We start from the raw sequence: 70,654 nt of genomic DNA, 5'->3' as shown, positions 1-70,654 counted from the left end.
ACGTGCTTGCCTACACTTGGTATGGTCAATCGCTCTTTTCTTTTTTCTTTTTTTTGAAGATTTTATTTATTTATTTGACAGACAGAGAGACAACCAGCGAGAGAGGGAACACAAGCAGGGGGAGTGGGAGAGGAAGAAGCAGGCTCATAGCGGAGGAGCCTGATGTGGGGCTCGATCCCGTAACGCTAGGATCACGCCCTGAGCCGAAGGCAGACGCTTAACAACTGAGCCACCGAGACGCTCCGATATGGTCAATCTCTTAATTGTAGCTTTTCTAATGAGTGTATAGTGCTATCTTATTGTGTTTTAACTTACATTTCCCTGATAACCAAGAAAGCATCTTTTCATGTGTTTATTTCCCATTTGTATATCTTCTTTGGAGAAATGTCTGTCCAAATTTTTTGCTAAGCTGCATATACTTTTAAAACATATTTTAGACACAAATCCTTTGTTCTTTATATAGCCTAGGTATATCCTAGGTATATAAAGAGGTTTTTATTTTTATTTTTTTTAAGATTTTATTTATTTATTTGACAGAGAGAGACAGCGAAAGAGGGAGCACAAGTAAGGAGAGTGTGAGAGGGAGAAGCAGGCTTCCCGCTGAGCAGGGAGCCCAATGTGGGGCTCAATCCCAGGACCCTGGGATCATGACCTGAGCCGAAGGCAGACGCTTAACGGCTGAGCCACCCGGGCACCCCTATAAAGAGGTTTTTTTAAAGTGTATTCTAGATACAAGTCCTTTGTTAGATATATGTTTTGCAAGTATTTTCTCCTACTGGTGACTGTATTTTCCCTTTCCCAATGGTATCTTCTAGAAAGCAAAACTTTTACATTTTAATGAATTTAGTTTGTCAACTTTTTCTTTTACTACTAGCATTTTTTGTGTCACATCTAAGAATTCTTTGCCCCACCCAAATTTATAGATTTTTCTCCTATGTTTTGTTCTAGAAGATTTATAGATTTGCTCTTACATTTAGGTTTATGATCCATTTTGAGTTAGTTTGGGGGCATGGTGTGAGGCAAGGGTAGAGGTTTATTTCTCCCCCCATACAGATATCCAGTTGTTCCAGCACTGTTTGTGGAAAAGATGACCTTTTCCCCCAAATATTCAATCTTTTACCATTAACTATGATGTTAACCTTAAGTTTTTCATAGATACCAGGTTGAGGGACATTAAATTGAGGGAGTCCCCTTCTTTTCCTACTTTCCTGAAGGTTTTTATCAAGAATAAATGTTGGATTTTATCAAATCCTTTTCCTGCATCTGCTGAGGTGATCATATGGTTTTTTCTTTTTCAATTTGTTAATATGGTGAATTACATTAGTTGGTTTTCAAATATTTTCCCAACCTGGCATTTCTCAATAAGTCCCACTTATTTGATGAATTATTCTTTTTAAATTTCTTTTGACATTTGTGTTCATAAAGGATATTGGTCTGTAGTTTTCTTTCCTTGAGATGTTTTTGTCTGATTTGGTATCACAGTAATGCCTGCCTCATAGAATAAGTTGGGAAGTATTCATTCCTCTTCACTTTTCTGGAAGGTTTTATATAAAATTGGCATTTTTTTTTTTCTTCCTTACCTGTTTGGTAGAATTCACCAGTGAAGGCATCTAGGCCTGGAGTTTTTTGTGGGAAGATTTTTAGGTTTTTTTATTTATTTATTTGACACAGAGAGAGAGAGCCCAAGCAAATGCAGCAGCAGACAGAGGGAGAGGGAGAAGCAGAGTCCCCGCTGAGCAGGGAGCCCGACGCGGGACTCGATCCCAGGACCCCAGGATCATGACCTGAGCTAAAGGCAGACACTTAACCAAGTGAGCTACCCAGGTGCCCCTGTGGGAAGATTTTTAACTATAAACTTAATTTCTTTATTGGATATAGGGGTATTCATCTTATCTATTTCTTCTTGAATGTGTGTCACGCTTTTGCTCAGTGTTTCCCCACACACCTACCTAAACCCTTGCTGCAGCTTACGACGCCCTGTCTGGTCTGGTCCTGGCCTCCTTCCCAGCCTCATCTACACAGTAGCTTCCCCTCGCTCACCATGTTTCAGTCCCATTGGTCTTCCGGTTATTCCAAGATTATGTCAAACTCTTCCCCAGCTCAAGGCCTTGGCATTCCCTCTCTCTGCAAAGCTCTTCCACAGGCTTCTCATTCTCATCCCTTAGGTCTCAGATTAGGTGTCAAGGAGGTCTTCCCTGACTATTATCCTCACGGTAAGGACTGCTGGATACTCTCCCACACGGAATCCTGTTTACTTCCCATCCGTCCTGTATTTATCACATTCTGTCACCATTTTGTTTACTTATTGTTAGCTCCCTAAGAGCCGGGATCCTGTCTGTCTTGTTCACCGCTGCATCCTCGGCACCCAACATGAGATCTGGCATGAGTGAGGTGTTCAATGACTATTTTTGTGTAGTGGACTCACTTAGTGGGGTCAGCCAGGCAGCGAGGCAGGCAGTAAGTCTTCTGTGAGCCTGCTTATCAGTCTGAGGCTTTTGGTCAGCCTGGAGCAGGTCAGGCAGGCACTGAGTGGGCCGTTTACTCTATGGAGTGGGTCTATGTGACTGATGAGCCCCCCCGCCGTGAAGTCAGGCCAGGATTCTGGGGGACACAAAGAAGTGAAAGGCTGAGGCCCACCCCCAAGAAGCTTCTGGCCCACCTGTCTCCTTGGAGGCTCACTGCTCCCTATTGCCCAACCAAGAGGTGAAATGGGGATGAGACAGGGCGAGTCGGGGAAGGCTGCAGAGTCTGGCCCAGCCGCTGGCAGCCGCCCCTCGCAATTCCGCCTCGGGCCTTTCAAACCCCATAAAAACCTCACCTGGCGACTACTGTGCCCAGGAAGAGCCTATGAGGAGGGAGACACAGAGAGAGCTTTGTGGCTTCTTTCCCACCCCACCTCCCAGCCTCCCCTGACCTGGGCCCTCTGCTCATGGAAAGTGCCCAACTGGACCTGGCCGCCTGGCCCCAGGAGACAGGCCATGGTGCAGCCGCCCCTGCCCGCTCTCCACGGGGCCAGGACATGGGCCTGTACCCAGCTCCCGGGGCCACTCCTTGCCAATGAACCCATCCTAGGTGCCCCTCGTCAGAGACCAGAGGAGGCGCAGCTCTCCGGCTGAGGAAGAGACCTTGCGTGGAAGCTAGCCACTTCACAGTTAATCCAAGTTTCCCGAAGAACACCCCCGGCTCTGGGTCACGGGTGTGGCTGGAGGTCCGTTATCGAAGTGCGTGCAGGAGGGTAGCAGCTGCTTGCACAACTCGGCGGCAGCACCCAGGCCGCCCGCGAGCACCGAGACCCACTCCTGCTCGCTGACAGACTCCGTGACTAGGCGGCCCTGCTCCAGTGACATCATCGTCCTCGCACACCGCTGAGGGAAATGAGCTCAGGGCGGCCATCAGAGGCAGTCTGTTTACTTACAGGGACCCTGGCTGTCAGCAGCTCTTTGACCAGACGTTCCCTGGCCCAGCCAGCATGAAGCAGAAATTTCCTTAAACATATTATTTTGGCCTCAACCCACCACTTGCTCCCTTGCTTTCAGTTTTTTTTTTTTTTTCAAGAGGAAAATTCCCAAGTCTAACCCCAAATTGAGCGGCCCAGGGGTAGTGAGGGGAGATCGCAATAACCCCTGGAGGACCTTTTGGGGGTTAAGTTGCTCCCACCTCCCCAGTAATCCCTGGAGCTGGGAGATCATCAAACCAATTCTCAGTCACCCATGTGTGCTTGGGATCAGGGGGATGGCCGGCATGACCTCCACGGCCGACCCTCTCCTTCACGGCCTCCCTTATGGCCTCAGCCACCCTGCGCTCATACTCAAAGCATTTCCCAACTCAGCATCCCTGGCTAGGCCCTAGACCCCTCCCTCATTCCCTTTGGGTCAGGGATATTTCAGGAGAGTCCAAGAGCAGCCAGTTTTCACAGGCTCCAGGGGATTCCCAAGATTCACCCCACCAGCCCTGGCTGAGAGGCACTATCTCTTGTCCCTCCCCAACTCTCTTCATGTTGTTCCTGCTGGAACTTAGCCATTCTAGGGGCCTTGAGAGGACAGGGGTCACAGAAGGGGCTCCTCAGTCTCCCCTGTGCTCCAGGATCCTCAGGCTACCTGTGCCAGCAGCAGAACGATGCCCTCCCAGGAGCATCAATCATGCGAGACAGGTGCCCTCTGCCCAGCTGGATCTGCCCACCATTGGGGCTGGTCGGGCAGGCCTGGACATGTTGGGAGCCTGAGGCCTTACCTGACCCAGCTCTGCCCTGTGGCTTGATCCTACTTAGCTCAGCATCCTACAGCACCAGGGAGGGGCTCAGGGGCAGAATCAGGTCAGAAGAGGGCGCTGAACCTGCATTTCATAGCGCTTTACATAAGACTGAGAAAATGTCAAGGGTCCACAACAGAGAATGGGCTAGAGGGCATGGCTCACACACAGATCGGATTGGCGGCTTCTTAGAAGGCACTGATTTTCTCACCTAACTGTCCCTGTCCCCCAACAAGGCCAGAACTCCCTGAACATGTGGTCCCAATCATTTCACTTAGTCAACACGTCTACTGAACCCAGAATTTGTCAGGTATGGAAGCTGGAAAGAGCCTTGGTAAAGACAGAACCTAATATTTATTGAACATCTACCATGAGCCTGATGGCACTCAACACTTTATACACATTATTTTATTTAATCCTCATAGCTCTGAGGAGTTATGGAGACACAGCGTGACGCCTGGGTGGCTCAGTTGGTTAATTCGGCTCAGGTCATGATCCCCGCCTAGGGCTCCACGCTCGCTTCTCTCCCTCTGCTACCCCCCTCAAATAAATAAATAAATCTTTTAAAAAAGTAAAGGAGACACAGCTTGTATACGGCAGAGCTGGGATTCAAACCCAATTCTGTCTGAACCCACAGATTCTATAATTAGGCATTCCTCCGTTTGACGTCTAGAAAATAATTAACTCAGGAAATCAATCACACTCCTTCTGTAAACCAAGCAAGCAAGGCCTGTAAGTTAAAGATGTGGTCATGCAGCCCCTCCATTCTACAGATGAGGAAACTGAGGCTGGATCACGGAGTGAGTCTTCAGTTGAGCCAAGACAGTGGCTCCGACGCAGATCAGTGCCCCTTGTTCTGTGTTGCTGAATTCCAGAAAGAAGTCAGAGCAGTGGGAATTCAAAATCAAATCCATCCCTCTGGCTTATTGGGATTAAATATTTTATTTAGCAGTTTGTTGTTGTGACCTACAACATTTAAATATGTAAACATACAAATTTAAGACTTCATTTGTACTCTTGCCCTGGTTCTTGCAAATGTTAGGAGCTGCCCTGGAAACCTCTCTAAACTCCCAGTGCCCAGTCTTCACAGGACAAGCACTTTAAAGATGGCTGTTAGTAAATGAGAAAATCATTTTATGAATGAATTGAATGGGTGAATGAAGCCTTCTGCACAAATGTAAATAGACAGGCATACACGCTTTCAGGCACTCACCAACACATTATTGACAAATCTACCCAGACTCCCAGAGACACGCATGCCTAAACTTACGCTTCAAAAGAGCTGTATGTGTTTATACCAAAATAACCCAAACGCTCCCATGCATACTCCCACAGAAGCACGTAGGCAGGTGGCCCCCACGTTCTATGCAGAGGCCCCCACGTTCCCTTGAACATACCCACACACATGAGCTTATCCAGAGACGTGGACTCATAGATATGCTAGCTGGCAAACACATAAGTACACGCTTTCCCGCCGAGGAAGCCGGCTCCAACCGGAAATACAGCTGGCCAGACAGACACAGAACAATCACATCAATTCACAGTGATACACGCAGCTAGACAGAGACAAAGCTGTAGGCCTGAGACAGACTGGGAGCGAGGCACCTGTCCACAGAGACCCCTAGGCTGCCCTGGGCTCCCACACTGTCTGCCTCCCTCCCCCTTCTGTCTGCGGCCAGAGGGGGCTCCTAGAGGAATTCCTTTCGCAGGAAAGGCTGCTCTCTCTCCTCCCCCGCAATCCCAAGCCAGAGTCCTACAGGCAGAGAAGCAGATGGTGTGTGCCGGGGGTGCTCCCCCTTGCCAAGAACTCTGCCCTCTGTCCCCGGGCACCGCCCATAGCCTGCCAAGCCCAGGCTGGGCGCTGGCCTCTAGAAGTAACAGAGCCCCACTCAGGGCCTGCTGCCCCAGCTCTGCTCTCAAAAGCATGATTTAGGAGGGGCTGGTGAACAGTGCTTTTCCAGAGGCCCTACTTCCTCAGGAAATGGCTCGGCCACAAGCCTGATCTCCAAAACAGGCATAGGATGAAAACACCTCTGCTCCTCTCCAAAAACATGGGCCGCCCCTCGCACTCAGAGCCCCTGTGCCATTCCAGCCACAGCATCCACAGCATCCCCAGGCAGTGGACAGCAGTGAAAGGTCCAGCATCCAGTCCTGCTTCTGCTGCTGACTCGCTATATCCACCTCCGTAAAATGAGCCATTTGGGCGTGATGCCTTCGGATGCAGCTAGAATGATATAAGAGTCTCAGATTCCCCAAGCAGTCTCTGGGTAAGGGTGAGGGGCTCCAACCCCGGGGACAGTGGCCTGGTGTGGGCCTCCTCTTAAGTCACAGGGTCATTATTACAAGCACAGAGCTTGTGCCAGGAGTGGCTTGAAACTGGGGTGCCTCACGCTGAGGCAAAATGAGGACTCAGGCAAGGGAATGTCCTGTGTGGCCTGGAGACGGTGACCTCTCCTCCCCCTTTCCACCCTCCCGCCAGGTTCCCTAGGCCTCTGCTGGAGGTGGACACAGGGCTGCAGCCCCACCCAGCCGGGTGGGCCGAGACACAGGAATGCTGCTCAGCACAGCTGGCCGGACAGGGGAGACTGTTTATTCTCTGCTGTCGGGAACATCCCAGACAATCAGGGGGATTTGGCTGCTGGCAGCCCTGGATTGGAGGACTCCGAAAAGTCAGCTTAATCAGAGCAGGCTGATGGCCTGAGCTCCGAGAAGGCAGCGGAGGTGGAAGGGAGGGGCTCCCTGCCCCACATTCCATGCCATGTGCCTCTGAGCTCACCTCCTGGGTCTGCCGTGATGGGGCGGAAAGGTGAATGCAGCTGAACCCAGAGCTCTCGTTAATAGTGTGGCTGGCTGTCAGGAGAGACTTTCCATGGTCCTGCTCCCAGCATCCCCAGTGCCCCCTGCTTATGAGACATGGCAGAGCTCGTGGCCTGAGCCTAGGAAGGGAGCTCATTTTGCATCCGCCAGACCAGGTATTGCCCATTCCAACCTCCTTACACCACCGGCCCAGATACTTTTCGCTCAGGCAGGCCCTTCAACTGCAGCCTTGTGCTTGTCTGACTTCCCATCACTCCAGCTCTAGAGTCAGCTTTGGCACGGCCTCTTTCAGGCCTTTTCACCTTGGGCAACTCACCTCTCCATGTCTGTTTCTTCTGTAAAATAAAGATTATAGTATCTGCCTCACCAGGATATGGTGAAGACTAAATCACTCTTTCAATACGCCCACCATGCAGGAGGCACTGGAGAGATGGTAGTGCTTTCCTCTCCCATTCTTTTTTTCTATTGGTGCAGACCCAACCTCTGGTCTTCCTGAGGACCAGGCCCCTCCGGTGCAGCTTGTGACACCTGCCCGGTCACATCTACCCACTGCTGCTCCCAGATCTCAGCGTGCCTTGGGGTCCCGTAGGCTGGAAGCCTTTCTGGAGAAGATCCCAAGTTGACTCAAGGAAGCCCTTGATGCCAAGGCTGTAGAAGGCCCAGAACGTGGTGGGTTTTTTGGTGTGCTTCGCCGATTTCTCATTTTACACAGGTTTGAGTGCCTTGTCCAAGAGTGGTGAGGGTCAGGAAAAATTCGTCAATCCCGACTCATTTGTTTGGAATTCATCTTTCTATATATTTAATAAAGGGTTTACACCAAAAAGAATGAAGTTCCAGGATGGCAAAAGGTATTAAAGACCCCACCCTACTGTATCCCCACAAGATCCAATTTAAACTCTGATAAATAAAAAGGAATTTACTGGTTGCACAGTGAGAAGTCTGGCTTTAGGCACGACCGAACTTAGTACTCAAACGCCATCAAGACTCCGTTTCTTTTCCTCTGTTGACTCTGCCCAACACCGTGATGTTTAGCACCAGGACCAGCCCCTCACATTGAGGACTGGGTGGGGTGTGGTGGGGAGGGGTGGGGTGAGGCAGGGTGGGTCTGGGGGGGCGGGGCAGGGTGGAATGCAAGCGCCTCTTTCCCAGCAGTCCCTGCAAAAACCTTATAGGCTCCTATGGGGTCACATGTTGGTATCTGAACCAATCACTAAGGCCAGGGGAATGCAGCTTGCTGATTGGCTGAGGCCTGAGCCACTGCTCCGCCCCTAGGGTGTGTGGGTGGAAGGGGCAGTCCACTTTGCCCAGAGCCAATGAGAGCGGAAAAGAGGTTGGTGCCCCAGAGGGAAGCTGGGGTATGAGACCAGGAGGGCGAATGGGCGGTGGGCTACAAGAACAACAGGTGTCTTCCAAAGGAAATCAATGGTTCGAAGAACTAAGAAGACAAATACTTTTCAAGCACCCCAAACCCTCTAAAAATAGAATCGATTGCTGGTTTTAAATCCCCTCAGATTTCTGATAGGCAATGTGTTACTGGGCCCATTTGGGATAGCCTATATTTGCCTAGGAACAGTAAAACTTCATCTTTAAGCCAATCTGTAATCTGTACTTCCCAGGAATTCATACTGGTGGTGTCTCCTTCCTGCCCCACGAGTGGGCAGTTTGACTGAACTGCCCCATGCTGTGAGGGCTAGAAGGCCCTGTCCGCCCCACAGACTGTTTGCACCTGGGTCTTACCTTGGCTACGTGGGCATTAAAGGAAGTTTGACTCTAGTGGCCCCCTCAAATCTCCTCTTGCCCTTGAATCTCCAATTGGCTTTCTCTCTACGACCACTCTCCCCAACTTACTCCTAAATCTGCTCTTAGAAAGGACTTTGTCACCAGTTACTTATGTGTGTATGAATAGGCATCAAATCAGTAGCTCAACCTTTCACAGGACTATTTGCATTTTAACTCTGAGCCTTTTCAGTGCAACGAAAGGCTCTATCCTGCCCACCACTATTTCCAAAAGGTACAAAGAGCAAATGGGACTCTGAAATCAGGCATCCAATGCCCACAACCTTCCCGAAAACCCTCACCCACCCACACAGCCTTGCCAATGTGTTTTTTCTCAAGCCTAACTTCAGTCATCTTTGCTGACACTCAGTCGTCACTCTCTGCTACGGCAGGGAAGCTTCTTGCACCCTTTCATCCAGTTACTCACTCAACAAACTTTTCTTGAGTACCCACCATATTTTAGATTCATGGGTATACCAAGACAGCCTGGGCCCTGCCCACAGCTTGGAGCTGAATTTGAATGCAGGAGACATCACCTTCACCACCAGATTTTTAACACACGCAAAGCTGAGCCCACTGGCTGGTATACAGTAGGTATTCAATAAGTGCTGCTTCCCCTTCTCAGGGCTGCATGATGTGGAAAACACTGGAAATTTTCTAAAACCTCTTCCAGGTGGACAAGAGTGCCAACGGGAGTGGGTGGAGATGGTGGTTTCTATCTTGCTTCAGAATGTCATGATTTGTTTTGGACGTTCCAAATGTCAGGTTGGAGATCATACAAAGGAGAGGGGCTTATTCTAACCAGATCAGGGCTAGAGGCAGCCCAGGACACTGTCTCCCTGGTACACAGCCCCAGACAGTTTGGAAACAAACAGAAACCCATCCAGAGGAGGGAGACTGACAAAAGCAAAAACAAACAAAGGCCAAGAGATGGAAAACTCACGAGGTGGGGCAGGGTGGAAACAGGGAGAGAGATGGGTGGCGGCTGTGGAGGGAGCTTAGGGAAGGGAATGGTGCTGGGGTTTTGTGTGTGTGTAAGAAGCTGAACCCAGCTCCCCCCAACCAGCCCAAGAGTCACCATGGCAACGGGGAGGGTGAGTGCGGCTGATTCCACGCCAACACAAACCGCCAGGGCTCAGCACAGAAACGGGCTCGGATGCATGGGGTCATGTTCTAAAGAAAAAAATCTGAATTGGGCTCTTTAAGTCACAAACTCCCTACCCACTCCTAGTTTTGTCGGCAATCAGCGTTTAATGAAATGAATTAATCAGAAACGACAGTGAACCACATTCCTCCTCCTGTCTCTCTCACATACACACATACACTTATCCAAAAGCCCAAAGTAAAACCCTCTCCCTTTGTGGGGAGAAACTGAAGCTCATCAGATTCTTGGCACTTTCCAGAAGAAGGGACCTAACCTGTGGGAGTTCTACTTGCCACCCCTCCCCAAACTGTCCCCCCTGACAGTGGCATTAGTGACGGAAGGTTGATGGGACTGCGCTCCCATGTGAGGTGGCTCCAGCTGAACCACCATCTGGTCTTCTCTGCCGTCAGCGGCCTGCTGAGGCTCTTGACCCAGAAGGGCTGTCAGCAAGGAGACTGCTTCTTCCCGCTCCGAGAAAAGGTGTCTGCAGCATAAGCCCCCGAGCTCCCAAACCCAGCACCCAAACTTGCCCTTCCCTGGAGCCGGCTGGCCTATGGGGTCTGTCTTAGATGTCAGGTTGTTGCTAAACAGAACTGTGAGTCTTTGTCTCCTCTGCCTCTCCATTCCCAGCTACCCAGGGATCTCACACTATCCCCCATGAGCCTAGTCCAGGATTGACTCATCCACTAGGCATAGTAGGCACAGGGCCTAGAGTCCACATTATAAAAATGTCTTAATTTCCTTTACAATCAGAAGGAAAAAATAAGCTTGTAAGTGGAAGCGAACATTTTAGTATTTAATAGTAATACATTCATCTTTATACCAACACAATCAAAAAACATAATTTTTTTGAAGATTTTATTTATTCATTTGAGAGAGAGAGAGCACGAGTGGGGGGAGGGGCAGAGGGAAAGGGACAAGCAGACTCCCTGCTGAGTGCCATCCCAGGACCCTGATCATGTCCCGAGCCAAAGTCAGACGCTTAACCGACTGAGCCACCCAGGCACCCCACAAAATACAATTGTAGATATTTTTTATTGAGGAAGGAGTACAGGAAGGCAAAAGGGCCCGTGCAGTCATAATGTAGTTCTCCCCTCCTCTTCCTTGCTGCTCATTTCAACCCTCAAGACTCCAGGGATCTCCTTCCGTCATATCAAAACGTACCTGTCCAATGGCCCCTCACTAGCCTAGGAGGTCCTGGAGGATAGGACCATTCTTCATCCATCCTCAGGTCCTCCCCCCATATGCTCAATGCCTGCCCCATGCTCACATCACATAGTGCATTGATTCTGGGGGACACAGAGGGAGGGCAGAAACCTCAGAAAAAAAGAAAGGCTAGGTTTTAAAGAAATACTGCCTGAGAATTTTTGGAAACTGTGCACAACATTTCATGTCTATGCAGTCAGACTTTGTCCACATCCCCTGTGCTGCACTCTACTGAAGACTGTTCCCACCAAATTCAGCAATGCTCTCCAACTTGGTAAATCCAACGGATACTTCTTAGGCACCGTCTTCACTGCTCCGCAGCATCTGACACTGCTCAACAAGGCTTCCCTTTTGGCTTCCATGACACTTTGCTGTCTTGGTTTCCTCCCATTTCCCTGGACATTGCTGCTAGGTCTCCTTTGAATGCTCATTTCCTCTGCTGGGCCATTAAAAAATGAGTAATACCAGCTGCAACACACCAGCTATTTGCTCCGTGCTGAGCCCTTCTGTGTCAGTTCTGTGAATCCTCAAAACCATGCTAGATCTATTCTGCAACCACCAGCCAGAGTGATCTTCCCGGAAACCAACCTGATCCTATCATTTCCTTGCTTAAAACCTAACGGCTCTCCCTGGCCTCAGCTCTGATGGTCTTGCGTGATCTGGCCCCTGCGTACCTCTCCAGCCCCACTGCTCACCACGCCTCTTCCTGTGTGACCCTCCTTTTAACTTCTCCAGCGAGAACTCTAGGTCTTTACATGTGCTGTTCCCACTGCCTGAAACACTCTTCCTCCACCTCTTAGCCTAACACCAATGGCTCTGTCGGGTTTCAGTTGAACACCACCTTTGCTGGGAGCCGGGGGTGGGGGTGTCGATGATGATAATTGTGAGTCACACTGAAACCTACCCAGAGCAGCTCCCAGCTCTGTGCTGCTTCCTATGACCATGTAGCCTTGGGCAAGCTATGAAACTCTCCGGGACATCGATTTCTCATCTGTTGTCAGGATTAAAGAAATCCGTATCCGTAGGTGCTCTGCCATGCTACACGTGTCATCTCCATATTTCCCGACCCCAGACGAAGTTGAGCCTTCTTGCCAAGTATTTCCCAAAACCCCTTTCTAATATCATATAATCCAACCTCACTCCTAAGAATGCCTGTCCATATCCCCACCTGGCCAGACCTCAGCTCCAGGAGAGCAGGGCATTTTGACCTTGATCCCGCTCCTATTTCTAGGGCCTGGCACACAGTAGGTGCTCGTATTTGTTCAATCAATGACTAGAATTCTAATACCTACTAGACAGCCAGGTGTTACAAGCTGTCCAGCAAACTGCTACCTTGAGCAGGGAAGGGAAGAGAGGATAAAATTTCTAGCAACAAGCTCTATTTTATTACACGGCAGGCTCCCACTGAGGCTGAAAGCAGTCACAAAGACAACTTGGGGGGCGCCTGGGTGGCACAGCGGTTAAGCGTCTGCCTTTGGCTCAGGGCGTGATCCTGGCGTTATGGGATCGAGCCCCACATCAGGCTCCTCTGCTATGAGCCTGTTTCTTCCTCTCCCACTCCTCCTGCTTGTGCTCCCTCTCTCTCTGGCTGTCTCTATCTCTGTCAAATAAATAAATAAAATCTTTAAAAAAAACAAAAACAAAAAACAAAGACAACTTGGTAATTAGGAAAATACCTTTATTATTTTTGAAATGTTGCCATAGTCAATGTAAAAACCATGATAGTGGCTTTTTCACAACATCACAGATTACAGAAAACTGACTTTCCACCTTCTTTACAGAAATCTACCCCCCAAATCAGACAGGGCTCCATGATGGCTGAAACAGGGCAGGAAGGAAGTGCAGAGAATCAGTGAGGACAACTGCAGCTCCCCTGGGCAGCCAGAGGCTTTCTCTGCGCTTTTAAAACCCAGGTTGAGTCCCAAAGACATGGGACCCTTCCAAGGGAGGCTCAGTCCATGCACATTTGTGGCAGACTGAGGCAGGCCACTGTCCTGAAGGCCGGCAGCCCACAGAAGGCCTGCGGCGTGGCACCTGTGGCTGGGAGGCCACAATCAAGGCAGCTTCGTGAGAACGAGAACAGGAGGCAGGCCTGCAGCTAAAATCTCTTTCTCTAAAACATGGCCGGGAAAGAGACTACAGGCACTGGCCAAAGAGTGCTCTAGGTTTAGAAATCTCCCCTTTTACTCAGCTCCCAAAGATGAATTTGTCAAATAGCTATTTAAAAAAAAAAAAAAAAAAAACAACAGAACAAAACCCGAAAACAAACATGTGTTTCCATTTCAGCTATAATCAGCAGTGGGTAATTTTTAGAAAAAGATGACATGAGTTGCTCATTGTCAAGTTTGTCTTTTTTATCAGGTCTCTGGCTCCTTCCTTTCTCATCCATGGTTGGGGCGGGGGAGGGGGGCGACAGATGTAGCCGAAGGCTGTTTGTGGATTTGAGAAAACCGTGAAAACGTTTTGCACTCACATACAAAGGCTGATGGAATTCAGAAACCATCCCACCGATTTTTATGAGAAACATGACTGTTCCTCTTGGGTGTCTCAAGTCAAAACAAGGCAACCGCCCAGTGATTTATAGTCCCCACTACACATGTTCCGCCTTCCAGAAGGCATTAGAGAAAGGCCCACCGTCTGCCAGGAGCAATTGTAAACATACCACGGACAGCTTGGACACTTTGTTTTTAAAGACAGCAGGACTTTTTCCTTTGGACCTGGTGGAAAAGCCAACTCCCTAGGATTGTTTAGGAAGGAGCAGGCGGGAGGACTCCCCTGAACCCTCAGAGTGAGGGGACTCGTGGTCCCCACGGACCGGAGTGCGGCCGGGAGCATCAAAGACAACCAATACATTTGTGGCATATGAAAATTGTCCTGTGGTCCCCAGCTGGCCCCCAGACTCCACCCAGTTGGACGCGGGGCACGGGAGGTACAGAACAGGCTATCGTAAGGCACGTGGTTGAGGTGGCCCCCACACCAGGCCCAGAGGGATTATCTCTTTGCTCGATTCCAAAAGTGTTGGAAAGCTGAGGAGTTGATGGCACTCACGATAAGCAGCAGCAGCAGATATAGGGATATCATGACCGTAAACCAATGGCTGGAAAACCAGGACAGCTGGCTGGAAGCCCTGCTTACGGGGAGAGAAAAAAGGGATGTTGGCAAGAAGAGAAAAATATTTTTCTTTTTTAAGTGTAGGCAACAACTTCTGGCTCAAAGAAGATGAAATGATGAATTTCATCCTCTGGGTGAGCCATGAAATGAAGCTTCGTGCGTGCTCCTTTGCTTAAAAAATCCGGGGCTGTTTGCCCTGGCACCGACACATCTTTCACCAGAACGTTTTCTAAATGTACAAAGACAGCTATGCAATGAGCTCACCCTGACCTTCTCTCTTACGGTTCCTCTCGTACCTTTTACGACCCGTCTTTTCTTCGGCCAGACTTCGGTATCTAGAAGAATGACCGTGCTCAGGGTGTCTGCCCAGATGGCAGCAGGTGGCAGGTTATTTAGCAAAAGCCTTTTCCCTTTGAGACATGTACAGATATCAGTCCGAGCCAGGGAAATCCTCTTTGGCCCACTGGGACATGATCTAAAGCGTCCAAGTGTGCGTTCAAGAGACACTCCAGGGAGAAGTGGGAAAGGAATGGAATTTTCAAGCAGAAAAAGCCAGCTGGTTTTAAACCAAAGGAGAATGTTCCTCAGACTCAGGAACCCTACACAAATTTCCCCCATTGTGGGGGACGGCCGGGGGACGGGGGATTTCACTGGTTTATGAAATCTTGAAGCGTGGAAACCACTGGAGTGGGGCGTGTTAAAACTGACCCCCTTTCCTATCTTACCTGCTCCTCTGCTGCTCGTCCCCATCAGAAGCTCTGCCCCAGACCCCAACAACGCGACAGGATCTCAAAGTGACCCTTGGCCCCGGAGAACCCCGCACATCCACCCAGGACCACACAGCTGAGAGGGGAGGAGGCACCCACCATGGCTCTGAGGGGCTGAAGGTCTGTTGCGTTCAACGCCCTCATTTTAGAGAAAGAGAGGAGGCACCTCAGGTGCAGAGGTGAGCGGGCGGTGGGTCGGGGGCCACCGCAGGGAGGGAGCGAGCAGGGCGGCCCACGCGCCCAGCCAGGCCCTCGCGCCGCCCTGCCCCTCAGCGTCAGCTCAGGCGGTGGGTTCCAGACCGCAATCAGGAGCCCGGGGGCCAAAGGGGCCTCGTGCTCTGGGGCAGCCAAGTTGGCTTCGTCCAGTCCCTCGTGTCATCTGTGTTTCCAGGTCTCTATCTTCTTCACGAGAACACGCGGTCCTTCTCAGGGCCGGGACATCTCCTCAGACCCGTCCCCCTCACCCCTGCCACGTGCAGCAGCGCGTTCTACCGTCTGCCCACGGCTCAGGTCCGAGGCTGGGCGCCAGCGAAGCCGACAACGAGAACGCGACGCCCTGCACGCCGCTCTGGGTGCTGCCTGGGCCCCGGCGGGGACGGCCTCCTTACCTGCTGGGCTGCTTCTGGGAGTACACCAGCAGGTACTTCACCCGCAGGAGCTGGTTATTGGTGACCACCAAGTACCTTGGGGGGACGTCTCCCCCTTCACTGTGCTTGACTCTCGCTCTCCTGCGGTCTATCTCCTTGGAATCTGAATAAGGAGAATTAAGTACAGCTCTACTGGGGGGCGGTCAGGAATAAGAGAGGCAAAGTATGACTAGAAACAGGTCAAGCCTCCTGGTCGTGAGGGTGGAGAAGTCCCGGTGGGCTGAGGAATGGCCTGTGTGTACGAAGCAGCTTAAGGAAACAGGCGAATCTGACAAACCAGAGGAGGTGAAAAACAAAAACAAAAACAAAATCCCAGGAAAATAATAAGGGATACACGAGGAGAGAGAAACCGAGTTGGAAAAGCAGAGGGAAGAAGTGGATTAATGGCCATAACAAAAAAATGATCTGATCTGGGCTTAGGTACAGGACTTGACCTAAAATGAGTCTCTTAGCAGGCATTTTAAATGAACCATCCAGATTTTCGAGCTTCTTAGAACTCCTACGTTCCACCCTTTGTACCAAGACTTGTTTAAAAAACAAAACAAAAAACCCCGAACGTTTTAATAACATGATGAAGCTTTACAAAAACAAACAAACAAACAAACAGAGCTATGTGACAGCAGACACTGCAAGGTTTTGTTCTGATGTTTAAGGTCAGAGTTTGCAAACTTCCTAAGAATTACGAATGCAAATACTCATGCTGCCCGGTTTGGAAGGGTGGCGTCAGACCTGGGCCCGTTCCTCAGGATTCCAGTTGTTTTACATTAGAGACCAGGAACAGACAGTTTTCTCAATTCTCCTTTTTTCAGTGGAACCAACAGGTCAGTTCTGGAGACTAGAATAACAGCTCCGTGACTCTTCTGCCTCTGACGGCAAAACGGCAGGAGGCACAAGGCAAAGACTCGAAGGAACATATCAGAGTGGACAGAGGTGGCTCGCTAGGCGTCTGCTCCCCAGAGAGCCCGGGATTTACTCCCCGCGGCTTCGGTTGCCTCTCGTGTCCTCTGGGGACCCGGGAACACACCAGAGTAGCCTGAAGGGACAGGGTCTCGATCCACGGCTCTAGCTTCAGTTTAGCAAATACCTACTGAATGTCAAGTACGTTCCAGGCTCTCTGCAGACACCAGGTGCCCAAGAGTAACTGAAACCCAGTTTCCGCCTTCAAGGAGCCCACACCCTGGCCTCACATGCTCACTCTTCTCTATTGAAGCCCACCTCCTCCCCAGAGCTTTCCCTGAGCGCTTGGACGTACTGTGAGTGATTGCACCTTCCTCTGAGCTGCCCCTGCAGACCTTATCAGCGCCTCCCCCAGCACTCTCCGCCCACCACCTTGTAGTAAGTGTATCTCTTCCATTGTGTGTCCCTAAGGAGACTGCTCACTCCTCGAGGGCAAGCTCCTGTCCCACGTTGCTTTGGACCCAGCCCATCCCTTAGCAGCCAGTGGGTGCTCCACTCAACAGAAGGGCCAACGGCAAGAGCCCGTGCATTTACGAGGCCTGCAGCCCCGGTCCAGGCCAAGCGCTCACTCACCCTTCTTCTTCATTTGGCACTTGACGTCTGGATGATTGATGACTTCACACACAGCCACGCAGCTGAGGAGGGGGCCAAGGAGGCTGCGCTGCCATCCCAGGCCGTGGGGGCTATAAATGAGGGCCAGGCTCAAGTCACTGGTGAGGTAGGTCCCTTCCCCAAACAAGGACGTCTGGAATGCAGAGGTTAACAGAAAAGAAACAGGGCTGAGTGAACGTAAAGTCGGCATGGCAAGACGACGTAGGTCTTTCTTCAACAAAAGGGTAAACACAAAATTCTCAAGCCTCTTTTTCTCCCAGGAAAAGGCATATAACGTCAACTCATTCTAACACATCACCACAGAGTATAATTAAACACATTCCTACCTGACGATGGTTTAACCGATTGCGGACGTGCCTGCCTAGCCTGGCAGATTAGTGGTCAAGGCTGAGTGAGAGGAACTTAGGGATAAGAGTCCCAACAGATCTGAGTTTGAATCCCGACTATACCTCCGACAAGCTGGAAAGTTAGAGAAACTCTCTGGGCCTCAGTGTCTGCATGTACAAAGTGGCGATGGGAGTATCTCCTTCACAACGTCAAAGACGAGGATTCAATGAGATAACGTCCAAAAAGCACGGAGCAGGACACCGGGCACGTGAGAGGAGTGGGCGTGTATGTCACACCATACTAGTAATTCCTGTTACGCGACGGCATTCAGCACGGCTACCCTGACAGCCCTGCAGAAGCCAAGTCACACACTCACACACCGGGAGGGGGCTCACATTTGAGGGTGGAAGGAACCTAAGTCGTCACGTGGAAAAGACATGAATCTCAGACCAGAAACTGTAACCAAATAAGGTGGGCCTGTATTGGGGGCAGGGTCAGTGTTACTCTTCATGTCGATGTTAACCACGAAAATGTCCAAAATCGAGGAGGCAGGTCCCTGGTGGTGGGGACCTTGATGTCCTCCACGAGGAAGCATGTCAGGTGAGAGAGAATGAGCCCAGGTGATATACCTGCAGGCTGAGGCTACAGCAGGCAGAGCAAACACATCTTCCATCCATGGTAGACCACGGCAAAGGGTCAATAATCAACCATGACGCCCAACATAAAAATACCAGTCGTGGCACTCATCCCAGAATCCTCATTTCAGGTAGCTGCTGCCAGTGGACGGAATTTGAAATTCAAGTTGAAATTCAATTGCTACCTTTGGGCTGCAGCGTCTGTTTCTGTTGAGTGAACTCGAAATGCTCACTGAACGTCCTAAGCTTGGGAACTGAGAGATGTCCTATCCAGCGGCACCAGGCTGCCACAATTCTAAGCTGGTTTGGCGAGGCTTAGGGGGAATGAAACAAGACTTTGCTTTACCTTTGAGAAGCCCCTTGCCATGTAAGGCAGTGTCCCCATGTCTCGGAAGCTGACACACACCTTCTCCAAGGACACTGGATGTCATCTGATCTGACTCCACGCCCATTCTTAGCTCTGGCTGCCATATATACACAGACTAGACCCCTCCACTCGAGAACCTCAAGCAAGACTGCTGTGAGCAGAGGCGCACAAGAGTGGGAAAGGTGGGGTATCTGCACCATGAAAACAATCTCGCAGCTTCGGCTGGTAAGTAAGCTCCCTCAAGCAGCCCCTCACTGAAAACCGACAGAAGTGGCCAACAGAGCACCCACTTTAGCAAAGGACTCTCACGGGATGGCTCTACACAGCAAGTCCCCAGACGGTGAAGTGAATGTTTGCTGTACAAGCCTGTAATCTGCAGGCAGCGTCTCCAGGCCGGCTCTGCCGCGAAGCACAGGCCCCCTGGATTCCAGTAGCCTGGCCGTAATAAGAAGCTGAGAGCCAGTGTAAACAAGCCCATCATCCCATGCAAAACCCAACTGCACTAATCAGCTACAGCAGTGCTGGAAAAGTCTCTCTAGCCCCGGGGCTGCATCAGCTACCACCGAGCCCATGGCTCATGGAACCAGCCCCTCGGATGAGGCAGATGCTGGCATGACTGGGGGAAGGCTGCAGCCCGCCAATTACCCCAGATTCCCTCCCAACCGCCTATGAAAGCAGCCATTGCTTTCTTGGAGTCTAGTACGGGAAGAGCCCACTTTGCAAATATGAACTGTTTGAATCCTCCCAGCACACCAGCAGGTGGGTAATCACATCCTATTTTACAGATGGGGACACTGAGGCTCAGAGAGGTTAAGGAAATTTGCCCAGGACACAGAGCTTCTAAGGTGGTCTTTTCTGGCTCCTACGATGCTCTTCTCCTAGGCAAGTGCTTCTCAAACATCAACACGCCTACGGGTCCCCTGGTGAGCTTGTTGACGTGGCCCCTGCTCAGGGGGTCTGGGGTGTGCCTGAGATTCCACACGTCCGACAAGCTCTCAGGTGATGTGGATGCTGCCGGGCCAGGGACCGTGCCGAGTCACGAGGACTGGCTACACACTGGAATCACCTGGCTTTGAAAGCCCACTGGTATCTGGGCCCCACACCCAGAGATCCTGATTTAATTGTCTGGGATGCAGCCAAGCATTGGGATTTTTAAAAGCTCCCCAAGTGATTCCAGATGGGCAGCCAAGGTTGGGAACCATCTTTAAATCAATACTTCTCAAACTGTAATCAGCCTAGGAATCAGCCGGAGACCTCGTTAAAAGGCCGGTTCTAATTCAGAAGGTCTAGGGTGGGCTCAAGATTGTGCATTTTCCCAGGCTCCCAGGTGCAGCTGCTACTACTGGTCTGCAGACCACGCTTGGGAGTGATAAGGCCTTAGTGAACCTCTCCCCCCAGCCCCCACCAGCAAATTCCCCAGGGTTCTGACCCCCACGTAGCAGGCTTAGGCCCCACCTTGTTCAGGTGGCAATGCAGCCCATTGTGGATGATGGAATGGAAGTTTTCGAGGCGACTCCCGTGGAAGGCGTAGATTAGGTCCCGTTCTCCTTTGGTCTCATAAAATTTGGCGTTCGCTGAGTTGGAGTATTCAATTTCAAACAGGAAGTCCGGCACGGGGACAGGCGTGTGAGGGGCACCAGTCAGCTTTTGGATCTTTTCGAACTTGAAAACATGTGGGAAGTCGCAATTTTATTTGGGAAGCTGGTAAGATGGGTTGCCAAGATGGCCTCCTAAAGCTTTGGGCTTACCTCCTATGGGCTCTGCTCACGAGAATACAGACAACAATTTATAAATAAGCTCAGAGCTTAGAGCTCAAGGCTGCTTCCCTCTGATACTGTCTGTCCCTACACCAGCCTGCGAAGCATGAACTCCTGACTAAAGACCACCTCTAGTTTTCGTAACACCACCACACCCATTTCCTCCATTTCATCTTTACGATAATCTCAGGCAGCAGAAAGGTGTGATCAATGGCAAAAATGGCCAAAAACTTTTCCTCCCCACCCTGTCCATTTGCCCCTCTGTAAATGAATTTGCAGGCGGAATTCCAGAACTCCATCAAGAGGTGGCATCTACTTCTCTGCCCCCTTGAATCTGGGCTTGGCCATGTGACTTGCTTTGACGCTGGCAAATACATAGCAAGCAGAAACTTGAAAAGGGCCTGCTGCTGCTGCGAACCCTTCACGGCCGTGGGAACAAGGCCTGTTGGCCTTCAGGAGGACGAGGGCCTCGCAGAGGAGGCCCCCAGCACAGCAGCCATCCCAGCAGCAGGCCAGACATGTGAGGCTATCCCAGGTCATCCTGTCCCGTCCTGAACAACCCAACTAACCCGCCGAATCATGAGAAACAATCAGTGTTGTTTTAAGCCACTAGGTTTTGGGGGATGGTTTGTTATGCAACAGAACCTAATTGATACGGAGGAGTAAGCTCTTCCTCTCAGGGCAGAGACCACATCATTTGGGTGATTTCTCAACAGTACATCATAGACCAAAGCCAGTCTGTGGCAAAGTTTTCTCTGGGTGGTGATTAAATGAGGAAAATAAGGACAACGCAACAGATATGTTTATATTGCTGTCAGGTTGCCATGATCCTTTCTTTGTCCTTTTTTGGAGGCCATCCTTCTTTTTTTGTATTAAAATATCCTTTTATACAGTGATCCACGGCAGCCTAATGTCCTTACTCGGGCACAATAAAAAGCTGACAATCCTCACTCCATATGGTGCCAACCCTTCCCATTTTAACAAAATTCAACTGACCCATAATTAAAAGTCAGGGAGCCACTGCCTTAACCACTTTACCTACAGTTCCCGGCATCCAGCAGATGCTGGCCACCCCGTGAGGGATGAACCAATCTCCGTTTAGCAGATGACAGACGTGAGGCCAGCGGCCATCTCGGAGTTAGCACCCAGCCCGGATGTGAATATGGATCTGCTGACGCCCGCTCCAGGGCTCTGTGTTCTGACCCTTTGCCAACACAGGTGCACGTCCCAGACGCCGGAGTCCGAGACACCCAGTTCTATGGCACTTGAGGAGGACTTCTGTCTTTAGCGGGAGCTTATAAAATTAAATGCTCTTAAACTGAAACTGTAAAGTAAAGGACAATACAGACAAACCCCTGCTCCTGCTCGGAGAAAGAGCACCAGATCAGGGATCTGCCACCCCGTGCTCCGAGGGAGATCCTGGCCCGGCAAGGGGAACAGGTCACAGAGTGTCTGGTCTGTGCCAGAAACCGTACTGGGGGAGCCATACAGTCTATCGTAGCTCCCCTCTGAGGTACTATTAATATTTTCAATGTACAAATGGGGAAAAGGAGACTCAATATTGGATGGAAGTGGGATTTGACCCCAGAGCCTGAAGGGTGCCATTAACCAGGTTCTGCCTCTCTGTTTCCTGACAACTGGATGAGGCCAGTGTTTCTTAGGGTGTGGTCAAGGGTCCACCCTTGTTGGATTTACCTGGGGGGCTTGTGATACCCAACATTTCCTGAGCCCCTAGCATGTACCCTAAGGCAAGATTCATTCCTTTCTCACAGCCAGGTCCCTGACGGAAGTGTACTATGCTATTCCCATTTTATAGATGACGAGACCGAGATACTGAGATGCACCTGGTGGCCTGCCCAGGCTCACGGTTACCAGGGAGAACACAGCTCTGCACTGCCAGCGTGCAAGTTCCTGAGCCCACTCCAGACACAGAATCAGCATCTCTCAGGACAAGGCCCAGGAATCTGCATTTTCAGCAAGCTTCCCAGGCCATTCTGGTGCACGAGGAGGTCCCAGAGCCCTTCAGCCCTAGGGATCTGCTGTCCTATAGACCAAAGTCTCACCTCTGACTTCCCTGCACTGTGGATTGTCAGGACCTTTGAGGATAAAATCCAGCTCACCAGGTCCCTGGCCCGTATGTCTTTGTCTCCAGAGGACTGGAGAAGTTCTTTCAGGTTGGGTAACTTGCTGGCATCTGCAAGCTGAAGTGAGGAAAAACCTCCATTAGCAAGGATCCTGAACAAAATGATAACTGGGGGCCCTCTAGTGGTGAAGCAGGCAAATTGCACCTCTTTCGTGTTCCAAGGAATTTTTTAAGAGCGAAAGAAAGGTACAGCTCGGGGATCCCCCCCTTCCAAATACCAAACGCCAAAAGCCCTGAACACTGAAACATGGTTTGTAACCCATTTGGTACAAAACCTGACCTGAGCTGATGTGAGGCTGGTTTAATCTTTACTTATCCCTCTTCCTGTTACTACTGATGTGATACATTTGGCTGCAGGAATACTAATGTCTGATTATGGGATACCGCTCGCCTCACTGGAGGTGTTACCAAATACATGGTATATGTAAGTGTGGGTAAAGGGTGAACAAAGCCTCCTCCCTTCAGCATGAGTAACCCCCTGTCAACCTGTCTCCTGGGGACCAGATGAAAGTCGTGTAGCAACTACATATGGAAGCAGGCAACACTGCTTATGGTAAAAATGACCCAGAACGGTAAACTGTACCTGGACTGGAAGAAACTATTAGTGGGGAATCCACAGCTTTGGGCTTCCCTCAGTGTGAGTGTGGGGACTTTTGCTGAGGACCCCAGCAGCTATGTCTGTGGTGTTCTTACGAGAGCCCAGCTTCTGGGGCACATGGGGCTTCGTTGACTGACCCACTCATCTCCTTACTTCCCAGCCGCCACTCTCAGGGAGCAAAGACGAGCTCCTGGACCTCTGTGTGGGCCCCCGCAGGGACTCCTGCGGGAACAGGTGTGTCCCAGAGCCTTCGGGTTTAGGCTGGTGCCCCGCGTGAGATGAACCAGTGAAGCTGTGCGGGGGCAGCACGAGATTACCTTTGTAAAATCGGGCAGAACCTGAATTTTGAAACACATTTGGTGCCAGGATTTCTGGTAAGGGACGGAGGACCCCGATTTACAGATAGCTGCAAGGTATCCATAGGTTTTGCTCACAAACTACAACTCAAGGGTGCCTGGGTGGCTCAACTGTTAAGTGTCTGCCTTTGGCTCAGGTCATGATTCCAGGGTCCTGGGATCAAGCCCCCCATCGGGCTCGCTGCTCGGTGGGAAGCCTGCTTCTTCCTCTCACACTCCCCCTCCTTGTGTTCCCTCTCTCACTGTCTCTCTCTGTCAAATAAATAAATAAAATCTTAAAGAAGAAAGAAAGAAAGAAAGAAAGAAAGAAAGAAAGAAAGAAAGAAAGAAAGAAAGAAAGAAAGAAAGAAAGAAACTACAACTGACTAGAAGCCAAATATCTCCAGCATGGCATTTAAAACACTGTGGATGGGTGCCGTGTGAACGAGGCTTGGGCTGTACCACCTCCAAGCTTTGTTCATTCAGTCCCCTGGGATGCCTCTTCCCCCACCTCTACTAACCCAGGCACCCCTCTGTCCTCTAAACCCCTAAAGCTCTCAGTCCCAATACTCCCATCCCAGTAGAGCCAAGACTCCTGGAGGCCAAGGACTATCTTGTGTTTTTCTAATTCGCTTTCCTGGATGGAGAGGAAAGAGCAGACAGATGTGGGTTTGAATCCCTGCTCCTTAGCAAAGCACTGGACCTGGCTGCCCCTCGGTCTCCTCTGACACAGAACCCCCACTGCTTCCATGTCGGATTGCTGAGAAGATGAAAGAAGGTCACAGGTCTATCCATTTCCATTTCCTTTCTTTTCCATTTCTCTAGAAAGTTGGCTGTTGCTGACCTTCGGGGCTTTATTTCCTAACTCAGTAGCTGAAAATCAGAAACATTTCGGGACTACTTTATTCCTATCTCTGTTTCCAAAGATTCCATCTCAGCCTTGGGCTTCTAATAGAACTCTCTACACGCCTTGCAGAGCATCAGTGAGGATCCAGTTAAAAACCATGGATGGGGGCGCCTGGGGGGCTCAGTCAGTTAAGTGTCCAACTCTTGATTTCGGCTCAGGTCGTGATTTCCGGGTCCTGGGATCCAGCTCCACGCTCAGTGGGGAGTCTGCTTGTGATTCTCTCCCTTTCTGTCTCCCCGCACTCGTGCGCTCTCTAAAACAAATCTTTACAAACACACATACACATACGCACAGGGATGTGTGGATGTGTAAGTGCTCAGAGTGCTGGTGCTCCACAGCGGGGGAGGCGGCAAGGTAAAGACTGATGACGGAAACCTTCATCATCATAACAGAGACGGATACTCGGATACTCGCTACTGAGGGCACCTTTTGCTGGGTAGGGGGCGGGGAACAGGGAGTCGGCAGGAGAGCCTCCCAGAGGAGGTGCTGTGCGACCTGGGCTTTCGTGTAAAGGTGCGGAAGCCGGAAGGTGCTGCGTGTAGTCAGGGGAGTGAAGGCAATGGGGTGAAGTGTGCAGGCTCTTTTCCTGGGCAGCCTGGGTCTACACCTGGGCTCCTAAGTCCCTACGAGCTGTGTGACCTGGGTGAGTTGTTTGACCTCTCCCGGGAGTTGTCCGACCTTGAATCCTGTGTCTCAGTTTCCTCAAATACATAATTTGGATACTATTAGTAGCCACTTCATGACATCCCTGAGGAGGCTAATCAGGTTAAACAAACATGGTGCTTAGAGCAATAGGAGGATATTAAGGATGCTAGTGTTAGTGGGACTGCCACGACTGTTGTCATCAGTAAGTGCAGGAGGGTCCATGTGGCTGGAGCTTAGACTGTGGGCGGAGGGGCCGCCAGGACGAACAGGAGTGAGAAGGTAACATCAGTCTGTGAATGGTCTCGACCCACCTTGGGGACTCTTGGCTTTGTTCTGTAGACTCTAGAGAGCCATCGAGGGTACCCTCCGGTGGCCATCCCCACTGCCTGCTGCCCGCACAGTCCAGAGAACACCCCCCAGGTGCCTGTGGCCTCTGTCCTTCTTTTCTACTCCTGGTCCACGCTTGTTATCTCAGAACCAGAGCTGAGTCTTCTCTCCCAAGATGACTGTCCCCATCACTCCTATTCTCCAATCCCACCTGTGAGCCACAGCCCTTGTCAATAGTCCAGACCTGGGCACAGGGAGCCCGCAAAAGGCCAGTCAGCTAAGCCAGGCTCCTTTTAGGGGTTCAGTCTGGGTAAGTGGGAGAGATCCCTCCTGGCTTCAGGCTGAACCTAGGTGCCCCCGGAGTTCCCTCTTGGTGCCAGCCCTCTTCCAGAACTCAGGCCCTCCCCCTGCTGCCTGCCCAGACAGGGCCCCTATGTGTCCCGCCAGGCTGCCCACGTTGTCCCCACTCTTTAACTCCTCAACTCACCTCCCTTATGTCCCGTTTCACTTTCAAGCTACTCTGAAAAAATAAATCTGCTCCAACAAGTTAACAGGATTCTTCCTCTTGAGTAAAACCCTCCTGCATTTGAGCAGGGCCTTTTGGGAACCAGGCATTCCAGCAGGGCTGCCGGATAAACTACAGTCTGCCCGGTTAAATTCGAATTTCAGATAAACAACAAAATCCATTCTTTTATATAAGTATAACCCATACAATATTTGGGGCATACTCACACTTTCAAGATTATCTGTTGCTTATCTGAAATTCAAATTTAACTCGGTGGCTTATATTTAGTTCACTAAAGCTAAAAATGCTTCCTTTAACAAGGCCCTTGGTCTGGCCCAGCCTCTCTGCCTAACAGCGCCTCTTACCAGAAACTTCCCACCTGCTGCTTCCTCAACTGCCCTGTGTCTTTCCTTTATGACGCTTCTGCAGCGCCCAGCATGACATTTCACGGGGTCTTCAAGGCCAGCCTAAAGTCACCTCCCCTGTCCCTGACCACCCATGATCTCTGTGCTCCCCCAGCTCTCTGCAGAATGCCATGTTGGTACTTGACTCTCTGGGGTCACCTCAGGTCTGGTTGGGACAAGCACTTACTTCCTGAGGGCCAACCATGTCTCATGTATCCTGGAGACCCAGCAACTGGCCCAGAACCTGGCACAAAGTTCAGAACAAGACAGTAACAGCTACTATTTATTGAGGCCTTATCACATACCAGGCGCTGGGCTAAACGCTCTGCATGCGTCATCTCATGTTATCCTCCACACAGCCAGGGCTAAAGGGGGAGGGAACAGGTTTGGAGAAGTCAGCACCTTGCCCAGGGTCGCACAGCTATTGGTGGCAGGGCAGAGACGTGAAGCCAGGCGGCCTGACTCCAGAGTCCGTTCTCTGTGATCCTCTCCTACCAAGTCAATGGAGAAATGTATTTATTTGTTTATTTTAGAGATTTTAGGTAATCTCTACACCCAACGTGAGGCTCAAACCCACGACCCCAAGATCAAGAGTTGCATGCTCCACTGACTGAGCCGGCCAGGCACCCTTCCATGGAGAAATTTATAATGGACGAAATATTTTAGCCCAAAGGATCAGTTCTGACAGAACTTTAAGAGGCTGCTTGGGAAGCTTATCAGGTATGTTTCTGGAGACTCCCCTCCCCTTCCCCACCAAATAATACAATTGAGACAGCTACTGGCTGAGCCTAAGCCCTGTCAAAGGTACAGAGAAAGATGTATGTCACCTGTAGTACGGAGCAGGGGCAGGGGACAGAAAACCCTCCATGCAGACAAGAGTTACAGACCGCAGTTCAAGACAGTGGAAGGCATTTACCAAAAACTTGACTGAGGAGAACAAGAGTTCAGGAGGAAGGAAGGCATGGCTGGGGGGTCGGGGAGAGGGCAGAGGAAAGGGTTTACGGAGTGGGTAGGATGCAGTGGTGGGGAGGATTCTGACAGGAAGAGCACACGGCGCTCCCAGTGGGACAGGCAAAGGCGGTCCCAAGCTCAAATGCCCTCGGAGCCAGAGAGGTCACGAAAATGAGCACAGGAGGCGTCCAGGAGAGAGTGGTGAGCACTGTGTTGAACTGGACACCCCTGGCCAAACAAAGGGCCCAGCCACCAACCCCCAGCTCCAGCTGGTTTCTGCTCAAGGGTGCCAGGTGCTAGCCGGGCTATGGAGCCTCAGATGTTTTTCTTTTCAAAAGAAATCAGCAAGCTGCTGCCCCCCCCCCCTTTTTAATATCCCAATTTCTAGAAGGCAAGGGGAACAAATAAAGCCCGTTATCCCACAGGCCCCACTTTCGCAGCCTCTGCTCTGAGAAATAAAGAAGTATTCAGTTGGAGAAGGGGTCAGGGAGCCTAGGCAGGGCCTGACCAGTAGGTAGCGCTGGTCTCTCGGGAAAGAGGTGGTTTGGGTGACTGAGAGGACAAGGGCAAGGAACCAGGAGGGGACGAACAGAGGAAAGAGAAAACCAATGACCAAGCAACTCATGTCCTTGCTTTGAGTCAGGGAGTGACAGGACGGCCCAGTGGACGGTCTGCAAACACCCAGATCACAATCTCCTGATGAGGAGGCCCGGAATCTGTGTTTACAGACGTTCCCACAGGTGATTCTTATCACCAGGAAAAGGTGGGGATACTCAGGTCTAGATAGGAATTAATGTTCTAAAAGGGCAGGCAGCAGGAAAGAACACCTGGAAAAAAAAAAATCCTTGCCTAGGAAGATGCCAGAGGTCGTAATTACGAGATGTGGGGGGAGGTGCTAAAGGACAATGAACCAAAAGGTACAGCCAAGGTCACCTGCCTCAGGGACCAGACCGATAAAGTGATACCTGGAAGAGCAGAGTGGGTGGGATGGGATGAAGCGGGAAAAGGTGGCCACCGCAGTTACATGCGGGTATACCTTGCTTTGCACAAACCTAAGGTCGGAACATCCAGATTCATTAGAACAGACTGGGGGGTCAGAGTCTACTTTACAAGAGAACTCTTCACAAAAGCAGTCATTGTAGGGTCCCTTTAAAGGAGTGGCTCTCTGGCTACATGCGGCCGCCGTTATCTGGAAGCTGGAGGGTGGTCTTCGGCCAGCACGTAGACTGATGAGCTGCTGGTGACGGAGACATAAGAGAACCCGCATCACTGAGTTAAGAAGACTAAATGCATCGACTTGGATGGAACTGGAGGGGATTATGCTAAGTGAAATAAGTCAATCAAAGAAAGACAATTATCATATGGTTTACCTTATTTGTGGAACGTAAGGAATAGTATGGAGGACATTAGGAGAAGGAAGGGAAAAATGAAGGGGGGGAAATCAGAGGGGGAGACGAACCATGAGAGACTATGGACTCCGGGAAATAAACTGAGGGTTTTAGAGGCGAGGAGGGCGTGGGGGATGAGTTAGCCCGGTGATGGGTGTTAAGGAGGGCAGGTATTGCACGGAGCACTGGGTGTTACAAGCAAACAATGAATCATGGAACACTACATCAAAAACTAAGGATGTATGGGGACTAACATAACATAATGAAAATTAAAAAAAATAAATAAAAGAAGACTAAATAAGTTCCATGCAGAAACAGTTCAGAACAGTGCCAGGCAGGTAGGAAGTGCTATTAGTATTAGATAAGCTATTAGTATTATATATACCAGGTACTGTATTATTATTAATCAAACGCCCCCTCTCTCCTGCTCACCCACTCGGTAAGGAAAAGCCTGCATTCCTGGGATGGATGGGAAGAAAGGGGGTGGTCTGTACTGGAAGGATGATCCCATTCCTCGGTTCTCCACAGCATCATCCCACAGGCTGAGACATTTTTCTAGCCACATACCCACCATCTAGCCACATAGCTACGTCTGATCCAAATCTTTTTATATCTGTATACTTTTCCCCTCTATTTTTCAGAGACCACCCCTGAGGGAAGGGAATAAAAAGGTAAGCCAATACTGAGAATTTTACCTTGAGATATCACGTATGTACCTTATCGGCTGGATTGAAGCTAATCGCCATCGATTCCTCATTACCCAGCAGATGGGTGTTCATGAAAATGACCAATTAATAGGAAAATCTTAAAACTACATATTCTCGGGCAACCCCTTCAGGTCCCCTCCCTCCTTGGGAGCTCTGTACTACCACTTTGCTATCGCTCAATAAACCTTGCTTTGCTGCTCAAAAAACAAATAAACAAACAACAGCAAAAAAAAAAAAAAAAAAACCCTACATATTCTCTGCAAATAAACACAATATCCCAATGCCTAGGCTCCACCTCAGAGATGAAATCAGAATCTCTAGGGGTAGGGCCTCGACATCAGTATTTTTCAAAGCTTTCCAGGGGATTCTAATGCAATGATCTCCCCCAGTAAACATCAATAGTCAATTTCTAATCTGAAAATAAGCATTAAAAGCCTTGCTTAGAAAGGCTGGTTACCCTTTGAGCCAGCAATTTCACCCTTCGGAGTTTATCTCAAGAAAATAGAGATATAAACAATGACCACTGTAGAAGGTAGTTTATCGTAGCCGCATTTGTAAGAGCAAAATTTTTTAAATTGTGAAGGATCCCAGAGGAAGGACTCCTAACTGCTGGGGGTAGAGGCTGAGCATAAGGTGAGGTTCCAGTTACGTCTTATAGGATTAAGGAGTTTGTCTGGACAAAGAGGGAGGTGGCGTGGAGAGGACAGGCATTCCCTGGGGTCAGGACAGAGAGAACCTTCTTTATGTTTTAACCCAGACATTGGGGAGTCAGCTTGGCTAGAGAGCACAAGCCACAGAAGAGTTGATCAGTGCATTTCAGCCCCCAAAATAGTAGATGGGAATGGGGTAGGCTAGATAGAGTGCTTCTCAGACTTTGCAATGCACACAAATGCCCAAGAATCTTATTAAAATGCAGGTATTGAGTGGGTAGTCTGCGGTGGGGCCCAACATTCTGCATTTCTCAAGAGCTCCCAAGTGACGCTGATGCTGCTGGTCCTCAACCACACTTTGGGTGGCAAGAGGCTGGAATTCATACAAAGGAGCCACTCCCCCCCGACCTCCGACCCCCAGAAAGGGTCTTCAGGCTACTGGTGAACCAGGGCATCATGTTTTCCAGGGGAAAACAAACCAAAAAAACTGAACAGCTGTGACACCAGTGACAAGATTCTGTGTAAAGCGACTTGGAGAATATGAACTGTGCCCAGCGTAGCTCAACCCCATAGTTCAGGGGTCAATGGTCAGGGCTGCAGGACATCTCGAGAATCTTAGAGATTCTCTGACCTGATAAGAGCTTAGCCAACCGTTTTCCCAAGGAACAAGGTTAGACACCCTCAGTCAGAGGCAATCAGCACATACCTAATTTAATTCCTCAAACATGTGATAAGCACCTCTCCGGCCAGGCCCTGGGAATACAAAGAACTCTCAGTGCAAAACTGAAGGGCTGACTCAGAATGGAAATGTCCTCCAAACAAGGCACGGGAGAGATGATCTGAGGCTTTGGGGGCTGTGAGAAAATAAGGCCAGAGCCATGCCTACAGCCAAGAGCTTGGTTCAGTAGGGGATGTTCTCAGGAAAGCCACGGTCAGTAAAGTAATTCAGCCAGAGCTCCAAGTTTTGGAAACAGCAACCCATATGCCACAGGGGCGTGTAATGACAGTGGAGAGAAAATGAATTAAAAGTGGCTGAAAATGATACACTGTTTCATATTCTTTCCAAGTGCTTTTAGCTAACAATGAGAGACTTATTCAACAGCTCCATACCTTCCTTCCTCAGATAACCACAAAATAACCCAGAAGGCCAAGTCCGGAACTGATTCCCTTTTCTCTAAAAGCTAACCTTTTTTTTTTTTTTTTTTAAAAAAAAAAAAAAAAAAGCTAACCTTTGAGGGGCACCTGTCTGGCTTAGTCAGTACAACATGGGACTTTTGATCTCAGGGTCATGAGTTCAAGCCCCATGTTGGGGGTAGAGTTTACTTAATAATAATAAAAAGCTAAACTTTGAGTCTGAGTCGGAGACAGGTCCACATACGAAGTTCTCTGCATCTTTTCTATAATTCATGTAACATGTGGCAAAATGAAACCTAAAGTATATTTATTTAAGAATGTGTGCATGCCCCGAGAAGTCATCGTGCCAGGCCCTGCCTGGTGAGTGGCCTTCTCCTGGGAAACTGCTCATTAAAACCATGCTACACACAGCCAAGAAGCTGTTCAGCCTGGGCTAGTCTCCCTCACAATGGTGCCCAATAAGGAACATGGCGTCAGAACAGGATGGGAAGAACCTGTCCATGTTTCTCCTGTGGCCCTGGGAGAAAGGGTGCCCTGGCGAGAACCAGCACAATGAGCCCCATGCCTGGACGGTCTGTCCCTATAAACGAGTGGCTATTTGGGGTTCCCTGAATCGCCAATGCTCTCCTAAGAGGTTTTGTACATGAGAGGAAGGAAGGAAGTGCCTTCAACTGAGACCACTGATACCCATGGGGGGTGCAGAAGAGGGTGAGCTCTGCCGGGGGCACTTCTACTTTATCGGTGTCATTTGTATTTTATATAACAAAAATATATCCAACCATTGTTTGCATAATTAAAAGTAAATTTTTTAAAAGCACAAACACATCAAAACAATTCCAAAGCTCCCTTCGCTTTTATCCCATATTCGTCAAACAAACCTGATTCTCTTTGCCAAGACCTTCCAGCGGGAAAAGAACACTTTGAGCATTCTAGTCCATTTGGATGTTTCTTGGCAAAAATTAATAAGGGGCATTGTGGGGCACCATCTCTGGTGAGTTTGGTCCCTCTGATCCTAATATCTCCTCCTCTGTCTACCCCTCCTGAAAAGATCCCTCTCTCACCCTGCCACCCCAGGGATCTTTCAGAAATGCATCCGGGGGTGCGTGGGTGGCTCAGTCAGTTAAGCATCTGCCTTCGACTCAGGTCATGATCTCGGGGTCCTGGAATAGAGAGCCCTGCATCGGGCTCCCTGCTCAGCAGGGAGTCTGCTGCTCCCTCTCCCTCCCACCCACCCCCTGCCTCCCCAGCTTGTGCATGTGCTCTCTCTCTCTGAAATAAATAAAATCTTTACCAAAAAATGCATCCTGGATCTCACCAATGCCCTCCTCTGCCCAAGGGTAAAAATCAACACATCATGTCAAAACACGTGTGCTCTGTGTGCTCTGGTCAACTTCATCTCTTCCTGCTCCCCGTGATACTAAAGTACAGACTTGTCCTTCTCGATGAGCTCCTGGCTTTCTGCCTATCCTGCTACTCCTCCTGGAATACCCCTTTCCTGCTCTCTGCGCCTCAAAAATCCTCCATGTCCCTAAGGACTCAGCATGGCATCAACCATAGCCCCTACTCAGTGCTTTCTGACCCCAGTCAAGTGCCAAGGACTGGGATTCTGGCTCTGGGCTTCCATGTTGTATATACAGGCTTACCCCATAATACAGCTGAGCACACTGTTAATCTCTCCTTGGGTCTTTAATTTTGTATCCTTAGCACCTGGCCCACAGCAGACACTCCATAAATATCTCCAGACAAAATTAAATATCCCCAAGGCTCTGATATCACAAACTCCCAAAACTGAATATCTGAATTTTCAGAACAAACCATGAGGGAAGTCAGTTGGCTTATCTTTCTCCAACCCCTGCTCCCTTACCCTGAAATGCCTATGCACTGTGCTCAAGGCCCGAGGTGCCCTCAGCACATCCCTGGCCTGGGCTGCAATGGACCGCATAAGGGCCAGGAGGCTGGGCCTTTGTCCTAGACCTCTTGAGGGTGATAGTAAAGAGTGAATCCAACCCTGACCACCTCATGAGAGAAAATTCGAAACATCTGTTGATTCTAAACATCTGCTTTAATCTGTTAACATGGTTCATAACATTGATTTTTTTTTAATGTTTAACTGATTCCTGGGATAAATCCACCCTGTTAATGAGGAATTATTCTTTTTATACATTGCTAGATTCGGGATCCTAGTATGTTATGGAGGATTTCTACATTTATACTCATGAGTGACACTGGCCTATAAATTTCTTTTCTTGTGTTATCCTTATTACATTTAGATCAAGCTTATATTAGCCTCTTTTTCAATACTCTGGAAGAATTTTATTTTTTTTTAAGATTTTTTATTTATTTATTTGACAGAGATAGACGGCCTGCGAGAGAGGGAACACAAGCAGGGGGAGTGGGAGAGGAAGAAGCAGGCTCCCAGCGGAGGAGCCCGATGTAGGACTCGATCCCGAAACCCCGGGATCACCCCTGAGCCTAAGGCAGACGCCTAACGACTGCGCTACCCAGGCGCCCCTGGAAGAATTTTACACAAAGTAAAACTGGAAACACTTATTCCCTCAGTGTTTGGTAGAATTTGCCAAGGAAACCAGGTAGGTCTGGACTTTTCTTTGAGGGACAATCTTTGACTATTAATTCAATGCCTTAAATGATTATAGGCTATTTTGATTTTCTATTTCTTATAGAAACAATTTTTGGTAAATTATATTTTTCTAGGTAATTCCAAATATTTGAATTACGAAGACAACTGATATCTGGAATGCTGACCCTAAGGTGAACTCTGTAAGAAATTAAGTGCCTTGCGAATCATGGGAGAAATAACAGCTGACACGTGGTCTGTAAGTTACAATTTATAAAAGTACTGCCCACATATTACCTCATTTGAAGATCAAGGTCTGGGTGGCTTTGGTGATTTTTGGTGTCTGATTACTGGCAAAGGGATGAATGACTTCTTATTTAGCAGAAGCATATGATTCTGATCACCCCCCCCCCCCACTACTGCTGGCCATGCTAGGAACTTTTGTGGAGGCCTATGCAACTGTTGAATTCTCACTTCACTCCTGGGAGTCACTGTCATTAACATGAGGAAGCAGCCACCAAGAGCCTTGGGAGTGTGGATAACGAGGGTGTCGGTGAGTGTCCTGAGCTCAGGGAAACCTTCCCTAAGGCCAGGCTGGGAAAGGGAAGTCTGGGGGCTGGCATGTTTACTAATACGGGTCCACAGGCCACGTGGCCTGGGACGCACAGGGCAGCGCGGGAAGGGGTGGAGGGAAGCACACTCACCAGGGCCTCAAAGTCCTTGCAGTCGTGGCGGGCATAGGACGCGGGGAAGGGCCGCAGCACCGAGTCGCGCTTGTAGCTCTGCAGCGCCGAGGCGAAGAGGCTGCACCGGAGGTCGGCGGCCAAGACGTCGCGGCTCGCCGCCTCCCTGACGGCCGCCCAGCCTGCCGGCGGCATCCCGGGTGGCGGCGCGTTGCCGGGGGAGACGCGCCGGTCAGGGGCTAGGGCCGAGCCTGCGGTCAGCGCGGAGCTGGGCCCAGGGACAATCGGCCAAGGGGACCCGGGTTCCCAGGCCCAGGGTGGAGCTAGGCAGAGGGACGAGATGACAGGGGTAAGAACTTGCTGACGAGTGTCTTCGGCTGGGGGCCGGGCCGGGGCGGTCGCTGCCCTGGGAGACCGGCCGGTGGAGGCGAGGGACCCGGCCGGGACCTCGGGTCAGCGTGGGAGGTTGGGCCTGGGGATAATGGGGCCCGGAGGGCGGGGGGGGGGGGTGTCCCAGGCCTCGGGGAGGGGCTATGACATGGGATGAGACGACAAGGGCGGGAACGTGCTGACACGTGTCCTCCGCAGGAGCCGGGGGTGGGGTGGTGAGGGGGCCACCCCCAGGGGGAAGCCGGGGAAGAGCCCCCACTCCGCTCCCGGCGAAGCTGCTGCGCCGCGGGTGCCTTCCTGTTCCGCCTCCCGCCCCGCACCGCCGAAGCCCCGGCGCTCGCCCGGCAGCCCCTGGCGCCGCCTGCGTTCCGCTCGCGGTGCAGGTCCGCTCTCGGTGCCCTGCCGGCGGATTGGCTCCCGGCCCGGCTGCGCGCCCCGGCCTACCTCCCCTCGCGGCCGCGCTCGCCACGCTGCTCTGCGCTCCTCCCAGCCCGGCCGAGGGCCCGCCCCTTCCCGCGCCCGCCCCCGCCCCCTCCCCGGTACGGGGTGTGTCCGCCCTGCCCGACCCGAGGGGACCCGGACGCGAGGTGTGCGGCCCCGGTGGAGTCGCCCATGCCGCTCGGTGCCATCGTCGCAGAAGCCAGTGGTGGGAACTGACCCAGGCGCCCTTTGACCCACCCTTGGATTTGCCTTTGTCCCAGCTCCGCGGGCTGAGCCTGTTCGTCTCGCCTGGGGAATTGTTATGACCTCCGGCCTCGCTTCTGAATGTTTCCCTCCAAAATGGACTGTGCAGAAGGAGCCATTGAACGCCCAGGGAAACTGCATCTCAACCTGCTGCATGCTTGCCCCAGGTCCCACAGCCAGATGGGGTGAACCTCCAATTCACATCTGGATCTGAAAACCAAAAGACCTGTCCTCTGCTTCTCAGCCTTCAGAATTCACTGCATCGCTTCAGTCTCTGGCCTCTCAGACAGGGTGTCAGCAAGATCCTTCTTTGAGGTCCTCTCAGAAAGAGAGCCTGGAGAGCAAATAATGGGGGAGGCCAGAGGGGAGGTTGACCTAACTCTGCAGTAGGCAAGGGACTAGATTCCCATCCCCTCTCCCAATTCACAACCCCATCAGAGAAAACCCTAGTTTGGCCTCATGGTCACCTGGAAATCGAAGCACAAGTAATTGCTAATTCCTAGACCAAGAAGCAGCTCAATACCCTGGCCCCCACTCTGACACCCCAGCATCGTCTTCCCCTCCTTTCCCATCCAGGTTGAGCTGGGCTCTGGCTTCAGAGAAGAGGTGGTCCGTGACTTTGGATTGTATGGATGACTGGGAGGAAGAGCAATACTGGACCCCCAGACACCACAGGGCTTCCCACGCCAGGCAACCAGTGCGGGCTGCTCACATCAAACCTCCGGTTGCTATGAGGCCCAGACTGTTCCAGACGCAGGAACAAGTGTCTTAGAGCCTTACGTCCTCAGACAAGACCCCTAGTGCCCCCAGGACCTCGTGGGACACAGGAACTAACATGGCTGCTGAAGTTCAGGCCCAGAAAGGCGGAGCCCACGACAGTGGGACAGGAGACCTGGGAGCCCTCCTTCATTCCACCTCTTCTTCACTGTGGCCTTAGACAAGGCCAGCTCCTTGGCCTCAAGGACTGTTTGTTGGATGAAAACATGAAATTTGCTTTGCTGAATATGTTTTCTCACACCTGAAATGAGAATCATAGTGAAACACCCATATCCCAAGGGGATGTGGGAACCGCTAGGAGGATGCAATGCTCAGGGTCTGGGCACTCTACAACGCAAGCTGAGTTATCATTGTGTTTATTTCCTTTTTTTTTTTAAGTTTGTTTATTTTTTAGTAACCTCTACCCCAACGTGGGGTTCGAACTCACAAAGCTGAGATCAAGAGTCGCATGCACTTCCCACTGAGCCCTCCAGAAGCCTCTGTTTATTTACTTTTTATATTTTTTAAAAATAGCTTTATTCATCTGAAATGAATAGAACACTGTATATTAACTGGAATTAAAATAAAAACTTTTTAAAAAGAACAGCTTTATTGAAGTGTAATCCACAGCCCATACAATTCACCCATTTAAAGTGTAAAATTTAATGGTTTTTAGTATCTTCACAGATATGAGCAACCATCACTGCAGCCAATTTGAAACATTTTCACCACATTCAAAAGAAACCCTATGTACTTAGTACTTGCAGTATATGAGTATGGGATGCTTTTCCATTTATTCAGATCTTTAAAAATTTTTGTCAGCAATGTTTTGTAGTTTTCTAAGTCTTGTGCTTCTTTAATTAAATTTATTCCTAAATATTTCATTCTTTCTCATGGTATTATAAGTGGAATAAGTTCTTAATTTCATTTTAGATTGTTCATTACCAGTGTAGAGAAATATAATTGCTTTTTATATATCAATCCTATATCCTCCAAATTTACTGAACTTGTTTACCAGTTCTAATAGTTTTTTTGTTAGATTTTTAGGTTGTCTATATATAAGATCCTGTCATCCGTGAATATAGTTTTGCTTCTTTCTTTCCAATCCAGATTCTTTTCATTTTTTTTATCTTGCCTGATTGCCCTGGCTAGAACCACCAGTGCAATGTTGAATGGAAGTAGGGACAGCATATATTTTGTCTTGTTCCTGATCTTACCAGGAAAGCATGAATACATTTTTTGAGCATAATGTTAGCTGTGGGTTTTTCAGATATGCCCTTTGCCAGGTTGAGGAAGTTCCCTTCTATTCTTAGTTTGTTGAGCGTTTTTCTCATGCAAGAGTGTTGCTCTTTGGCAAGTACTTTTTCTGCATCTATTGGGGTGATCATGTGGTTGTTTTTTATTCTATTGATATAGTGTATAACATTGATTTTTAGATGGTTAAACCAACCTTGCATTTTGGGGGATAAATCCCACATACTTAGGTGCATGATTCTTTTTTTATATGTTGCTGGATTTAGGTTTGTTAGTATTTTGTTGAGGACTTTTGCATCCATATGCATAAAAATATTGCTCTGTAGTTTTCTTCTGATGTTTCTACATGGTTTTGATATCAGGGTAATACCTCATAGAATGAGTTGGGAAGTGTTCACTCCTATTTTTTTGAACGAGTTTGTGAAAAAATGGTATTAATTCTTATTTAAATGTTTGGTGGAATTCAGCAGTAAAGCTAGGTGAGCCTGGGCTTTTGTTGTAGGTAGTTTTTGGTTTTGGTTTGGTTTCTTACTAATTCAATCTCGTCACTTGTGATAGACCTATTCAGATTGTCTATTTTTGAGTCAGTTTTGATAGCATGAGTCTAAGAATTTGTCTATTTCACCTGTTATCTAATTCATTGAAATACAATTGTTCATAGTATTCTTCTGTAATTCTCTTCATTTCCAAAAGGTAGGTAGTAATGTCCCTTCATTTCTGACTTTAGATGTTTTTTTAAGATTTTTTTAAAGTAATCTCTATACCCAATGTGGGGCTCAAACTCATGACCCCGAGATCAAGAGTCTACCAACTGAGGCAGACAGGCACCCCTCATTTGAAATGAGGGGTTTTTTTCCTCTACTTTAATTTTTTGTTTAAATTTGAGAGAGAGAGCGCACGCGTGCACGCGTATACGCACGCATGAGTTGGGGGAGGGGCAAAGGGAGAGAGAGAATCTCAAGCAGACTCTGAGCTGAGTGCCAGAGCCCGATGTGGGGCTTGATCCCCTGAGATCATGACCTGAGCTGAACTCAAGAATCAGATGCTTAGGGGTGCTTGGGTGGCACAGCGGTTAAGCGTCTGCCTTCGGCTCAGGGCGTGATCCTGGCGCTATGGGATCGAGCCCCACATCAGGCTCCTCCGGTGGGAGCCTGCTTCTTCCTCTCCCACTCCCCCTGCTTGTGTTCCCTCTCTCGCTGGCTGTCTCTATCTCTGTCAAATAAATAAATAAAATCTTTAAAAAAAAAAAATCAGATGCTTAACCAAATGAGCCACCCAGGCACCCCTTAAATGTTTGAGGTTTTTTTAAGATTTTATTTTAAAGTAATCTCTGCACCCAACGTGGGGCTCAAATTCACAATGCTGAGATCAAAAGTCACACACCCTTCCAACTGAACTAGCCAGGTGCCCCTGATTTTAAATGGTTGAGTCTTCTTTTTTCTTGGTCAGTCTAGCTAAAGGTTTGTCACTTTTGTTGGTGTTATCCATGAACCAGATTTTGGTTTCACTGTTTGCTCTGTTATTTAATAATCTTTATTTCATTAAGTTCTGTTCCAATCTTTTTTATTTCTTTCTCTCTGCTTGTTCAGATTGAGTTTGCTTTTCCTTTTTGACTGTGTTTAGGTGAAAATTTATTATTTTGAGACCTATTAGTTTATTGTTTTGAGAGCTTTCTTTTTTCTTAATGTAGGCGTTTCCACCAGCCTGCTTCTCCCTCTGCCTGCTGCTCCCCTGGTCATACTTGCTCTCTCTCACTTGCTCACTCTCTCTGTCAAATAAATAAAACCTTAAAAGAAAGAAAGAAAGAAAAGAAAAGAAAAGGAAGGAAGGAAGGAAGGAAGGAAGGAAGGAAGGAAGGAAGGAAGGAAGAAAAGAAAGTTTGTAAGTTATGAATTTATAGTTTCTTCTAAGCACTGCGGTACAGCATTCCATGAGCTTTGATATGTTGTACCTTCATTTTCATTCATCTCAAAGGGTTTTCTAATTTCTCTTTTGATCTCTTTCTTGACACATTGGTTATGTGGGAGTGTGTCGTTTAATTTCTTCCCGTTTGTGAGTTTCTTTAATTTCTTCCTGTTACTGATTTCTAGTTTCATTTCATTGTGATGAGAGAACATTATTGTATTACTGCTGTCCTTTTATTGAGCTTTGTCTTATGACCCACCACACTCTTATCCTAGAGAATGTTCCATGAGCACTTGGGAAAAATGTATATTCTGCTGTTGTTGGATTGAATGTTCTATATAGATGTCTCTTAGGTCTAGCTGGTTTGCAATGTTTTCTTTTTCTTTTCTTTTTTTTAAGATTTTATTTATTTGTTTGACAGAGAGAGAGACAGGAAGAGAGGGAATACAAGCGGGGGCGAGGGGCAGAGGGAGAAGCAGGCTTCCCACTGAGCAGGGAGCCCAACTCAGGGCTCCATCCCAGGACCCTGGGATCATGACCTGAGCCAAAGGCAGACACTTTACGACTGAGCCACCCAGACACTGCTACAATGTTTTCAAATCTTATATTTCCTTATTGATTGTCTAGTTGTTCTATCTAATATCGAAAGTGGAATATTGAAGTCTCTGTTGTTGAACTGTCCATTTTTGTTAGTTTTTGCTTCATATATTTTGGTGCTCTCTTATCAGGTTCTTATTTGTTTATAATTGTTATATCTTCCTGATGGATTGGCCTTTTTTAAATTATAAAATGTCCCTATCTCTAGTAACATTTTTTTGTTTTAAAGTCTATTTTGTCTGAAATTAGAATCCTTCCAGCTTTGTTTGCTCTTTGCGTGATAGATCTTTTTCCAGCTTTTCTTTTTTTTTTTTTTTTAAGATTTTATTTATTTATTTGACAGAGAGAGACAGCCAGCGAGAGAGGGAACACAAGCAGGGGGAGTGGGAGAGGAAGAAGCAGGCTCCCAGCGGAGGAGCCTGATGCAGGGCTCGATCCCAGGACTCTGGGACCACGCCCTGAGCCGAAGGCAGACGCTTAACAACTGAGCCACCCAGGCACCCCTCTTTTCTTTTTTTTTTTAAGATTTTATCTATTTATTTGAGAGAGAGAGAGTGCACAAGCAGGGGGAGTGGCAGACAGAGGGAGAGGGAGATGCAGGCTCCCCACTGAGCAGGGAGCCCGATGTGGGGCTCAATCCCAGGACCCTGGGATTATGACCTGATGCTTAATCGACTGAGCAACCCAGGCACCTCCAGCTTTTATTTTCAGTCTGTTTGTATCTTTGAACCTAGTGTGTCTCAGGTAGACAGAATATAGAGAGATCTTGTTCGTTTGTTTTAAATCAAGTCTGACAATCTCTGCCTTTGGTTGAATTGTTTAATCCATTCACATTTAATGTTATCATTGATATACTTCAACATATATTTAACTTTTTGCTTTCTATGTGTCTCATATCTTTTATGTTCCTCTATTCTTACTTTTACTGGTTTCTTTTTGCATTAAATGAATATTATCTAACTTAGCATTTTAAGTCCTCAAATCATTTTTTAACAACTTTTTAAAGTAATTTCCCTAGTGATTTCTCTAGGGCTTACCATACACACCTTAACTTATCAGAATCAACTTCAGATTCTTACTAAATTCCTGCAATATATAAAAATGTTGCTCTTATATACCTCTCTTTCCTTGCCCCCTTTTTATAGTCTTATTGTTAGATTACACCTATAAATGTTACAAGCCAAACAAAACATTGTTATCATTATGTAATTTTATGTCTTTTTAAAGAAGGTGAGAGAGGGAAGCCTGGGTGGCTCAAATGGTTGAGCATCTGCCTTCAGTTCACCTCATCATCTCCAGGTCCCGGGATGGAGCCCAGCATCAGGCTCCTGGATCAGTGGGGGGTCTGCTTCTCCCTCTCCCTCTGCCTCTCCCGCTGCTTGTGCTCTCTCTGTCTCTCACTCAAATGAATAAATTAAAAATCTTTTTAAAAAATAAAGAATAAAAAATGTTTGGCAGCAAGAATAACTATTAAAAAAATAAAGAAGGTGAGAGAAGAAAAGAGCAAGTATATATCACTTTTGTTATAATATTCTTTTTATTTATTGTTTCTGGTTGTCTTTATTTATTCTTCTGCATTTCGGTTACCATCTGGAGACATTTCTTTAGCTCAATACAGTTTGCTCCCACATAAACTCTATGTGCTTTTACTGGCAAATATATTACATTTCTATGTGATAGGCCCAACAATACATTATATACATATTGTTTTATATAATTGCTTTTTATTTTTTTAAGATTTATTTATTTGAGAGAAAGAGAGGGAGAGAGGGAGAACACAAGCCCGGGGAGGGGCAGAGGGAGAGGGACAAGAAGACTCCCTGCTGAGGGGGGAGCCAGATGCAGGGCTCCATCCCAGGACCCTGAGATCATGACCTAAGCTGAAGTCAGATGCTTAATTGACTGAGCCACCCAGGGACCTCTACAATTGCTTTTTAAATCAGTTAAGAGGGGTGGGTGGGTGGCTTAGTCAGTTAATCGTTGGACTCTTGATTTTGGCTCAGGTAGTGATCTCAGAGTCATGATCTCAGGGTCATGAGATTGAGCCTGGTGTTGGGGTCCATGCTGAATATGGAGCCTGCTTAAGATTCTCTCTCTCCCTCTCTCTCTCCTCCAGCTTTCTCTCTTTCTCTCTAAATGAATAAATAAAAATATTTTTAAAAAATCAGTTAAGAGGGGCGCCTGGGTGGCACAGCGGTTAAGCATCTGCCTTCAGCTCAGGGCATGATCCCGGCATTGTGGGATCGAGCCCCACATCAGGCTCCTCTGCTATGAGCCTGCTTCTTCCTCTCCCACTCCCCCTGCTTGTGTTCCCTCTCTCGCTGGCTGTCTCTATCTCTGTCAATTAAATAAATAAAATCTTTAAAAAAAAATCAGTTAAGAGAAAACAAGGACAACAAAACTGCATTTATTCTATCTTTTGTAATTACATAATTACCTGGTAATTACATAATTATGGGTGCTCTTTGGTTTTTTGTGTGGACCCCCATGACTCTCTGAGGTTCACTTGCTTTCAGCCTGATGAACTTCCTTTATTTCTTGTAAGGCAGGTTTTCTAGTAACAAATTTTCTCAGTTTTTGTTTATCTGCAAATTTGCCTTCATTTTTTAAATGTAGTTTTGTTGGATATAGGATTCCGGTTGTCGATTAAAAAAAAAAGATTTTATTTATTTATTTGACAGAGAGAGAGACAGCCAGCAAGAGAGGGAACACAAACAGGGGGAGTGGGAGAGGAAGAAGCAGGCTCCCAGCGGAGCAAGGAGCCCAATGCAGGGCTCGATCCAAGGACCCTGGGATCACGCCCTGGCCCAAGGCAAATGCTTAATGACTGAGCCACCCAGGCACCCATGGTTGGCAATTTTTTCTTTGAGCAGTTTTTCTAGAAAAGATTTACTTATTTATTTATTTGAGAGAGAGAGAGCGCGCGCGCTAGCATGAGCGGGAGTGGCAGAGGGAGAGGGAGAGAGAATCCCAAGCAGACTCCCACGCTGAGCACGGAGCTGGGACGTGGGGCTCAATCACACAACCCTGAGCCAAAACCAAGATTTGGATGCTTAACCAAATGCACCACCCAGGTGCCCCCTTCTTTGAGCACTTTGAACATGTTACCTCACAGCCTTCTGTCTGCCATTGTTGCTGTTCACTTCATTTGGGTTCTCTTGTAAGTGATGACTTATTTTTCTCTTGCTGCTTTCAAGATTCACTCCTTGGGGCACCTGGCTGGCTCAGCCGGTAGAGCATGTGACTCTTGATCTCAGGATTGTGAGCTCAAGCCCCATGTTGGGCCTGGAGCCTACCTAAAATAAAAATTAAAAAAAAAAAAATTCCCTCCTTGTCTTTGGCTTTTGACATTTGTACTGTGATGTGTCTGTTTGTGGATCTCTTTGAATTTATTCTAGATGGAATTCATTGGGCTTCCTGGATATGAAAATGATTGTTTTTCTATAACTTGGGAAGTTTTCAGCTATCATTTCTTCAAATATTTTTTTTCTGCTCCTTTCTCTCTCCTCTTCTGGTACTCCCATTACACATATGTTGATATGTTTAATGGTGTCCCACATTTCTCTGAGGCTCTGTTAATTTTTCTTCATTGCTTTCCTCTCTGTACTTTGGATTACATAACCTCTATTGATCTATCTTCAAGTTTGCTAGTTCTTTCTTCTGCTAGTGAACATCTGCGTTGAATCCCTATGGTGAATTTTTCATTTCAATTACTGTACTTTTTCACTCCAGCATTTCCTTTGTTTCTTTTTAATTTTTACCCCTTTATTAATATTCTCCATTTGATGTGACATTGTTCTCATACTTTATTTCACTTCCTTAAACATATTTGTAATAGCTACTTTCAAGTCTTTGTCTGTTAAACTCAACATCTGGTTGCTTTCACAGTCAGTTTTTGTTGACTGCTTTTTTCCCAATGTACAGATCATACGTTTTCTGTTTCTTTGCATCTCTCATAATTTTATGTTGCAATGGCAAATCCAGGCTATCACCTGTGCCTCTAACCAACCAACTATAAATTGGAGGTCCTCATTACCCCCCTCCTCAGATTTGACTAATTTGCTGGAGCAATTCAACAGAATTCAGGAAAACAGTTTACTTACTAGATTACTGGTTTATTATAAAATGATATAACTCAAGAACAGCCATATGGAAGAGATACCTAGGCCAACGTATGTGGGAAGGAATGCTTTCCATACTCTCTCTGGGTACACTGCTTTCCCTGCATCTCCAAGTATTCACCAACCCCGAAGCTCTCTGAACCTCACCCTTTTTTGTGTTTTTATGGAGGCTTTATCACTTAGGCATGATTAATTAAATCGTTGGCCATTGATTCAACCTCCAGGCTCCTCTCCTCTCGGAGGTGATTAGTATCATCATATCAATAGTGATAAATCATGTTGATGTATGTACCCTTGAAATGAAGTGATGAAAATAGCAATAAATCTATGTAGTTTTCCTCTCAAAAATCACATTACCCCAGTCTAATTATGAGAAAAACATCAGACAAGTCCCGGTAGAAGGACATTCTACAAAATATCTTGCCAGTATACTTTAAAACTATCAAGGTCATCAAAACAAGGAAAGTCTAAGAAACTTACAGCCCAGAGGATTCTAAGGAGACATGACAACTAAATATATTATAGTATCCTGGAGAGGATCCTTGAGCAGAAAAAAAGACATTAGATAAAAACTAAACAAATCTGAATAAACTATTGATTCATTAATTGAAACAAGTGTACCATACTAATAATAACATATTAGTGATAGGGACAAATGTGTGTGGGATATACAGAACTCTCTGCACTACCTTCACGTTTTCTGTAAACTTAGAACTTTTCTAAACAACAAAGTCTATTTAAAAATACATGATTGTGAAATAGAGTTCAGGCTATGACTGCAGGGATGCTTTATCATAGAAAATCTGTGAATGTAATTTTCCACATTAATAAATTAAAAGAGAAAACTTATGATTATCTCAATACCAACATATACTACAAGAAAAAAAAAATCACAGGAAACTTGGAATCGAATGGAACTAGCTTAATTAGAAGAGTTTCTACCAGAATCCTTTTGAGGCCCAGTACAAAATGAAGATGCAGGACCTTTCTTCAAAATTACTAAGAATTTCATGAAGGTGACTGCAGAGCTGGGGTCTTATGAGCACAGGGTAACTGCATAGACTACCCGTCCATGAAGTCCCACCTGTCTACAGCAAATTTCACATTTAATGGTGGTCCAATGAAAGCTATGACCAGAATAAGAAAAAGATACCCACTATCAGGGGCGCCTGGGTGGCACAGCGGTTAAGCATCTGCCTTCGGCTCAGGGCGTGGTCCCGGCGTTCTGGGATCGAGCCCCACATCAGGCTCCTCTGCTATGAGCCTGCTTCTTCCTCTCCCACTCCCCCTGCTTGTGTTCCCTCTCTCGCTGGCTGTCTCTGTCTCTGTCAAATAAATAAATAAAATCTTTAAAAAAAAAAAAAAAAGATACCCACTATCATTGCTTCAGTCCAATGTCTCTATTAGATTTCCCAACCAGTTAAATCAATCAAGAAAAAGAAATAATAAAAAGTATAGATCTATAAGAGAAAAACAAAGTTGTCACTTTCAGGTGTTATGCTTGTCTCCATACAACACCCACTAGAATATGCAATCATTAGAACCAGAGTTTAAGATTGCTGAATGTGAGAGTGATGAATCAAAGTCAATTGCATTACTATATACCAATAATAAGCAATTATAAATTGCAATTTAAAAAATTTGTACTAGTCGAGTACCTGGCTGGCTCAGTTGGTGGAGCATGCAACTCTTGATCTCTGGGTTGTAAGTCCAGGCCCCACCTTGGGTATAGAGATTACTTAAGAATAAAATTTTTAGGGGCACCCCTGGGTGGCTCAGTTGTTTAAGTGTCAGACTCTTGATTTTAACTGGGGTCATGATCTCAGGGTGGTGGGTTTGAGCCCTGCCACTGCACCAGGCCCGCTGGGGTGTCTGCTTATCCCTCTTCCTCTGCTCCCTCACACCCTGGAATAAATAAATAAAATACTATACCTTGGCTAATTGAATATAAATAAAAAATCGATAAATAAAATCTCTTTTAAAAATAAAATAAATCATACTCAAAGTCCCAGTGTAGGAACAGACAAAATCAGAATGTGTCTAGTTGACAAGAACAAAATTTACATGTCAAGCAGCTGAGTCTCCGCTTTGGCCCTTAAAGGTGGCCCCCAGAGCAAGTTTTGAATACTAAGATTTCCGGAGTCCGTAGGGCGATTAGTCAGCTTCATTTGCATATCCATAATACACTGCAAACAGAATCATTGTTTTCAAGTAAAAGAAATTATTCTTATTTGACTTTTCTAAGTGTGAGGATGTTATTTTCAGAATCCCTGGGATAAATTTCGGCAGGCACTAACTCTTGGGATAAACAGCCACCCTCAGTGTGTTAGGGGTTGCACTTACCTGAAGAACGAGTTAGGGGTTATATTTAGCATACTCTGGTTTCTCTTCAGATCGCATAAATCTTTCGCCTTTTACTAAAGATTTCCGTGGAGAGGAACGATTCTGGGTTTTAATCAATTTTTGAAGCCTTGTTTTTTCGACAAGGCTATATATGTGATTTAAAAATAGATTTTTTTAAAGTCTTCAATAGGTTTGTTTCATAGCTAACATTTAATTTGTTATAAAAGTGGGGGAGGAAATAGTAAGTCTCATTAATAAGTAATGTGGGGTTGCATTATTTAAGTTTTGTGTTTTTTATTCGTGATTGACGTGGATTACGTTTTTGCTTTGGGTAGTATTACTCAAGGAAACCCTTTATTTTTTAATGGTTTCTTCCTGTAAGCCGGTACGTATCTTCCCTAGCCTTCGGAATCAGACACTAACCTGACAACGTGGTAAGCCAACCCAAACTACTAGAATATATAGAGAAATATAAAGATTTATCATGAGGAACTGGCCTCACACACAATTAAGGGGGCTGAGAAAGAGATCTTATGATCTGCTGTCTTCAAGTTGGAGGCCCAGGAAAGCTGGTGGGTGTAGCTCCAGTTCAAACTGGAAAAACTGACAAGGAGGGAAGCCAGTGCTGTAAATCTGGGTCCAAGGCCCAAGAACCAGGAGTGCCAAAGACCAACAACAGTAGAAAGTGTGTCTCCCAGCTCAAGCACAGATTAATTTGCTCTTCTGCCTTTTTGTTTTCTGTTTGGGCCCTCTGTGCATTCACTGGATGATGCCCACTGCAGTGATGAGGGTGATCTTTACTCACTCCACTAATTCAACTGCTAATCTCTTCCAGACACACCCAAAAATTATGTTTATCAGCTATCTGGGCATCCCTTCGCCCATCAAGCTGACATATAAAATGAACCATCACAGGGACGCCTGGGTGGCTCAGTCAGTTAAGCATCGCCTTCAGCTCAGGTCATGATCCCGGGGTCCTGGGATATAGTCCTGCATGGGGCTCCTTGCTCAGAGGGCAGTCTGCTTCTCCCTCTGCCTGCCACTTCCCCTGCTTGTGAGCTCACTTTCTGTCTCCCTTACACAAATAAATAAAAATCTCTCACACACACACATACAAATGAACCATCACAGCCACCTTCACTCTGAGTTACATCCTCATAACCACTCCATGTTGGAAGCCACTCTGCTCTCTTGACCATTCACGGACGGACCCAGGGCACCTGGATTGCTTTTCTCCTGACCTTGTAGGCTCAGCTTGCTTGTCTCTCCTTGGGCAGTAACTCCTGCCCACTGCTCTCCTTCTTGGGATATTTCCCTCCAAAGGCTGACAGCCAGAACAAAAGACTCATTTAAACCCAGAGGAAATGGATACTCAGAATGGCACAGGTCCCAAAGTCAGAGGGGTGGGTCTGGGATTACCATCAGACCCAAGAATTCTTCACATTGCTTTAAGATTTTGTTCTCAGATGTCTCAAGATTTGCCTTTGGGGTACTGGAGTATGGAGCAGGAGGAGGTGATGGGAGTGGGGGTATGGATGAGGGAGGCTTTGACCTAACTGAAGAAGAAAAGGGACTGGATTACCATCTCCTCTCCACCATGAGCGAAAACTCAACAGTTCAGTCTGTTGAGCAAGTGGAAAACCAAGCCTAGGACATTGCTGAATCCCTAGCTCTGCACTGTCCAATATGGTAGCCACTAGCCATGTTGGCTATTTACGTTTAATTAATTAAATAAAATTTAAAATTCAGTTTCTCAGACTTACTAGTCACACTTCAAGTGTTCAACAGTAACATGGGAGTAGTGGCTGCCATTTTGGACAGCACAGAAAATAATCATTTCCATCATTGTTATGTAGGTCAAGAAACTAGCCAACATCCACACCCCAAGGCAGGAGTCAGTAAACCACCTCACTTCCACAGGGCAGCTGGGCTGGGCTGGGGCTTAAAAGAGGAGAGGTGGCCAGGGTGAGTGACTTTAGGAGATCTATGAAAGACCCCTTTCCTACCTCCTTTTCACTAATGGCCCTCCTCTCACTTCACAAAGTAAACATTTTCCTGTCATCCACCCTAAACCTGACCAAGGTGCAATGCTGGAGGATGTAAAAACTTTCGGGGTTTCCAATAAATGTCAATTTGAAATATTTACATTAATTTGGTGGAAGGAAATGAATCTGGACAACAAATTCTTTTGTAAATTTTTAAAAATTCTTTTGTAGGGATGCCTGGGTTAGCTCAGTGGGTTCAGTGACTGCCTCAGCTCAGGTCATGATCCTGGGGTCCTGGGATCGAGTCCCACATCGGGCTCCTTGCTCAGCAGGGAGCTTGCTTCTCCCTCTGCCCCTGCCTGTTCTGCCAGCTCTGCCTGCTCTGCCTGCCGCTACCCCTGCTTGGGCTCTCTCTCTCTCTGACAAATAAATAAATAAAATCTTTAAAAAAAAATTCTTTTGTAAATTAGAAGATTTCCAAATCTTTTCTTTCAACAAAATTTAAGGACTCAATTTGTCAATTAGTTCACTATATGGTAGTGAGTGACACTGTTGAAACTCCTTCCAACCACTGACTTATGGCAACAAGATTTCTTAGGTTACAGCTATAAAAACGAAAGGGAAAAAAAAAGCATTGGAAAGAAACCCTGTCTTTTCTGGCAATAAGTAACATGTGTCCATTTAATTAAGGAATGTATTTCCAATAAAACAACACCTTTATGTTTAATAATTATAAAAATTTGTAATATGTTTATGTTGCATGGATCAAGTGCGTAGTACTAATAATTGCAAGAATAAATTAATCCAGAAGAAAAACATTAATGCATAGAATGTTAAGTCCAAACAATGTGGAAAATGTTTTAAAATTCAGTTAACGTACTTATTTTGTCGTAGTGAAATATGATTGATCAATAAAACACTTCAGGTATAAAAATATTTGTATTAAATTCTCGGTGAAATGGAAGTAGAAAAACAAGTTTGAGAAGAGAAAGGAATTAGGTAAACAATTAGACAATTTTTAAATTTTTTTAAATTAAAAAAAAATTTAGTTTTTAAAAATAGGGGACCCCTGGGTGGCACAGTTGGGGGACGGACTCTTGGTTTCAGCTCTGGTCAAGATCTTGGGGCTGTGGGATTGAGCCATGTCAGTGCAGAGTCTGCTTGAGATTTTCCCTCTCCCTCTGCCCCTCCCGCTCATGCATGCTCTCTCTCTCAAATGAAAAAATAAATCTTTTAAAAAAAATTATGATAGTAGTTATCAAATCTCTTGGGCATTTATCTTCCATTGATTACATTTTAAAGTGATATAACAGCTTAGAGTATCAGTATTTACAATGCACAAAATATCCATCCTTTGCATCTATTTAAATGCATGATATTGTAAATTATCTTATGGAAACTGTATATATGATCTTTAAAGTGTGTTCAAGGAATATATATTTTCAAAATTCTTTTAGGAGCTATAAGGGCAAAACTTTGGACTCCCTGACCTTAACAGGTGGGTCTTGTGGCAGGAACTGAGCACTAAAGAGAAGCAGCGCCCCTTTGTGGCCAGTAGAGAGGCTGCAGCAAAAATGAGCAAGGAGTCCTAGAAAGGTGAATTTGGGGACAAGAGCTGAGACCTGGACGTTTAATCCACCTTCCACAGGGGAGTCTCTCTCCACTGCAAAATCTGTGCGGGTCAGGTGTTTCTCCTATGCTCAGACCTGCCACTTGCAGCTGTGGTCCCTGGGATCTGACCACAAGAAATAGGAACCAAAGAACTATCTACAAGAACACCTAAGGATGATTTAACAATCTCTTGATGCAGATCTCCACTGGCAGACAATGGAGCGAAACCATTTAAAAACAATCCCACGAATGCAGAAAAAGTAATAAATTCATTCATTACATGTATATATATCTATATATCTGAACATAGATATGGAAGGGAATCTGCCCAATCTAATGAAGAAAACAACCCAAACACCACATGTAAACAAAGTGTTGTAAATTTTCCCTTTAGAGTCAGAAAGAAGGTAAGAATCAAAATTGCAATCAAAAATTCTAATTAAAGGTTTTTATGATCTGTATTTTTTTGTTTTTCAGGATATATCTTGTATTAACTATCAGTATGAATTGTTTCCAGGAATGGAAGTGCCAGCCACATCATAAACAATGAAATTGTTCCAGCCCCTCAAACTCCACCTTGGCCATCAGAGATGGGTTCACACGTTGGATTCAGAAGCCCTGGGAGCTCCATGACTATGGAGCCTCGAGTGCTAAAAACAAAAGTTAACCTTGTGATTCTCTAACCAGTGAAAGCTGCCCAGGACCCTCCCATAATGAAGCAGAGAAAAGTCCAGAAGGTGAATGTCCTCTAAAGTTAGGAGCAGGGAAACCCTCTTCAAAGCGTTCAGAATTGCTCCTTTCCTGTTCCATTAATGCCTTAGCCCCTGGACAACGCCTGTGAGCGTAGCTCTTACCATAGGGTATAGGAACTTGGCACGTTTGTGGATCTCTGTAACTTCCCGTCACATTGTGACATACAAAAAGCAGGCAAAAAGTATCAAAACAAATGTTTGCAGGGATGAACCCAACAGACATTACTCTAAGTGAAAGCAGCCAGTCACAAAGGGCCACAGGTTTTCTGCTTCCATTTAGATGAAATATCCAGAATAGGCACTTTAGAGACAAAAAGTTCCCCAGAGGCTGGGGAACAGGGAGTGTTTGGGGGTGGGGGTGGGGGGATAACTGCTAATGGGTAGAGTTTCTCTCTGAGGTGACAAAAATGGTCTAAAGTTAGATTGTGGTGATGATTGCACAACTCTGAATATTCTAAAAACCATTGAATTATACACTTTAAATGGATGAATTGTATGGCAAGTGAATCATAGCCAATAAAATTGTTTTTAAAATGTAATAGACTTTTAATTTTTTTAATTTTTTAACTTTTTTTGAAGATTTTATTTATTTATTTGACAGAGAGAAAGAGGGAGAGCACAAGCAAGGGGAGGGGCAGGCAGAGGGGGAGGGAGAAGCAAGCTCCCCGGACAGGAGGAGGGGAAGGCAGACGCTTAACCTTAACTACTGAGCCACTCAGGCACCCCTGTAGTAGACTTTTTAAAAAATTAAAATGTAAAATTTAAAATACATGTCATGGGGTGCCTGGGTGGCGCAGTCGTTAAGCGTCTGCCTTCAGCTCAGGGCGTGATCCTGGCGTTGGGGGATGGAGCCCCACATCAGGCTCCTCCGCTGGGAGCCTGCTTCTTCCTCTCCCACTCCCCCTGCTTGTGTTCCCTCTCTGCTGGCTGGCTGTCTCTGTCAAATAAATAAATAAAATCTTTAAAAATAAAAATAAAAAAATAAAATACATGTCACATATGATTGACTAGTTATGAGCAAAGGAACCAGCGAAGTGGGGGGGGGAGTGTCAATTTAAAGAAGGTGTCAAAGCTGGGAAGGAAAATGTTTATATAATCAGCTAGAAAAAACAAAAAGAGCTGCAATTTCCTTTCTCGAGGCTGTTCAGTTACCACGATGGTTAGGGAAGCCTTGCAGGGGGGTCGGATCTAGTAACTGAGCGCCACAGAGGAAAGAACGTTTTATTTTATTTTTTTCTGGAAGGTTTTTTTTTTTTTTTTGAATTCAGTTAATTAACATAGTCTATTATTAGTGTCAGAAGTAGAGTTCAGTGATTCATCAGTTGTATATAACACCCAGCGCTCATTCCATCACGTACCCTCCTTAATGCCTATCACCCAGGTACCCCATCCCCCCACCCTTCCCTCCAGCAGCCCCCAGTTTGTTTCCTATGATGAAGAGTCTCTTATGGTTTGTCTACCTCTCTGATTTCATCTTGTTTTATTTTTCTCAGGTTTGTTTCTTTCACTAATCAGAATCAACAAGCACACCAAAGAACAATACATACAGAACAGCACATTTTAAAAGCATACTATAACGGTGGGGTGCCTGGCTGGTTCCGTTCAAAAAGCACCTGACTCTTGATCTTGGGATCATGAGTTTAAGCCCCACAATGTGTGTAGAGATTAGTTTAAAAAATAAAATAAACTTAAAAAAAAAAAAAGTAAAAACACAGGATATGGAGACCCGGGATCTGAACCTGGAATACAAGATTTCATCTCCCAAAACAGCAGCAGGTGGGGCAGGAAACCTGAAGCCAAGCACGCAGGCTCCAATTTTAAACCAGACCCTGACAGAAATTTTTCTCAAACGGCAGACGAAAATGCAGAATGGTGAAGAGTGTACAATCTGGAGGTGCACGGTTAAAACAGGACAAACAAACAAAACACCCGTGTGCCTACCACGCAGCTTACGAAAAAATACCTTTGTGTGCCCTTCCCAACCTTACCCCTCCCTTCCCAGGGAAGGGAGGAACCACCGTCCTGAATTTTGTATCAATCACTTATTTGCTAATTTTCTCTTATTCGGTTTAATGGCAGTCTTTACTCGACAGAAACCAAACTGCGTACAAATACATAAAACGTAAAGCCCGAGTCTCTTATCAATAGGGCGTTTAGATCCCAGTCAGTCCACCCTCTGCTTCGCCCCCTAACGGTAACGCCGAGGTACAGCGTGAATACGAACCTATTTTCCCAACCGAAACAGGGGTGACTCGATTATTTGCATACCCACAGTGCACTGCACACGGTACAAATTTAAAACAATAAAACCTTAAAACTCTCCCACTCATATGTCTTACAATTAGATCTCTACTTACAGGGTAAGCTAAAAATTTTTATTCAGGCACTGAGTCTTGTATTAACTAGACACCATCAGCGTACTAGGAGTTTTCTTTACCTGAGGCGTGAGTTACAGGACGTTTCGACGTACTCTGGTTTCTCTTCAGATCGTATAAATCTTTCGCCTTTTACTAAAGATTTCCGTGGAGAGGAACAACTTTGAGTCTTAAACCAATTTTTTGTAGGCCTTGCTTTGGCAAGGTTCATATATTGTTTTAGGAAAGAAAGATTGGTGTTTTTCGAATGAGAATTTTTTTGCGTTCTTTTCTAGTGATAGTATTTAGGACGGGTTTTTAATATCTGCTTGTGTCTAAATATTTTTTATTGGGGATTGTTTGGGTTAATTTTTTTTTGTCTTGGGTGTGTTAGATGGGTATAAAATGGATTACGTGGTGGTTTTTCACTTGCATTTTGCAGCATTAAAATAGTACTCCTCTTGGGGTTTTTTTTTGGAGTTGTTTGAAATTTAGGAGTTTAATCGGTTGGTTACGTGTGTTGGCTTTTTTTTTTTTTTTTTCCCACTTGCGGCTCCCTTTCCAAGTGGAAGCAGCGGGACTTGAAAGTTTATCTCAGCTTTTCACTTATTTTCTTTTTCTTCTGTGATTGTCCTTAACTTCCACATACGAGTGAAATTATATGATACTTTATTTTGCTCAACATAATATTTTCTAGTTCCATCCACATGTTTGCAAAGGGCGAGATTTCATTCTGGGTTTAGTTTTACAAGGCAGTTAAGTAAAAAAAAAAGGTTTCTGTTGCTCTCCTGTCAAGTAGAAGCAGGAGAATTTAAAGTTTTTTAAGAAGCTCGTTAAATAAGATAAAAGGAAACCGTATCTAGTCCGAGATCTTGTTTCATCGTGAAACCAATACAGAAGATTAAAAGTGCTTGCATTGTCTTTTTTAAGGTGCTAAACCTTCTAAATGAAGCATGTATCTTGCACTTTCTGTATTTCAATTGGGACTGGCTGCTCCTCAAGCGCTCAACCAGCAGGTGAAAATAATGAGCGTATTGGGCAGTACAGGTTTTGTATTAATTACATTGCCGGAACAGACCAGTTCATAGATCTTTTCTCTCTTCGTGGAGGTTTGGTTTCTTTCCCTAGATTTTGGTTATTAGTATGATGTTACTAACAATGAATACCTGCAAGACTTTCGTTTTCTAAAGTGTGGAATAGAACCACTGGGTCAGGGCAGGTAAATGTAATAATTTGTCCCAGGAGTGAATGTACCCATTTCCATCAATGGCATTTGTGTATTTCCATAGCTTCTCGTCCTTACTGGCCGTTGGTTTGCTGACTTTAATTTTTGTCTATCTGGTAGTTATGAAATGATATCTGACGGTAGTTTTTTAATGTACATTTCTCTAATTACTACTGAGGTTGAGTATCTTTTCAAAGTTTTTTTTTTTTTTTTTGGCCATCATGGTTTACCTTCATTGAAATGCCTGTACGTGTCTTTCACCCATTTTTTTCCTTATATTGTGAATCTTTGTCTTAATTATTTTGGGAGTGTTTTTAACACAGCCTCTAGACTCGAGAGACTTCTATTTTTTTAAGATTTATTTATCTGAGAGAGAGCGCACGCGTGCACAAATGAGGGTGAGGAGCAGAAGGAGAGGGAGAGAGAAACCTCAAGCTGACTCCATGCTGAGTGCATAGCCTGACGCGGGGCTAGATCCCACAACCCCGAGATCACAACCAGAGCTGAAACCAAGAGTCTGACACTTATTCGACTCAGCCACCTAGGTGCCCCAAGAGAGATTGTAAATAGTTATTCTTTGTTGGTTATATGATGCAGTTACCTTCTTTCCGCTTATAGCTTCCCTTTCCATTCTTCTTATAGTGTGTCTTGGTGAACTGGTCTTAATTTTAATGTCAGATTGATTTTTTTCATTCTGATTTGTGCTTTTTTTGTGTGTTTTGTTTAATAAATCACTACCTCAAGTTATTAAGGAAATTCTATCTTTTAAAGCTATGTCTTTCATATTTAAGTCCTTGATTCTTCTGGAACCGAATTGTTGTGCATAGTGTGAAGTGTGGATCAGTTTTTATCCACCCCCCTCCTCCCACTGACTGACAGTTGTCCCACACTATTTATTTACTGACTGGTTTCTCCTTTCCCACTGATCTTCAGTGACAACACTGACATAAATCAGCTTTCCTTATATACAAGGGAATGTTTCTGGGCTCTCTCTAATTTTTTCTTAAACCAGTCTATTGAAGTATGATTGAATATGAAAAGCTGTACTATTTAATGTATACAACTTGGTGAGTTTGTAAATAAGTATATGCATCTATGAAACCATCACCACAGTCAATGCCATAAACATTGTGGCTCTCTATTCTGTTCCTTGAAATACCATACATCCTAATTGCTGTGGGTTTATAATAAGATAAAACTCGAAATCATATAGCCTTAGTTCCTCTAGTTGGTTTTCTTTTTAGGGGTAATTTGGCTACCTTTTGGTCTTTCAAAAATGTTTAAAATTGCCTTGTCAATTTCCACGAAAATCCTTGTTGGATCTGTATTAAGCCTGTAAATTAATTAGGGAGAATTGAATCTTCATCTTGTTAATGGACAGGATTTGTCTCTCTGTATGTTTAAGTCTTCTTTATTTTTTTCAGTAAAATGTTAAAAATGTCTACTAAGGATCTTACATCCTTTGTTAATTTTTAAAGTTGCATTTCCTAACTATACATTGCTCTTGTGGGTAAATGTAGTTGACTCGGGGCACCTGGCTGGCTCAGTTGGTAGAACATATGACTCTTGATCTCAGGGTCCTGAATTCAAGCCCCACACTGGGAGTAGAGTCTAATTAAAAAAAAAAAAATGTAGTTGACTCTTGTATAGGATCTTATATCTGGCAATCTTACTTGACTCTTTCATTAACTCTAATAAGTTGTGTGTAGATTATTTTGCATTTTCTATTGACAAAATCATATTATCTGGGATCTTTTCATTTCTTCTACTATTTAGATTTATTTTTTCTTATTGAGCAGTCAGCATATACAATGTTTCTTATATAATAAGTAGAAATGAGTTAAGTGGACCGTTTTTCTGATGCCCGATTTTAAAGGAATGCTTTTAAATGCTTCTCTATTGACTTTGATGTGTCTTATAGGTATTACATACCTTTTATGGGGTAAAGGATGCTTATATTCTCAGTTTACTAAGAACTTTTACTGAATCTATTAAGTTATGATCATATGATTTTTCTTTTATTTAAAATTTTTTTTTAAAGATTTTATTTATTTGAGAGCAAGCGAACACGAGCAGGGGGAGGGGCAGAAGGAGAAGCAGACTCCCCACTGAGCAGGGAGCCAGACTCAGGGCTTGATCCGGCACTCCGGGATCAGACCAGAGCCCAAGGCAGACGCTTAACTGCTTAACCCACTGAGCCACCCAGGTGCCACTTTTTTTTTTTTAAGACTTTATTTATTGATTTTTCTTTTAGATTGTTAATGTGGTGGGTGGCATTGAGTGATTTCCAAATGTCCAGCCAGTCTTGCATTTCTAGAATAAATCTGTTTTAGACAAAATACCATAAACTGCGGGGCGCTTGGGTGGTTCAATTGTCAAGCGTCTGCCTTCTGGTCAGGTCATGATCTCACTGTCCTGGGAGCGAGCCCTACATCGGGCTCCCTGCTCAGCGGGGAGTCTGCTTCTTCCTCTCCCACTCCCCCTGATTGTGTTCCCTCTCTCACTGTCTCTTGTCTGCCAAAAAAAAAAAAAAAAGACTCGAGAGGCGATCAGGATGACACATGGGGGTTAATCTAAAGCCACACAGCCCACTGGCAATAAAATAGATGCCACAAATGTGAGCCACGCATATATTAAAAAAAAAAAAAAAAGAAACAGCAACAACACATAAACTGGGTGGCTCGAACAACAGAAATTTATTTCTCACAGTTCTAGAGGCTGAAAGTCTCAGATCAGGGTGCCAAAAGATAGTTGCTGCCCCTGCCCCTTCCTCAGACTGCAGACAGCTGACTTATTGTATCTTCTTCACATGGTAGGAAAAAGAGCTAGCTAGCTCCCTAGCCATTAATAAGGCCATTAATTCCATTTATGAGCGCTCCACCCCCATGACCAAATTACCTCCCAGAATCCCCACCTCCTTGTATCATCACACTGGGATTAGGGTTTCAACAAAGGAATTTGGCCGGGGGCGGGGGGGGGGCACACACTCAAGCCACTGAAAAACACAACTTGATCACATTGTATTTTTAAATATTTTTGTACTCAGTTTCTTGACATTGTTATTAGACTTTTATATTTAATTTCTCTAGTGGGATTGGCCTGGTAAAATATTACTTTATTGTTCTATCCTTGTCTTGTTTTATTATCAAGGATATAGAAACTCCTTATACCAGCTGGAGAGTATTTTCTTTCTCTCTCTCTCTCTCTCTTTTCTTTTTTTTTACCTCTGAAAGATTTTGTATCAGGCTGGAATGATCTAGATGTTACTTAAATGTTTTCCAGCAAAGCCATCAAGTCCTGATGTTTTGCTAGTGATTCTTGTCTTTTGTTATATGACATTCAGGTTTTCTTTTTCTTCATGAGTCAATTTTAATTTATATATACACACACACATATATACAAGTTATATACCTATATCTAAGTTATGTATCTAAGTTATATCTAGGTTTTATATGTTATATATGTATAATATACATTTTCTGCAGTTTTAAAACTCATTGGCACACAGTTCATATTCTCTATCATTTGACTCTGCTCTATTGTAATGTCCTTTTTTTCATTCTCAATATTATTTATTTATGCCTTCTCTTTTTTTGACCTTATAAATCTTGTCAGATGTTGTCAGTTTTATTAGTTTTTTTTCCCAAAGAACCGAAGTTGGAGTTTGATGATCCTCTCTAGTGTATCTTTTATCCCCCCACTATTTTCTGGTTATATCTTCAATATACTCTTCTATACTTTTTTGGTAGTTTTTCTATTGTTTTAAGAGGAATTCTTGTGGCATTCAACAAGTTGATTTAAAAATTCATTTCGGGGACACCTGGGTGGCTCAGTCGGTGAAGCATCTGACTCTTGATTTCGGCTCAGGTCATGATCTTAGGGTCATGAGATCGAACCCCATGTTGGGCTCTGTGCTCAGTGTGAAGTCTGCTTGAGATTGTATCTCCCTCTCCCTTTGCCCTTTCCCCTTCTCTCTCTCTCTCAAATATGAAAATAATAAAGGACAATAACAATTCATTTGGAAAAGAAAATGGTGTATCACAATGATACTTTGTTACTACACCTAGTTTCTCATGTTCCACTGGATGTTATTCTTATTTTGCTTTTCCTCACAGACTAGAAGCTTCTAACAGGCCCAGTCTCCTCTTTCCTTGTATGCCCTGGCCTGGGCCATGGAATAGTACTTCCCAGGGAATGTGGAAGGAAGCAGCAGGAGGAAGACAATCTCCCATTAAGTGGTCTCAACAGGAGCCAGTCCTCTCTGTGAGAAAACAGAGGTTTCTCCCGGCCTGCCTCACTGGGTGTGGTGAGAAGCAGATGAGAGTGTGGATACAAAAGGAAAATGTCTAAAAGTGATGTGCAAACTAAGCATTGCTCTAATCTTCCAAAAGTAGACAGTAACACAGAGGTTCCCTGCAGAGCTCCTCCCTGCATCTTCGGGACAGATATGACCTTTTCCAGAAAGGCAGAGGCAGATAAGACAAGAATACACACACACACACACATACACACACACACACACACACACACACACACCAGCATCTGGTCCATACTGGAGCTTGAGGTAACTTATGCCTTCCACACTGAGGAAAACCCCTTGTCCAGCCAGTCCCTGCAGCCGGAACTCTGGGCGCTGCTCTGGCCACACCATGTCACTGTGCAAACAGCACCTCAAGAATGCCAGGGATGGGGCCCTCTGGTTAGTGATGACACCTCACTTTGGGTCTTCAGAGGGTGAAGGAATCCCTCCCTGGTGCTCAGCCTAACACAGAGCTGAGAAAGCAACCCCAGCCACTCACTTCTGTTTCCTCAGTGTCTGAATCAGCCCTGTTGGGGGGCGAGTACCCTCACAGCCCAGAACACTGCCCCCAGCCCTCCCTGGGATCCCACACTAGCAAGCCCTGGCTGCCTCTCCTTTCAGAGGGCCCCCTACAAGATCCCTTTCCCATCCAGCCTTTCTAAGGGCAGCCCTGGAGGGTCTCCAGAACACACAAGAACTCAAATTATACTCCCCTTTCCAGGACATTGGGATTGTTGTCTGGGGGAGCCTGTCAATAGAGCAGCCTCTTGTTTTCCTCAAGGGTATTTTACCTCCTGTGGGGACACAGGGACTTTCTGATTCTTTCTCTCTCTCTCTCTCTTTTTTTAATAGATGTATTCAGCATTTATTAGGAAATATTTATTTGGGGCATTTTTTTCAAGTTCTTGTTTAAATTCCAGTTAGTCGGGGCACCTGGGTGGCTCAGTTGGTTAAGCATCTGACTCTTGGTTTCGACTCAGGTCGTGATCTCACGGTCCTGGGATTGAACCCCACATCGGGCTCCGTGCTCAGTGGGGAGTTGCTTGAGGATTCTCTCCCTCTCGCTCTGCACCCCCCATCTACTCTCTCTAAGATAATCTTTAAAAAAAAAATTCCAGTAAACATACAGTGTAATATTAGTTTCAGCTGTACAAATAGTGATTCAACACTTCTGTACATCCCCCAGTGCTCATCACAAGTTACTCCTTAATCCCCATCACCTACTTAACCCATCCCCCCACCCCCCACCCCTCTCCCCTGGTCACCATCAATTCTGTATAGTTAAGAGTCTGTTTCTTGGTTTGCCTTTCTCTCACTCACCCTCTTATTTTCCTTTGTTCATTTGTTTTCTTTCTTACATTCCACATGTGAGTGAAATCATATGGTATTTGTCTTTCTCTGACTTATTTCACTTAGCATAAGTGAAATCTCTAGCTCCTTCCATATTATTGCAAATGGCAAGATTTCATTCTTTTTTAGGCTGAATAATATTCCCGCGTGTGTGTGTCTACACACATTTCCTTTATCCATTCATCAGTCCATGGACACGGGCTGTATCCGTAATTTGGCTATTGTAAATAATGCTGCAATGAGCATAGGGGGGCATGTATCCCTTTGAATTGATATTTTTGTGTTCTTTGGGTGAATACCTAGTATTGCGATTTCTGGATCACAGGGTAGTTCTATTTTTAAATTTTTGAGGGACCCCCATCCTGTTTTCCACAGTGGCCATACCAGTTTGCATTCCCACCAACAGTGCAGAAGCGTTTCCCTTTCTCCACATCCTCGCCAGCACCTGTTGTTTTTGTGTTGTTAATTTTAGTCATTCTGACAGGTGTGAGGTGATCTCTCAGGGCAATTTTGATTTGCACTTCCCTGATGACAACTGATGTTGAGTATTTTTTTCATGTGTCTGTTGGCCATCTGGATGTCATCTTTGGAGAAATGTCTGTTCATTTCTTCTGCCCATTTTTTGATTGGATTATTTGTTTTTTTGGGTATTGAGTTTTTTTTTTTTTTTTTTAAGATTTTATTTATTTGAGAGTCACCTGGGTGGCGCAGTCGTCCAGCGTCTGCCTTCGGCTCAGGGCGTGATCCCGGCGTTCTGGGATCGAGCCCCACATCAGGCTCTTCTGCTGGGAGCCTGCTTCTTTCTCTCCCACTCCCCCTGCTTGTGTTCCCTCTCTCGCTGGCTGTCTGTCTCTGTCAAATAAATAAATAAAATCTTTTTAAAAAAAAGATTATTTGAGAGAGAGAGAGCACATGAGTAGGGGGAGGGGCAGAGGGAGAAGCAGACTCCCTGCTGAGCAGGAAGCCCCACGCAGGGCTGGATCCCAGGATCAGGGGATCCCAGGATCCCTGGGGTCATGACCTGAGTCAAAGTAAGCCACTTAACCGACTGAGCCACCCAGGCACTCTGGGTGTTGAGTTTTATAGGTCTTTTATATATTTTGGATATTAACACTTTATTAGATATCATTTGAGAATATCTTCTCCCATTTAGTAGGCTGCCTTTCAGTTTTGTTGTTTCCTTGGCTGTGCAGAAGCCTTTTATTTTGATGTAGTCCCAATAGATTATTTTCGCTTTTATTTCCCTGGCCTCAGGAGACATATCTAGAAAAAGTTGCTACAGCTAATGTCAGAGAAATTAGCGTCTGTGCTTTTTGCTAGAACTTTTATGATTTCGAGTTTCACATTTAGGTCTTTAATCCACGTTGAGTCTGTTTTTGTGTATGGTGAAAGAGAATAGTCCAGTTTCATTCTTCTGCATGTAGCTGTCCAGTTTTCCCAACACCATTTGTTGAAGAGACTGTACTTTTCCCATTGGATATTCTTTCCTACTTTGTCTAAGCTTAATTGACCATATAATTGTGGGTTCATTTCTGGGTTCTATTCTGTTCTATTGATCTGTCTGTTTTTGTGCCAGTACCATACTGTCTTGATCACTACAGCTTTGTAATATAACTTCAAGTCCAGAATTATGACATCTCCAGCTTTGCTTTTCTTTTTCAAGGTTGTTTTGTCTATTCAGGGTCTTTTGTGGTTCCATACAAATTTAGGATTGTTTGTTCTAGTTCTGTGAAAAATGCTGTTGGTATTTTGATAGGGATTGTGTTAAATGTACAGATTGCTTTGGGTAGTATAGACATTTTAATAGTTCTTCTTCTGACCCATGAGCATGGAATGTCTTTCCATTTCTTTGGATCATCTTCAATTTCTTTCATCAGTGTTTTATGATTTTCAGAGTGCAGGTCTTTCACCTCTTTGGTTAGGTTTATACCTAGGGGTTTTTTTTAATTAAAAAAAAATTAAAGGTTTTATTTATTTATTAGAGAGAGAACAAGCTCTCAGGTTGGCAGTAGCTTGAGTTGCCCCCACAGCTGTGAGCTGCTGAATCTTCTGGCTCATGATCTCCATGACACCCTGTCTCATGGCTTGCTTCGCCTGCAGAGATGGCTAGATTTTCTCCATTTGCTCGGTGAAGTCTGTCTTCCTCTCAAAAAAGTCCTTGGCATCCTCAGGTGTCTTTTCTACATAGTAGCCTATTCCCACAACAATGAGAACATGGTCCACGTCCTGTAGCTTCCCAGGGAGATACATAGAACTTGTCAGTGGAATGAATAATTCTTTCCCCTTGATCTTCAGCACATTCAGATGGTCCCTGGCTTCCACACACTTGGTCTGTACCCCTTGACCTGGGCAGTGGACGTGGACAAGAGCTCCACTTTGTGGTTCAGCTAGCTCTTGGGCTTCTCCAGCTGTGGCAATTTCAGCTCTGTGATGTTAACTGCTCCATGTTGGGAAGGAGGACTAACTATCTTATTATTTTTGGTGCAATTGTAAATGGGATTGATTCCTTAATTTCTCTTCCTGCCGCTTTGTTATTAGTGTATAGAAATGCAACAGAGGGGCGCTTGCCTGGTGCAGTCAGTTGGGCATCTGACTTGGTTTCAGCTCAGGTCTGATTTCAGGGTCATGAGATTGAGCCCCACATTGGGCTCCACATTCAGCGTGGAGTCTGCTCAGGTTTCTCTCTCGCTCTTCCTCTGCCCCTCCCCACTGTGTGTTCTGTCTCTCTCTGAAATAAATAAATAAATAAATAATTTGAAAAAAAGAAGGAATGCAGCAGATTTCTGTACGTTGATTTTGTGTTCTGCGTCTTTACTGAATTTGTTTATCAGTTTCAGCAGTTTGTCGGTGGAGGCCTTCGGGTTTTCTATATAGAGTATCGTGTCATTTGCAAATAGTGAAAGTTTTATTTCTTCCTACCAATTTGGATGCCTATATTACTTTTTGTTGTCTGATTGCTGTGGTTAGGACTTAGTACTATGTTAAATAAAAGTGGTGAGAGTGGGCATCCCTGTTTTGTTCCTGACCGTAGAGAAAAAGCTCTCATTTTTTCCCCAATATAGAATGATGTTAGCTGTGGGTATTTTTATTATATTAAGGTATGTTCCATCTAAACCTACTTTGTTGAGGGTTTTTACCATAAATGAATGTTGTATTTTTTTTTTAAGATTTATTTATTTATTTATTTGACAGAGACAGAGACAGCCAGCGAGAGAGGGAACACAAGCAGGGGGAGTGGGAGAGGAAGAAGCAGGCTCATAGCGGAGGAGCCTGATGTGGGGCTCGATCCCATAACGCCGGGATCATGCCCTGAGCCGAAGGCAGACACTTAACCGCTGTGCCACCCAGGCGCCCCTATGAATGTTGTATTTTGTCAAATGTTTTTTCTGCATCTGTTGAAATGATCATATAGTTCTTTTTTTTTAAAGATTTATTTATTTATTTAAAAGAAAGAGCACATGCGCACGAGTGGGGGGAGGGGCAGAGGGAGAGAAGCAGATGCCCCCCTGAGTGCAGAGCCTGATGCTGGGCTCAATCTCACTACCTCGAGATCATGACCTGAGCCAAAATCAAAAGTCGGACACTTAACCACCTGAGCCACCAGGCACCATGAAATCATCATCAGTTGTTACCCTTTCTCTTATTGACGGGATGTACCATGTTGATTGATTTGTGAATATTGAACCACACTTGCAACCCAAGAATAAATCCCACTCGATCGTGGTGACTGATTTTTTTAATGTATTGTTGGATTCAGTTTGCTAGTATTTTGTTGAGGATTTTTGCATCTATGTTCATCAGAGATATTGGTTGTTCTCTTTTTTTGTGGTGTCTTTATTTGATTTTGGTATCAGTCATGCTGGCCTCACAGAATGAATTTGGAATTTTCTCTCCTTTTCTACTTTTTGGAATAGTTTGAGAAGAATAGATATTAATTCTCCTTTAAATGTTTGGTAGAATTTGCCTGTGAGGTTATCTAGTCCTGGACTTTTTTTTTTTAATGTAATCTCTTGACCCCAACATCAAGAGTCACACACTCTCCCAAATGAGCCAGCTAGATGCCTCAAATTTGTTCTTCCTAATTTTATTTTATTATTTATTTATTAAAGATTTTATTTTTTAAGTAATCTCTACACCCAATGTAGTGCTACAACCCCAAGATCAAGAGCTGCATGCTCGGGTGCCTGGGTGGCTCAGACAGTTAAGCATCTGGCTTTGGCTCAGGTCATGATCCCGGGGTCCTGGGATCAAGCCCCACATTGGGCTCCCTGCTCAGCAAGGAGCCTGCTTCTCCCTCTCCCTCTGCTGCTCCCCCTGCTTGTGTCCCCCCCACAAAAGAAATAAATAGAATCTTTTAAAAATAAATAAATAAATAAATAAAACCTTAAAAAAAAAAAAAAAAAAGAGCTGCATGCTCTATGGACTAAGCCAGACAGGTACCCCATGGTCCTGGACTTTTCTTTGTTGGAAGTTGGTGTTTTTGTTTTTGTTTTGTTTTGTTTTAATTTGATTAATTTATTTGACAGAGAGAGTGAGAGAGAGCGCACAGAAGCAGGGGGAAGGGGCAGAAGCAGAGGGAGAAGCAGACTCCCTGCTGAGCAAGGATCCTGGTGCAGGACTTGATCCAGGACCTTGAGATCATGACCTGAGCCGAAGGCAGATGCTCAACTGACTGCGCCCCCCAGGCGTCCCTGTTGGAAGTTTTTTGATTACTGATTCAGTTTCTTTGCTGGTTATCAGTCTGTTCATATTTTCTATTTCAGTTTTGGTAATTCATATGTTTTTAGGAATTTATCCGTTTTCTCTGTGTTGTCCAATTTGTTGGCATATAGTTTTTCATAATAATCTCTTATAACTGTTTGTAGTTCTGTGGTGTTGGTTGTTATTTCTCCTCTCTCATTTGTGATTTTACTTATTTGGGTCCTTTTTTCTGTTTGATAGGTCTGGCTTAATGTTTATCGATTTTATTAATTTTTTCAAAGAACCAGCTCCTGGTTTAATCGATCTGTTCTATTGTTTTTCTTGTTATGTATGTATCTATGTATGTCTGTAACCTCTGTGCCCAACATGGGTCTCGAACTCATGACCCCAGGATCAAGAGTTGCCTGCTCTACAGCTGAGCTAGCCAGGCTCCCCTTTTCTAATGCTTTCTTAGTTTCTAAATCATTTATTTCTGCTCTAATCTTTATTTCCTTCCTTCTGCTGGCTTTAGGCTTTGTTGTTCTTTTCCAAGCTCTTTTAGGTGTAAGGTGTAAGATTTCTCTTGCTTCTCGAGGTAGAACCGCTTTTGTGGGGGCGCCTGGGCGGCTCAGTCAGTTAAGAATCGACTCTTGATTTTGTCTCAGTCCATGATCTCAGGCTTGTGCGATGAGCCCCATGTTGGGCTCTTCACTGAATGCAGAGCCTGCTTGGGATTCTCTTCCTCTCTCTCTGCTCCCCTCCACCCCCCCACTTGCTCACATGCTCTCTCTCTCAAAAACAAACAAACAAAAAAACCAAAGAACAACAACAACAAAAATACTGTTGCTGCATCCCAAGGTTTTATTTGTGTTTTCATTTTCATTTGTTTCCATGTATTTTTTTAAATTTCTTCTTTTATTTCCTGTTTGACCCATTCATTGTTTACTAGCGTGTTACTTAACCTCTATGTATTTGTGGTCTTTCCAGATTTTTTCTTGTGGTTGACTTCTAGTTTCATAGCATTGTGGTCAGAAAAGTGTATGGTAGGGGCGCCTGGGTGGCACAGCGGTTAAGCATCTGCCTTCAGCTCAGGGCGTGATCCCAGCATCCTGGGATGGAGCCCCACATCAGGCTCCTCCGCTAGGAGCCTGCTTCTTCCTCTCCCACTCCCCCTGCTTGTGTTCCCTCTCTCTTGCTGGCTGTCTGTCTCTGTCAAATAAATAAATTAATTAAAAAAAAAAAGAAAAGTGTATGGTATGACTTCAGTTTTCTTGAATTTGTTGAGGCCTGTTTTGTGGCCTAATATATGATCTATTCTGGAGAATGTTCCATGTGCACTTGAAAAGAATGTGTATTCTGCTGTTTTAGGATGGAATGTTCTGAATATATCTGTTAAATCTATTGGGTCTAGTGTGTCATTCAAAGCCATTGTCTTCTTGTTGATTTTCTGTTTAGATGATCTGTCCATTGATGTAAGTGGGGTGTTCAAGTCCCCTACTATTTTTATATTATTATTGATTAGTTCCTGTATGTTTGTTATTGTTTTATGTATTTGGGTGCTCCCATGTTGGGTGCATAAATATGTATAATTTTTGTATCTTCTTGTTGGATTGTCCCCTTTATTATTGTGTTGTGTCCTTGTATCTTTTTACAGTCTTTATTTTAAAGTCTATTTTGTCCAATACAAGTATTGCTACTCCTGCTTTCTTTTAACAAAATCCATTTGCATGGTAGATGTTTCTCCCATCCTTTCCCTTTCAACCTGCAGGTGTCTTTAGGTCTAAAATGAGTCTCTTGTAGGCAAGATATAGATAGGTCTTTTTTTTTTTTTAATCCATTCTGACACTCTATGTCTTTTGATTAGATCATTTAGTCCATTTACATTCAAGTGAGTATTGATTTTGAAAAAGGTAATTTTTGATAGATATGTATTTATTGCCGTTTTGTTACTTGTTTTGTGATTGTTTCTGGAGATTTTCTCTGACCCTTTTATATCTTTCTCTCATGGTTTGCTCGTTTTCTTTAGTGATGTATTTGGATTTCTTTCTCTTTATTCTTTGCATATGTATTTGTAGTTTTTGATTTGTGGTTACCGTTAGGTTTGCATGGAAGATCTTCTCCACATAGCAGTCTATATTAAATTGATCTGATTTAAGCTTGAACCCGTTCTTTACTCCTGTCCTCCCCATGTTTTAAGTATATGTTGTCATATTTTACATCCTTTTTTAAAGTGAGTTCTTTGACTGATTTTTTAATAGAAATATTCATTTTTATTGCTTTTGTGTTTCCTACCTTCATACTGTCACTTTTGGTCCTTCTTTTCCAGTCACAGAGTCCCCTTTGGAATTTCTTACAGGCCTGTTTTCCTGGTCATGAACTCCTTTAATTTTTTGTTTATCTGTGAAACTTATTTCTCCTTCTATTTTGAATGCTAACCTTGCTGCATAGAATGCTCTTGGCTCTACCCCACTCAGCACTTGGAATATATTATGCCACTTTCTTCTAGCTTGAAGAGTTTCTGCTGAAAATCTGCTACCTAATGGGTTTTCCCTTTTAAATAACTGTCTTCTTTTGTCTTGTTGCTTTTAAGATTTGTTCCCTTACCCTAGATTTTGCCAGCTTAATGATAATATGTCTTGGTGTGGGTCTGCTTTTGTTCATTTTAATGGGCATTCTCTGCGGCTCCTGGATCTGGATATCTGCTTCCTTCCTCAGATTAGGGAATTTTTCAGCTATTATTTCTTCAGATAAACTTTCTGCCTCCTTTTCTCTGTCTTCTTCTTCTGGGACTCCTATAATACAAATGTTATTACATTTGATGGAGTCACTGAGTTCCCTAAGTCTATTTTCATGTCCCATAATTCTTTCTCTCTTTTGTTCAACTTCATTATTTTCCATTATTTTGTCTTCTTTGTCACTAATTTGTTCCTCTACTTCTTCCTGCTTGCTGTTCATTGCATCAAGCCTATTACCAACCTCATTTATTGCATTTTTCATCTCTGATTGATTCTTTTTTACCTCTTTTATCTCTGTAGTAAGGATTTCACTAACATCTTCTATTCTTTTTTTCAAGCCCAGTGACTGTCCTTGTGATTTTGCTTTAAATTCTCCATCAGTCGTTACTTATATCTGTTTCACTTAGATCTCTGGTCGTGGCCTTATCTTGTTCTTTCACTTGGGATAAATTCCTTCACCTTAGCATTTTGTCTAAGTCTCTGTCTTCTTTTCTGTGTTAGAAAAGCCAGTTATGTCTCCTGCTCCTGAAAGTAAAGGCTTTCTGAAGAAGAGGTCATGTAGTGCTCAGGGCCTGGTTCTTCAGGGAGTGTCTCTGCTGGTGCTGCATGCGATCTGCTGTTGTGTTTTGGCTGCTCTATCCTTCAGGCCAGTCATCTGCCAGGGCTCTACTTGCCTGCAGTGGGCAGTGTTTGGTTCCTGGCCTGAATGTGGTGGGTTTTAACTAGGTGTGCTCTGGCCTGCTTGCGAAATGAGACCTGTCACCACCTCCACCAGAATGGAGGCCCTGCAGAACTCTCTGGTTGGGACATGTGTGGGCAGCGGTTTGTGCTAGTCTTCTGGGGGAAGGGGCCTCCTGTACTGGGACTGAGGCAAGCCTGACTGAAAAGGATAGTCCTGCCAGAGCACAGCAGGGGTGGGACATGGTATAAGCAAGTTAGGTGGCCAGTGTCTGTGCTGCTTCCCACAGGTGTAGGTGGCTCTGTGTTTATGCTGAGGGGCAGGGGAGGAAAACGGCACCAGCCAGCTCTTTGTTCCCGGTCTCTCTCTCTCTCAACGCTGCCTCTTAGGGGCACGCTCCTAGAAGAGCAAATAATCTCCCCACTGTGTGTCCGTGGTGCTCTTCAGATCGTTGTTTCCACACTGTATGCCCCTAGGTTGTTTGCCTGCCTTCTCTCCCAGAGCAGCCTGGATGCCTCCACACTGAAGCCTAGTCCAGCCTGCCAATACTTTTAAAAACTTCAGGACTGGAGTGCCTGGGTTGCTCAGTCAGTTAAGCAACTGCCTTCAGCTCAGGTCATGATCCCAGGGTCCTGGGATCAAGCCCCACATCAGGCTCCTTGCTCAATGGGGAGCCTACTTCTTCTTCCTCTCCCTCTGCCTCCCGCTCCCCCTGCTTGTGTTTGCTCTCTCTCTCTGTGTCAAATAAATAAATAAAATCTTTAAAACAAAAAAAAAGAAACAGAAAAACTTCAGGATTTGAGCCCTGCTGTGGCAAGCACTCACAAATTTCAACCCTTCTTGCTGTCTAAACCAATGGCTATGAAAAACATTCTTGTGTGTTCCCTGTGTGGTCCTCTCTCTCTCCCTTCTCTACAACCATGGCTCCCTCCCTCTGCAGCACCATGTGTCTGTACTTCCTACCTTCCTCAATGTGGCCTCTTCTCTCCCTTTAGTTGTGGGGTTTGTTCTGTCAGTCTTCAAATCGATTTCTGGGGTATTTAGAATGAATTGATAGTTACTAGTTGTGTTCATGGGATGAGGTGAGTGTAGAGTCCTCCTACCCTGCCACCATCATCCCCCTTGTGCAATCCTTTCTCTTGATGAAGATACCAAAAAGTGCTCAAATCCCAAAGTTCCTGTCATACTGTCCTCCTTTATCCATTCATTCCAATAACATTTTCAAGACTTTCATCAAAAATAAAATTTAATATTTTTTCTCATGAACCCCACATATTGAAAGAGTTTTGTGTCCTGCATTTATCAAGTAAGAATTTATTCATTTCCTATTTGTAATTAATCCAAAACATATTTGACCACCAGCTAGAATTCTGATCAGCATGAAGAGACTAGGGTGCTGTCCCAAAGTGGGTCTAACACTGGCCCAAATTGGGTAGGGTACAGCCATGGACATGTAACCAGGGCCCACAGGTGCAAGAGCACCTGGCTCCAGGGGTCTCAAACAGATCAGGTTTGGTCACTCACCACTGACAAAATGCAAAGGCAGAGAGATGGGTAGCAGTGAAACAAGAAAGGAATTTATTTCGATGAGGCCAACACTGGGAAGACCAAGACTAGTGTCTCAAAGGCTGTCTACAAAGTGCTGAAAATACCTGTAGGTTTATATAAGGAGAATGTGGGACAAAGGTCGGTGGGCAGTGCAGATGGGCAGTAAAGGTCAGGTGGATCATTGTCTTGGGGTCAGTCATGGGCAAGGTCTTGCTGCCTCAGGGCAGTCCCTATTGCTTGAGGGGGTAGTTTCAGTTCCCCTGAGGGATGTTTTGCCTGCAGGGTCTTTTGCCTGAGTTAAGAGTTTAGCTGGGAAGAACTTCATCAGTTACAGAGTACAGACTGAGGTCAGCATGGAGTAGTTGAAATCTTCTGTCAGACTTGCTGAAGCAGCTCCCACCTCGCCGACAACCTTCTCCTCGTTGTGTCCTCAGCCCCAGCCTGGGAACCATGGGCCTCTTATTTGCACCCTGTGGGGCAGAAGTCCAGGCAATGGGGCTGTAGCAAGAGTGTGAAACTAGCTGGGGAGATGTGTGTTCTCTTCCCAGCCATGTGACCTCCCCAGGCCAGAGCACCCTCCCCAGGGCTTGTTTGCCCCATCAGTCAGGGGAGGGCCCAAGTGTTATAATCTCCAGATTTCCTTCCAGTCTCTGACCTTTTATGATGCTAAACCCTGTGCTCAGGAGAGTGGAGGTAAGAGGACAGCACAGTGGGGATCAGAACTGCCCCTGCTTTCTGTGGGGATGAAAAACAATGCTGGGCGGACACCTGGGTAGCTCAGTCGGTTAAGCATCTGCCTTCGGCTCAGGCCATGGTCTTGGGGTCCTGGATTCGAGCCCCTGCTCTGCGGGGAGTCTGCTTCTCCCTCTCCCTCAGCCCCCCTGCCTGCTTGTGCTCCCCCTCTCTCACTCTTGCTCTTAAATAAATAAATAAAATCTAAGGGGAAAAAAAAAAAGACAATGCTGGGCCAGAGCAGGGCTGTCTGGTCACACTCAGATGGCCGGGTTGGACATGCTGGCCCACCCCGTACACATGTGCACTCACACACACACGGTGCACACA

The 70,654-nt window shown here is 45.7% G+C and overlaps 1 protein-coding gene, 2 long non-coding RNA genes, 2 other non-coding genes and 1 pseudogene across 9 annotated transcripts; 4 read left to right on the top strand and 2 right to left on the bottom strand.

Moving 5' to 3' along the window:
* Window positions 1–12,852: 12,852 nt before the first annotated feature.
* On the bottom strand, window positions 12,853–34,518 carry PARP16 (poly(ADP-ribose) polymerase family member 16). Of its 4 annotated transcripts, none has more exons than XM_045810675.2 (6): window positions 34,345–34,518; window positions 22,435–22,572; window positions 20,070–20,276; window positions 17,247–17,418; window positions 15,678–15,819; window positions 12,853–14,318 (listed from the first exon to the last, which is right to left on the bottom strand). In XM_045810675.2, the coding sequence occupies exons 1-6, from the start codon at window positions 34,516–34,518 to the stop codon at window positions 14,183–14,185; spliced, it is 969 nt and encodes a 322-aa protein (XP_045666631.1). In that variant the 3' UTR covers window positions 12,853–14,182. The 4 variants fall into 4 exon arrangements, with proteins under 4 accessions (XP_045666631.1, XP_045666632.1, XP_045666633.1 ...); XM_045810676.2 differs by having other exon boundaries at window positions 22,492–22,572; XM_045810677.2 differs by lacking the exon at window positions 22,435–22,572.
* Window positions 26,627–51,260, top strand: LOC148107602 (uncharacterized). Of its 2 annotated transcripts, XR_015722155.1 has the most exons (6): window positions 26,627–26,955; window positions 29,216–29,245; window positions 33,418–33,653; window positions 33,778–33,899; window positions 34,076–34,193; window positions 50,447–51,260. It is a non-coding gene; the product is annotated as an uncharacterized LOC148107602 (long non-coding RNA). The 2 variants fall into 2 exon arrangements; XR_015722154.1 differs by having other exon boundaries at window positions 33,778–34,193.
* LOC148107603 (uncharacterized) lies at window positions 34,542–36,757 on the top strand. Its single transcript, XR_015722156.1, has 2 exons — window positions 34,542–34,672; window positions 35,415–36,757. It is a non-coding gene; the product is annotated as an uncharacterized LOC148107603 (long non-coding RNA).
* On the top strand, window positions 46,404–46,519 carry LOC123800888 (U5 spliceosomal RNA). Its single transcript, XR_006782038.1, has one exon. It is a non-coding gene; the product is annotated as a U5 spliceosomal RNA (small nuclear RNA).
* A 1,927-nt stretch (window positions 51,261–53,187) lies between the features above and the next one.
* Window positions 53,188–53,304, top strand: LOC123800881 (U5 spliceosomal RNA). Its single transcript, XR_006782032.2, has one exon. It is a non-coding gene; the product is annotated as a U5 spliceosomal RNA (small nuclear RNA).
* Window positions 53,305–61,921: 8,617 nt separating this feature from the next.
* On the bottom strand, window positions 61,922–63,610 carry LOC123800814 (prefoldin subunit 5 pseudogene; annotated as a pseudogene).
* Window positions 63,611–70,654: the final 7,044 nt, after the last annotated feature.

Source organism: Ursus americanus, chromosome 28 (genome assembly GCF_024610735.1).
Source record: "Ursus americanus isolate L20-20 chromosome 28, mUrsAme1.1.p, whole genome shotgun sequence".
NCBI lineage: Eukaryota > Metazoa > Chordata > Mammalia > Carnivora > Ursidae > Ursus > Ursus americanus.
Note: the sequence above shows the minus strand (reverse complement) of the source record. Positions and strands in the feature narration are given on the sequence as shown.

Bases quoted from the DNA above. Each gene is read 5' to 3' on its own strand.
- PARP16 (XM_045810675.2), bottom strand. From the start codon at position 34,518: ATGCCGCCGGCAGGCTGGGCGGCCGTCAGGGAGGCGGCGAGCCGCGAC. The intron at 17,419-20,069 runs GTGGGGCCTAAG...TCTGCATTCCAG, and splicing joins TGCATTGCCACCTGAACAAG to ACGTCCTTGTTTGGGGAAGG. The intron at 15,820-17,246 runs GTGAGTGAGCGC...CTCCTTATTCAG, and splicing joins GTGCCAAATGAAGAAGAAGG to ATTCCAAGGAGATAGACCGC.